We start from the raw sequence: 72089 nt of genomic DNA, 5'->3' as shown, positions 1-72089 counted from the left end.
ATGATGATCATTTTTGAAGATGCTCCAGAAGATGGAAATTCAGAAGTAGTTCCTCAAGCTGCTGGTCCACAGAAGATCACTTCTGAAGCTGGCCCTGCAGTTCAGGTAATCCAGATTCCAGTCACCTCTATCCCCATTTCACCCTCTTCACCATCAGTACCTGAACCAATAGAAGACACTTCTGTCTTAGACAATCTTATTCTACACTATTCAGGTGACTTACCCAAAGACAAGTTTACCTCAGAAAAGGCCTCTGAAACAACTCCAGAAGCAGCTGCTTCTGAAAATGTTGTTTCAGAAAACCCCCATCAACACACACCTGAACCACATAAACCCACAACACCCCCACAATCACCAATAGCTACCATTGACCCCCAACTCAACCCTCAAACATCAACTTCACCACAACAACCACCAACTGAAATTGAACACTCCCCAGAACCAACTCCCATGGATGTTGACAACTCTCTAGTCAATGTTCAAGCCTCAACCTCTACCACACACATTGCTTCTGACCAGCCTTCATCTTCAAACACACAAACACACTTTACCATTCCAGTTCCTAACCCTGTTCAAGACCTGGAAATCAGTGATTCTGATCTTGAAACCCTTGAACATCCACCCACAAACATCCTGGAATCTGGATATATTAATGCTGAGCTTCTCACAATCCTGAGTCAAATGCATAATCTGGTGGATCAAAGAAGGACAATTGATCTCACAAGTGCATATGAAGACTCCTGGGCATCACTTCAAAACCGGGCAGCTGAGCTTATTGAAAATGTAAAGGCTAAGTGCATCAGAAGCAAGGAAGCTTCTGTCAGGAATTTAATGGAGCATTTGAATCAGAGTCTCAGAGTAAGAAGTTCTACACTGCTCCTGGCAAACCAGCCTTTCTTCTCAGAAAAGGACTACTTGACCAGAGAAGCAAGGTTGTGTAAGCTTCTGAAGAAACAGATGGCACAGCAGCAGCAAGAGGCTAAGGAAAGGGAACAGGCTCTTCTCCAGAGGCAACAACAGCTTGAAGAACTGTTGCAGAAGAAAATTGAAGAAATGGAGAAGATGAAGAAACAACAACAAACCAACCCTTAGTTGCACACCTTTGTGTTATTTTTGTTTGTTGTTTGTTTTAAATTCTTAGTCCTTGCTTCTGAAACCATCTTGTTTTATTTTTCTATGCTTCTGAATGCTTAGCTGTTTCTGATAATTGGATATTCATGTTCATATACTTTGCTCTGATTTATTTAGTTAATTTCCTATTATACTCTCTCATGTTTGAGTTTTTCTCATATCTTTTTGTCTTTTATGCTTACATTTATTTCAATTTTTTTTGATAATGACAAAAGGGAGAGTATATGTGACAAGTATTTAAAGGCTCTGAGCCCCATTAATGGCAGTTGAAATTTTTGAAAAACTTCTATCCTTTTTTTTACCTTATTGGTATAAGCTATGAACGAACGAAGGAGTATCAAAATTCAAGTAAAATTAATTGAACCATTCTTCTTATCTATAAGTTAATTCTTTCAATGATTCAATTTTTTAAAGCTCTGATAATTTTATTGTGCGAAAAATGAATTTAATTAACCTGGATAGAACTTAGGGGGAGCTTACAAACCTCACCTTAAAGACTATCAGACTCAGGGGGAGTTTGAGCTTACAAACCTCAGACTCTGAGCTTACAAACCTCAGAACCCCAAAGTCAACTTGTTAATTAGATTAACAACAATTGATCAATTTTAAATACTTTTGTTTGTCATCATCAAAAAGGGGGAGATTGTTGGAACAAAATGTGTTTAACAATGAACCTTAAAGAGTTTTGATGATAACAAGGTATTAAAAATTGTAAATTGGACTAGCTAATATTTGTTCAAGTGTACAGGACCATAATTATAAAGTTACATCATCATTGGTTCTGAATGAGCAAATAAAGAGCAAAGGAAACAACAAAAATTTGAAGCTTGGACGCTCCTGAAGGCAACTTGTTACTGAAGAGAAAAAGCGCTCCTGAAGTTAAGCCGCTTCTGAAAGAAAGATTAGTGCTCCTGAAGAATAGTGCTCCTGAAGACAAGAAGTCCAGAAGTCATATCATCAGAAGCTGCATCATCAGAAGCTGCCTCATCAGAAGCTATTTCACCAGAAGCTGAATATCAACTGGATTTGCAAAGAATCAAGAATTGAAGAATTATCAATGCAAAAGCTGTCTATTGGATTCGAAAACACAAACAAAGGATTAGTGAAATTTTGCAACGGTCATTTCAAAGGTGTTTGAAGGCTTATGCTTGCAATTTGGACGAAAGCGTTGACATTGTACTTTGTACGAATTGTACAACCACGTTCTCCACTACTCTGTTTTGTGTCCATGCTACAGGACAAGAAAACAGCTCCAGAATACGGTTTCGCCTGCATATATGTTCCTTTGGATAAGGAATGGATTTCAAATTTGTTCTTCATAGGACAACAACCAAATCAGGCAATATATCATTGGTGAAAGATCAAGCTTCAACAACGACTCTTTGGTGTGCTGGCAATTTCACAACGTCTCTTTCACACCTCTATATAAAGGAGTGAAGACTTAGAGTTTATGTAATGCAAGAACGCTGAACGAAAGACTCACAAGATTTTCACAAGTACCAAACCTCTGCTGAAATTGTTTTGCATTCACTTAGAATTTCTGTGTCTCAAAGTCATATCTTAGAAATTCTTAAGTCCATTGAGTCTGTATCTGATTTGTATTGTGAGCACCTCTGATTGTATATCAAGTGTTCAAACTTAAATAATTTTCTGTGTAATTTTGTTTAGTTAGGAAGTCTCTTGCAATTGTGCTTGAGCAGGAAGTCTCTTGCTTGTGTGCTTGAGCAAAGGAAGTCTCTTGCTTGTGTGCTTGAGCATTTGTAATCAGATATTACTCATAGTGAAATCTCCTTGGAAGTGCAAGGGGGACTGGACTACTTCCGGATTGTGGAAGGAACCAGTATAATTGCTTTGTGTCATTCTTCTTCTCTCTCTCTCTGTTTTATTCCGCTGCATTTAGATTCTGATCATCACTTCAGAAGCTGTCTTACTTAGCTTCTGATCAGTGTATTCAGTTGTTTAGGAGAAACGTAGAATTTTTCAAAACACAATTCAACCCCCCCTTCTTGTGTTTTTCTCACCTTCAGAAAGTGCATGAGAAGAATTATCCGACTCATGACTTGGAATTAGCGGCTGTTGTGTATGTGTTGAAGATTTGGAGGCATTATCTGTATGGTTCTAAGTTTGAAGTGTTCAGTGACCATAAGAGTTTGAAGTACTTGTTTGACCAGAAAGAGTTGAATATGAGGCAGAGGAGATGGTTGGAGTATCTTAAGGATTTTGACTTCCAGTGAGCTATCATCCTGGAAAGGCCAATGTTGTTGCTGATGCTTTGAGTAGAAAGTCGTTGCATATGTCTGCTTTGATGGTGAAAGAGTTGGAGTTGATTGAGCAATTTCGAGACTTGAGTTTGGTTAGTGAGTTAACGCGGGATGGTGTGAGGTTGGGAATGTTGAAGCTGACAAGTAATATTCTGGAGGAGATCAAGAATGGTCAGAAGGAAGATTTGGAACTTGTAGATCGAGTGGTGTTGGTTAATCAAGGCAAAGGTGGAGACTTTAGATTGGATGAGAACGGTGTTTTGATGTTTCGTGATCGTGTTTGTGTGCCAAGTGTTCTTGAGCTTAAGAGACAGATTTTGGAAGAAGGTCATAGAAGTAGTTTGAGTATTCATCCAGGAGCGACTAAGATGTACCAAGATTTGAAGAGGTTGTTTTGGTGGCCTGGAATGAAGAAGGAAATCGCAGAGTTTGTGTATGCTTGTTTGGTTTGTCAGAAGTCCAAGATTGAACATCAGAGACCGTCAGGTTTGATGCAACCGTTGTTTGTGCCAGAGTGGAAGTGGGATAGTATATCAATGGACTTTGTGGGAGCGTTGCCGAAGACTGTTAAGGGTTTTGATTCAGTTTGGGTGATTGTTGATCGGTTGACGAAGTCAGCACATTTTGTTCCTATTAAGACCGGTATGTCTGTGGCGAAGTTGGCTGAGATCTACATTGAGCAGATTGTTAGATTGCATGGTATTCCTTCTAGTATTGTGTCGGATCGGGATCCGAGGTTTACTTCTAAGTTTTGGGAGAGTTTGCAAGTTGCTTTGGGGACTAAGCTGAGGTTGAGTTCCGCTTATCATCCCCAGACTGATGGTCAGACGGAGAGGACTATTCAGAGTTTGGAAGATTTGTTGAGGGCTTGTGTTTTGGAACAAGGTGTCAGTTGGGTTGAATGTTTACCGTTGATTGAGTTTACTTACAACAACAGTTTTCATTCTAGTATTGGAATGGCACCGTTTGAGGCCTTGTATGGTCGGAGGTGTAGAACTCCTTTGTGTTGGTATGAGTCAGGAGAGAGTGCTTTGTTAGGACCGGAAGTTGTGCAAGAAACTACGGAAAAGGTTAAGATGATCCAAGAGAAGATGAAAGCGTCTCATAGTAGGCAGAAGAGTTATCATGATAAGAGGAGGAAGGACATCGAGTTTCAAGTTGGTGATCATGTGTTTTTGAGAGTGAATCCTGTAACCGGTGTTGGACGTGCTTTGAAGTGTCGGAAATTAACTCCTCGTTTTGTTGGACCTTTTGAGATTGTTGAGAAGGTTGGGGTTGTAGCATATCGGATTGCGTTACCACCATCTTTGTCGAATCTTCATGATGTGTTTCATGTGTCTCAGTTGAGGAAGTATGTGTATGATGCGTCTCCTGTGATCCAAGTGGATGATTTGGAAGTAAGGGATAATTTGACTGTTGAGACTTGGCCAGTTAGGATTGAGGATCGTGAAGTGAAGCGTTTGCGTGGCAAGGAGATCGTTTTGGCTAAAGTGATTTGGGTTGGACCGACGGGTGAGAGTGCCACTTGGGAATCGGAGAGTAGGATGAAGGTTTCGTATCCGGAGTTGTTTCCTTCAGGTAATTTTCGAGGGCGAAAATTCTTTTTAGTGGGGGAGAGTTGTAACAGCCCGATTTTCGTTAGATTTATTTTATTATTTATTTGTGTTTGTTATATGTGCTCTTATGTGATTAATTGCCTCTGTGTGTATTTTTGGTTGGGGTTCGTAGAATTCGGTGTTAGAATGGTATTTTAGTCATTTTGGACTTAGGGGTATTTTGGTCATTTTGAGGGCAGGGGTAATTTTGTGATTTTTGCCGAAGGTTATTTTTAGTGCTTAGTGAGGGTTTTATTTTACTAAGTGTAGGAGAGTGTAGTAATTATTTTATTTACCGTTAAGTGACCGTTAGTGTTATATTTTACCGGTAAGTGAGTAGTAACATTTCTGAGGTTGAATTAGAAATGGGTTAGGCCCATTAAGGTTGTGAGATAAGCCCATTAAGTGAGCCTTTATAAACTTGTGTTAGTGAAGAGATAGGGTTACAAACATTTTCATTTCATTTCATTTCACAATTAGAGAGAGTTAGAGAGAAAAGCTCAAGAGGAGAAAAAGGGTTTTGAAGAGAAGGGACTAGAGAGAGCTAGAAGAGACTATAGAATCAAGGTTTGGAGCTAAAGTGAGGCACTAGCTAGTGATTGTGGAGAATCAAGGTAAGAGGGTTAGGCTTCACTCATAATTTCATAACTTTTCTCTTTTACCCATTTTCATGAAATTGATGAATTGGTTTTAATTGATGTAAATTCGTGCATAATTGTTGTTGTTATGTTTGAGAACATGATTTGTATGATAATTGTGTTGTTGTTGTTGAATTTGTATGTCAAAATGGATATATATGAATATGATATGATTTTGTGTGAAATTGATGAAGAATGAAGTTGTGGTTGTTAAATTGTGGATGATTTCATGATTAGATGTTGTTGTTGCTGTTGTTAGATGTGTTGTTGATGAGTTGATGCATTGGGTATCATGAATTGGAGAATTATGATGAGATTTGTTGTTGTGGTTCAAATTTGTGAAGTTGTGTTAAGTTGTTCATGCGAAGGACCAAAATGAAATTTTGATATATGAAGTTGTTGGCTGAGTTTTTGATGTTGATGGATGAATTGAACTTGGTAGAATTTCTGTTTTCATGTTGTGATTTTGTTAGTCGAGTCGTTTGGGAGAAAATGGGATTTTCGTGTGAAAATTCGAGTGTTAACCGTTTTGAAAAATGAGTATGATGTGAGGTTTTGGAAAATGATTTTGGGATGGTTGAAACTTGAATTTTTCTGTACATTATGATAGAGCTAAGTGTTAGGAGAATGTAGGCGAAAACGGCATCGAAAACGGATTAACGGTTTGATTTTTATGCTCGAAAACGTGAAGGTTAAAAATCTGATGCTGTCTGTCAAACTAAGAACGTGCCACGATGCGGGACCAACGTGCCACGATTCTGCCCAGAAATTTTAGTGTTTTTGACTCTGGAAAAATCGTGCCACGATGGGAGACCCACGTGCCACGATCCTGTTTGACAAGGAACCCTAAAAATGCATTTTTCTTCAATCCAATTGCTTCCAAACTTGTTCCAAAGCGTAGGGGCTTTATCCTAACCATCTAGGGGTGTTTTATGAAGGAAATAACTTTGTTTAAAGGGGTCTATTGAGTTCTTATGTTGCTTGATATTGAAATGAATTAATTAAGAGACGAACTTAGTGAATCATATAATTTCGTTGTGTTTGGCCGATGAATTGCTTATGTAATCTCTATTACACGCATATGTGACTTGTGAGAATACATGGCATAGGCAATTGAGCTTGTTTACTTGGTTTTGACTCAAATGTTCAATTAATTTAATGTTATGATTTTGAGAGACGAACTTGACTAAAGATGACTTTTGAGAACCAATTGATTGTGAATCCTTTATGGAGAATTGTTATATGTTATGTGAAAATGATTGGTGGTGTAATTATGTGACAACTTTATGTTGTGTGATTTTTGAATGTTGTTGGTGATTGTATATATGATATATTGGTGGTGAATTATTGATGATTGCATATATACATGTATTGGTGATGGTGAGGTGATTATTGTTTGTGTGAACATATGCATTTGTAGTTGAGTCATATGTTCATGCATTCATGACTGATGGTGGTGGATTTTATATCCAAGACTGATGGTGGCGGATTTTATATCCAATTGAGGTGAGTACGATGTTTTTGTTGCATCGAAGGTGACGACCTTGAGGTGATTTGGTACCACATGCATCTAGAGAAGAGTCTAGAACATTGCATGCATTTGAATAGTTGATGAGTTGTGTCATAATTGAATATATGACTTGGTGAATTGTGTGTTGGTGAAATTTGGTGAATCTTGTGATTGTGTGGATTGATGTATAAGTACATTGGTGGATTTTGTGGATGGTTGTGAATAATTGATTTATGCTCTAATTGCATGTCTTAATTGTTTGTACTTATACACTTGGTGAATCTATTTGATGATAATTGATTGGATGATAATGATGAGGTGGGAATTGTATATGTATATACATAAGATGTGGTGATTTCTTTGATGATGATGATTGATTGCTTGTAACTTGAAATGATGAATTGTACTTGTTGAATTAAGCATGCTGAATTGAGTAATGAGGTAAGTGATGTGATCATTGATTGATGTTGATAAATGATGAGCTTTTGTTGATGACTTGATTTAGAGGTTGAATATGCATGCTATGCTATGATAATAATGTGATAGCTTGAAATGTAAGTGATGGGGGATAATAATAATCATGTGATGCTAGTGTTCTAGGAGGAAGGGTTATGTATATGTGATACGTGTATGGTACACTTGTTGATATGAACTTGGAATGATGATATGGAATGGTTTCAAATGGTATGAGAATCATGAATACTTGTGAATACATGCATGATTTGTTATTCTGTATTCTTGAATATATCTTTCATTTCCAATGTTCTTGTTTAAATCTTTGATGGATTATGATGATGTAATGCTAACCCACAATGGTCTGTGGTGGACCGCTTACCTTTCTGTATGGACGGGTAGACGGCGTGCAGAATGCTTAGTTGTTGCTTGTTGATGCCGAGGAGTGGAGTTCCTCTTTTTCATGCAAGTGTCTAGATTAGGGCTCTGATCTAGGATAGTCGTTGCATGTTGTTTCATTTTGACTATGTATCTTGGAGTTGTTGATATATTCTGTTATTTGGGATTTGGAGAATACAATTGTATTTTGTTGAGATCTGGAGATGTTTTATGATCTTTAAGTATGTCCGCTGCTATGTTGTGTAACATGATCTTTACGCATGTATATATGTGGTTTGATTCGAAGACGTAGCATCTATTTCTAGAATATGTCTGATGTATTCGCGAGTTTTACCGCTTATTAGAAATAGGGTGTTACACATGTTGCTGTGAAACTCTATTTATTGTGAATGACAATCTAGTTTTTATTCAATTCAATTGTTCTTAAAGCTTTTTATATCATGATCAAATATAAACATGATTTAGTGAGAACGAATGACTACTGACCATAGCTTTCGACATAGACCTAATTGAATTGTTCTAATAAACATGGTTAGTCTAGGAATGGATAATCCTTTATTAGTGATATTAGGTTAACGTTCTTAAAACCTTCAAAGATTATTAGACCACCTAAGGAATTAGGGGCTGTAGTTTGAGAAAAGGTTCTTAACTCAAGGGATTGATTAAGGCTATTTTGTTAACTATCGTGGAACTAGAAAATCATTCATAAGAATAGGTGCAGCATACGAATTAGGGGAACTTAGATGATTCGAAAGACCTGATCTCATCTCTCTTCATATTTTCTAACCCAATCTTTATTTTATGTTATTTAATTTTATGCAATCAAATCAAATCTACAAACAAAATAATTTATACATCCTGAATATTTACTTTATTGCTAAATTGAGAGTAACTTGGTCCTTGTGGATGCGAGCTTATTTTATTACTTCGATAGTTTTTGGTACACTTGCCAAACGTTTACCAGCCACCGCCCGAAAAGCTGTTACCGATCATCGGAGCATTCTCCACAACCGTTGCGACTTAACCGTTCTCACCAGACAGATCAATAATGATAGAGATTTGAAGATTGTAAAGCTTCAGATAATTTTTTTAAACAGGTTTGTTTGGTGTTAGGGATGGTACTTCTCTGCACTATCAGTGTCAACATGAAATCATCCACATACTCTATTAAAATTGATGCTATATGAAATTCACATTTTACCCCTAAGAGGGGCATTTAGGTAATTTCCTAATTGATGGATTTGGTTGTTGCCACCTCACCTTTTTATGCCATATTTCCCATTTTCCCCCTCACCAATTTTTTTTTTAATTATTTTCTAATTTTTAACTACTTTTAACTATTTTCCAATTTTTATGTTTTTAACTATTTTTCTATTTTTTCTCCCAAATTCAGTTACTTCTACATTGCAGTTGTGGGAGATTAAGGTATCGTTTGACCCTGCTTTTTTAATTTCAATATTGTTTAATCATCACAACCTCATAAATATTTGTATTCACGCTGTCATTTAATTATACCAAATATTTTTATTTCCTTTCTTCAACCTCGCGAATATATACACACACACATTAACGTTTAGAGTAATATTTTATGTCCGTCTGTCTGTTTTTTTTACGCTGATGCATATAATTTTTTTAATGTTGCTTGGTTGAGTGCTACCTCAGCGATTTTTTTAAAACTATTTTCCAATTTTTATATTTTTTAAAACTTTTAACTATTTTCAAATTTATTTACTTTTAACAATTTTCCAATTTTTTTCTCCAAATTCAGTTGCTTCTACACTGTCGTTGTGAGTGATTAAGATACCGTTTGACCCGGGTTTTTTTTCAACTTCACTACATTTTTAAGGAGACGTTAGGCCAAATACAATATCAATTAAGTACTTACTAAAAAAGGTACTTTTTTTATGCATAAAATTGAATGGAATGAGCTTTGGCCAAAAGTTATTGAATGCTACTTCAAAAATCTACTTCTCGACAATTTATTTCACCAGCATCTCTCTTCAATTCACGTTGGGAACCTTTTCTTTTATTTTTTAATATTATATTTCAATATGTTTTTTTCTTCCATTTAATTTTTTTTAACCGTTCCATTTAATTTTTTTAAGGACGTTCCATTTAATTTTATTACCCTTTTTTCAAAGGAATTTTATTATCTTTTTTTTACTTATATATTTAATTTCAATATCGTTTAATCATCACAATCTCACAAATATTTTTATTCACGCTGTCATTTAATGATACTAAATATTTTTATTTTCTTTCTTCAACCTCACAAATATATACACACATACACATTAGCGTTTAGAGTAATACTTTATGTGTGTCTATTTTTTTGTTACACTAATGCGTATAATTTTTTTTGGCGTTGCACGATGCGTATGATTATTTTTATAAAATTTTGATTTTAATTAAAAGTAAAATTGTAGATGTCTTTTCTTCAAAAAAAAGGTATAGATGCCTAAAAAACTATGCATATCTTGCACCTTATATTGTAACAGACTATGCATATCTTTTTCATATTCAAAAAACTAAACATATCTGTTTCCATGACACCAACAATGTAACAAATATAATATCATATAATATAAATTCTTATCTTTTTGAAAGACACCAAAAAATATGGTATTCTTATAACGAAATTTGTTATAGAGTATAATTGAAATAGAAAAAACCAACTATTTTGATATTATTTATATTATTATTTCAGGCCCCTTAAATTGTTTCTCCTATTCAAATATTTAACAAGTCATTTATAAGATGATACAAATTTTTATTCATGTTACACAAAATAAACGTTATTGAGTAAATATAGTATTTGTAAAAAAAATATATCTTTTATTTTTTAACATTTTTAGCCTTCAGAAAATATTTTAAACATTTTTTTATTTATTATGTTAATTCATTATAAACTCGAAGTTTTGTCCTCGTGAGTTTAGATCATTTGATAGGAACAATGCATAAATATATGCCAAGTCCGGGGTTCAAACCCCGGACACCATAAAAAAAAATTCAAAGTTTGTACAATATTTTGCAAAACAACATTTAACTTAAAAATAGCTTTAAAACTAAAAAAACAAAGAAACCAAACAACTTTAGCTTCTTTCTTAAAGGCCTTCATTTTAACTTTGTTTTGAAGTAACTTTTAGACCGTAAAAAACCTTGGTCAAACGGTATCTAAATTCAGTTGGGAACACTGTTTCACTTTCTTCTTCATAAGAGATCATTTTCTTCCTTTTTTTTTCATGGTTCTGAGACCATGCATGACTTGAGTTGACTATTTTTATGGCTTGAAGGCTTTATTTTTCGACGATGTTTTAGTTTTTGCTTCATCATAGGTGATTTTCTTCCTTTTTTCACGATTCTGCATTTTAAGGGTTTTATTTTTTGTTTTATTTTTTTTCAATTGTTAGTGGATTATGTACCAGAAATTGTTATGTTGCATGACTGTAGAAAAATCTTCCTTTGTTATGTGGAGTATAGTAGAGGTCATGATGATTTAATTTTAGTTTTTGTGAGTAGTCCTAAAGTTGTAACAGTTTTCATATTTGATTTATTATTTCCTATATCATTGAGTCGTACGAAAGTTGATTGATGTAAAATTGTTTTGGTCATATCATTGAGGTCCAAAAAGTTGATGATACAGAAATTTGTGCATTTAAGATCAGGTTGATTTGATGATACTAAAATTGACACATAAAAACATGTTAGCTTCTTTCGATATCAGAATGAAAAAAGGGAATAAAATTAAATGATGTATTATTGTATTTCTATATAGGAATTTCAATGTTAAGGGATTATGACTACATTAAGGATCTCAAAAATGATTTGGACATTTGAAAAATAGGATTTACAGTGCTGAATTCTTGGATTGTGACTGGTAGTAATGAGAATCAACATATGAAGCTCATTATTTGTTATGCAAAGGTTATATGAATTAGTTAAGATTTGTTGTAATTTCCTTTATGATTTATCAATGTTGCTTATTAGTGTACATTTTGATTTATTTATATTTTTTGGGTTCTTTCTCGAATTTAGGGTGATCGAGTTCATGTAATAACTCGATATAGAGAACTGGAGCATTGGAAGGCTTTGATCGAGGAAAACAAGACTTATACTTTGTACAATTGTCATGTGTTTGATAATGACATTGCATTTAATTCCTTTAAGGTTGTTTTTGGTTCTGGTACAAAGGTGCAGAAATATGACAAGTTAACTAACGTTCTTACTCATGAATTTCGCTTTAAGTCATTTAAGAAAATTCAAGATGGAAAATTGAAAACTGACGTTTTATATGGTATAGTTATGTGCTTTAATTTATTTATGTGTTTTCTCCGATTATAACGTTCTTATAGATGTAATTTTTTTTTAAAGAAATCACTGGGTTTCTTCATGAGATTGTCAAGACAACGCCAATTGGGACTGAAAAGAAACCATGTATGAACATTGTGTTGAAAGATAAAAGGTATTATTTTCTAATTTGTCAGCATCATATGATAGGATTTTGTATAAGTTTGATAATGACCTGAAAGATGTCTTTCCTTATGCAGTGGGAATATAGTTGATGTAAAACTATGGGTAAAATACTTCGTAGTTTTATCATTTACCATCTATTTACCTTGAGTTTTTTGCTTCAATTTTGTAGTCAATGGCAACCCAAATAGATGTAACAATTGGTCAGGTTCGAGGCTGCTCATCAACCTACATCATTCAGTTGTTGAGAAGTTTAAGACTTAGTAAGTTTGCATTATGATTTCACAATACAGTGTTAGAGTAACTTATTATTTCACAATCTGATTTGATTGTTTTTTGACCATGTTTCTTGAATTGTTGTCGTGACCTTAACACTTCTCAAGCTTAGAGTCAAAGCTTTAGTTAGAACTTAAGTCAGAGTTCGGCTTCTTCTCAACGTACTTCGTACAACGATTTTTCCAATTGGTCTCAAGTTAGGCCAATTGCTGAATTTATAAACTTAGTCAAGGTCTGTTTTTTTTATGCACAAACATGGTTTTTTACGCACAAATTAAAAACACATATTGCATTATTCTTTATTTCATGTGTATAATTTGTGTTAGGATACATACAACATCACTATTTGGAAAGAACTAAATTCAATCCTAACCAGTTTGGATGGTATTATGAGAGTTGCACCAAATGTTCGAAGACATCAATGTCAAATGGTGGTAGCTATATATGTACATGCGTGAGTGATGTTTAATTTCAATTTGTTTCAACAATCTTAATTGGTCAACGGGGTACATATAATGCACATGCATGCATTTATCTAGACTTTATAGGAAGATAATAGGAAGATAAATTAGAAGTCATGATACATTTTCTTTAGCTTTAAATCAGTTATGATACATTCATTTTATAAATTATATGTAACTATATTCGCACACATCTTATCCATGTTAATATGCATTAGACTAATATTGCAGTTATTTCCCTGTTTAGCATTTCCCAAACGAGGTATCAAAAACATTTCTGAAAGGAAAGCGCAAAACAATCATGCTCATTGATGACCATAGACACAGAGAAATTATAAGTGCCACCTCTATGCAATTAGAATCCATTGATTATAGGTATTTAATATGCTTCCTTTTTTTGTTTGCTTGATCACTATAACCAAATATGATTTCATTTTTGACGATGTCGTTTATTTGTTTTTAATGTTTCTTCAATAGTTTACGTGAATTTTGCAGTTTTCAAACTCATAGTCATAGCTTCAAGCCTGATAAAAAAATTAGAGAGAAACTCAATGAAGTCCAATATTTTTTTTAGGCCTAAATTGTAACAAAAATAAGTTTAAACAAATTTTTAATTCTTTAATAAATTTATTTCTATACCCTTTACCCTTTTTAATTCTTTTATCAATCATCACAATCTCACAAATATTAATCTCTATTCAAGACTTGGTAAAGCTTTCATAAATATTTGGATAAAGATTTATAATGTTTGTGCAATATTCATTAATTTGCTCATTTTTTCTTTGATACAATTTTTTTTTTACAAGATACGTTACTAAACTCGTGCGAAACACGTGTTTGTAACTAGTATGTATTTAAAATAGAGTGATGTTGTGTAATCTTATTTGAACTAGATGAACTTAACTTGTCTGGGAGTAATGTATTGTTATCAGGGCCATCCCTGGGGAGGTGCAAACAGCTCTACTGAGCTGGGCCTCCCCAATTTTGGGGCCCAATTTTTTTTTTATTTATATATAATGCACTGAAAATATAATATATACAGATAACATTATAGTATTAACAAAATTGAAGGCGCGCCCTAGTGGTAAATCTTGGAGATGTTGAACTGTTGAACTTATGTAATGTACTTAGGTTCAAGTCCTGTGAGGGTAGTTCCAGCATTTATTTATCTCCTCTTCTTCCAATAAGCTCTAACAACAAACATTATAAATTATTCTCTAAAAATATAAAATAAAAAACATTATAGTCTTTTTTTGCTCTTTTAAAAAAATTGTATTTTTATTTTGTTGAACTTATGTACTTCGGTTCAACTCCTGTGAGATGTACTTCGGTTCAAGTCCTGTGAGGGCTGATTTTTGTTTTTTTATCATTTATTTATTTTTCCAGCATTATAGTTCCAGCATTTATTTATCTCCTCTTCTTCCAATAAGCTCTAACAACAAACATTATAATTATTCTCTAAAAATATAAAATAAAAAACATTATAATCTTTTTTTGCTCTTTTAAAAAAATTGTATTTTTATTTTGACTAGGAGCCTATTTTTATTTGAGAGCCGAGCCTCCATTTTTGTTGGGACGGCACTGATTGTCATTATTAAATGAATGTCATTGTTATGCGGATTTTCACTTGAACAATGTTTTGAATGACTCCACCAGCAGAAAAATTTGTTTTCAATTGATTCAAATAAAGTGCAGAACATAAGGATAATCACAACTTTGCAGTTTAAGGATAATCATAACGGGTGTGGTTATGGTGCATAAGGAATCCTTATGCACCGTGCATAATTGCTTTCGACACCCAACATAATTACTTTCTACACCCCAAGTAAGCCCACTATAAAATCTATTTATTTGTGGGCCTAATAAAGCCCCATATTATAATTTTTAAAACCGCTTTCTACACCCAACTTATTAGGATCACTTTTTTAAAACCGCTTATTCAAAACAGCTTATTTATGCAAAACAGCTTATTTGTGCAAAACAGCTTATTCAAAACAGCTTGTTTATACAAAACAGCTTATTCCGATTTTATTTTAAAAAACAACTTATTCAAAACAACTTATTTATGCAAAACAACATATTTATGCAAAACAACTTATTCAAAACATCTTATTTATGCAATACAGCTTATTCGAAACAACTTATTTATACAAAATAGCTTATTTGTGCAAAACAGCTTATTCAAAACAACTTATTTATACAAAACAGCTTATTCCGATTTCATTTTAAAAAACAACTTATTCAAAACAACTTATTTATGCAAAACAACTTATACAAAACAGCTTATTTATGCAAAACAGCTTATTCGAAACAACTTATTTATACAAAATAGCTTATTTGTGCAAAACAGCTTATTCAAAACAACTCATTTATACAAAACAGCTTATTTGTGCAAAACAGCTTATTCAAAACAGCTTATTTATACAAAACAGCTTATTCCGATTTCATTTTAAAAAACAACTTATTCAAAACAACTTATTTATGCAAAACAACATATTTATGCAAAACAACTTATTCAAAACAGCTTATTTATGCAAAACAGCATATTCGAAACAACTTATTTATACAAAATAGCTTATTTGTGCAAAATAGCTTATTCAAAACAGCTCATTTATACAAAACAGCTTATTTGTGCAAAACAGCATATTCAAAACAGCTTATTTATACAAAACAGCTTATTCCGATTTCATTTTAAAAAACAACTTATTCAAAACAACTTATTTATGCAAAACAACATATTTATGCAAAACAACTTATTCAAAACAGCTTATTTATGCAAAACAGCTTATTCGAAACAACTTATTTATACAAAATAGCTTATTTGTGCAAAACAACTTATTCAAAACAACTTATTTATACAAAACAGCTTATTTGTGCAAAACAGCTTATTCAAAACAACTTATTTATACAAAACAGCTTATTTGTGCAAAACAACTTATTCAAAACAACTTATTTATACAAAACAGCTTATTCGAAACAACTTATTTATACAAAATAGCTTATTTGTGCAAAACTTCTTATTCAAAACAACTTATTTATACAAAACAGCTTATTTGTGCAAAACAGCTATTTTGCACAAAATAAGCTGTTTTGAATAAGCTTTTTATGAGTTAGAGAGAGAAATGAGTATGGATTATGAGTTTCTTTACTGGAACGTTGTTTAACACTGAAATTATTACTGAAACCATAATTATGGTTTAATGGTTTTGATAATCATGTATGTGAAACCAAGATAATTGTGTAATGGTTTTTAATGAAATTATTATTGTTAGATGGTTTTGAATAATGATTAAGATGTTATACACTGAAATTATTACTGAAACCATAATTATGGTTTAATGGTTTTGATAGTCTTCTAGGAGAAACCAAAATAATTGTCTAATGGTTTTACTATGACTATGGTTTCTGTGAGTTGGTTTCAAAACCATTTTGTTGTGGAAATGGTTTCTGTGAGTTGTACTCCAAAACCATTTTGCAGTGAAAATGGTTTTCGTGAGTTGGTCTCCAAAACCATTTTGCTGTCGAAATGGTTTCTGTGAGTTGTACTCCAAAACCATTATATGTACTTAATGGTTTTGAATTTTCTATGAAAATGGTTTTGAATTTTCAGTTCTGTTCTGTGAGTTCTACTCCAAAACCATTTACATCATTCAGTTCTGTGAGTTGTACTCCAAAACCATTTTGCTGTGAAAATGGTTTATGTGAGTTGTACTCCAAAACCATTAGATGTACTTAATGGTTTTCTTTGAAAATAACACTCATCACGCAAATAATTTTCCAGATAAACTCAAAACCTAACACGAATCCATTCACAATAACACTCATCACGCAAATAATTTTCCAGATTCATATAGCAACAACATCCAAACTGTTTTCAGTCTCAAAATACACGGAATCATAGCAAAATCGAACTCAAACAGCAAGCATCTCAATCGAAAATCACCATACAGTCCTGAGACTGGAACGAAATTAGAGCCAAGAAGGTGAATCTGAAACCAGTTCGAAGAAGAAGAAGTAGGCTCGGTTCCGTTTCTCCATTATTTCATATCTTTTATAAAAGATATGAAATAAAACTTAATAAATCTTCATCTGCACAAAAAAAAAAACTGAATAAAGTTTCTTTTTCAAGAAACTTAATATATATTTTTTTTAACAAGAACTTAGTAATTTTTTATAGACACATTAAAATAAGTAAATGAACTTGTAATAAAAAAGAAAAATGATATAACGAAAAAAGATTTATTTGATTGATTGATTCACAATTTCACATTCGGATCTCAACTCTGAAGAAAAACGACAAAATAAGTGTCCAAAAAAGTTTCATCAGCATTTTCACAACACAGAGTACATAATTACATATACACGATGATGATGCGCGTTGAGTGAACGTTGCGATCATATCTGAGATTCGATGGCATCATCCTCCACCAACACCGGCAAGACGAAGATCCTACCTGATTCTACTGATGACGATGAACACACCGAAGTTGAAGACATGGAAGAAGATGAAGACGTAGGTTTTTCAATTATCCAATCGAATTTTCATTTTTGTTTTTGTTGATGTGAGTGAGGTGAAAGAAGAAGAAGAAGAAGAAGAAGAACGGTTTCTTTGAGATGAAAGAAACGAGAGAGAAGATGGTGAGTATGCGGTGGCGGTTGTGGTGGTGGCGGTGGTGGAAGAGGGTTCCGGTGAGTGAATACGACGGAAGCGGTTGGAAGTGAGAGTTGGAAACCATGGGTTTGAGAGTGAAAATTAACTATGGTAAGATTATGGTTAAGTTGTTGTTGTTGAGAAAATGAGGTTTTAGATTTTGAAAGTGTTGAGTTGAGGGGAAGGAAGAAAGAAGAAGAAGGAAGGAAGGAAGGAATAGAGTGAGAATGGCATACACGTCACTGAAGGAAAGACCAAAATCATGATCGTTAAAGAAATCGGACGGTTGTGATATGTTTGAGTTGAAGCATCAGATTATAACACCTGTCCTTGATCTAATGGTTCTGATTTGCTTATGCACCATGCATAAGGAAATCCTTATGCATAATAACTTTTGCCAATCATAACTTCATAAATTATTGATTCATTACATCAAGATTAAATCATTAAAATAAGTCATCAAACTAAACTGTATACAGCTCCTAAACATTACATCAAACAAACGAAAATGTTGAAAATACCACCACAACGTCCACGTGTCCTGGACTTAACGTTTTATTTTATTCAAAAAACTGACGTAACAGATTATTTTGACCAACATAGATGAAAATAAAGGACTAATATAAACATTTTAGAAATGATGGAACCAAAATAAAACTCTTAAATTAATTTGGGGATCAACTGTCTAATTAAACATTTTGTTCGTCCTCGTGAGCTTAACTCAATTGGTAAGGACAATGCATAATATATGCAAGATTCGGGGTCAAACTCCAACCACAAACATTTTTGTTCGTATTCTACATGGGTTTTATTTTGTGTTAAGACTATGAATTTCAAGACTTCAAATGGAAATTTTTCATAGATCGGAAGTGTGGACGAAACCTGCCCGGATCTGTCGGTGATACGGTAATTGGTGGGCTAGCAAAACATTGACCCATTAAATAGTCAAATTCAAAAGATATAAAAATAAATAAATATACAAATATTTCTACACACGTAACAAAAAGTATGAATTTATTTGCACTTTCATATATCTATTACTCCATCCGTTTCAAAATACATGTCTACGTCAACCACTTCACATATGCCAATACACAATTTTGACTGTTAATATCTTTAATTATCTAAAGTAAAAAATTCTAAAAATTTAATATTTTGAAAATATTTGTCGAGACAAATCAAACAACATCTTATATGCTAATATTTGTATTTATAGATTAGTTAAAAAATATGGTCAAAGTAAGTCAAGTGAATAGTACACATTGCAAAAATCGGACATGTATTTTGAAACGGAGGGAGTAGATTTTAATATCATATTTAACTCAATCTTACAAAACTAGTTTGTAAGGTGAGGGAGGGGTATCGTATTATATGATACTTGATTTTTACGTCGATCATAATTCGTTTCTATAAAACTGACTTATAAGATGAGATGTGTCATTGTACTCTTATCGAAACTCTTATTATTAATATTTGTGACATGATTTTTGCCACTAAAGTCTTTTATTATTAAGATATGATGATGCTTGAGTAAACATAATAAAACTAAAACAGAACATTCAATGCAAAAAAAGTTGGGCTAAACAAAATAATTTTTTTTGCTCTCAAGACAACATACAAGTAAACCAAACATTACTCCTCCCTTAAATTTTCTCTGTTCAACCTCAACATGAAGGAAACTCACATAATAGTGTCATCTAGATTTGTAACTATCTTCACACACCACTTAATACTGTTCTTCTTCTTTTTCTTCATTCATTTAACATCTTGTGATGATTCTATAAACATCCCTTCAGACAAAATCCTCCTTAACTGTGGTTCATCTGGATCATCAACATACAATGGTGTAAATTGGATGGGAGACATTGGAACACTTTTCTTACCTCAACCATATGACACAACTTCATCAACAACACTCTTAAACTCAAGCACACACAAAGTAGCACCAAAAATCCCATATTCAACTGCAAGAATAATTCATCATTCTCCATTGACCTACTCATTCCCTTTCTCTTCCAAAGGCCTTAAATTCATTCGTTTATACTTTCTCTCAACTTCATATTTACCAATAAAGTATTCAAATTCCAACTCCTATTTTTCGGTCAAATCCGGTCCTTACACTCTTGTTAACAATTTCAATCCATTACTTGCTTCACAAGAAATCAACTCACCTTATATCACTAAGGATTTCTTTGTCAAAATCAAAGAAAATAAACTCAACATTACTTTCACTCCATCTCCTCAAATTCACAAAGCTTTTGCTTTTATAAATGGAATTGAAATATTCTCAGTACCTAACAAATTATTCTCTCATGCTTCAAATTACAAGGTTCATGTTCCTTATCTTGGACAAAAAGAACCGTTTATTATCAGCAATGAACATGCTTTTGAGAAGCTTTACATGGTCAACATGGGTGATTATTCCCTAGACAATGAAAATGCATTTGGGTCATGGTTAGATGATATCAACTACATATCTGGTTCACAAGATGGAACTGTTCTTGTCTTGAAGGATGCTAGAGTTGATATGATTCGAAGTTTTCTCGATTCAAATGACTATAACTATTCAGCACCTGATGAGTTATATTGGTCTGCAAGAACAATGAGTAGTAGCAATGGTGATTCAAACATAAGGTATAATTTAACATGGTCATTTAGTGTTGATTCTGGATTCAAGTATCTTGTTAGGCTTCATTTCTGTGAGATATCGATGTCGGTAACAGATATTAATCAGAGGGTGTTTGGTGTTTATATAAACAACCAAACAGCAGAGGAGAAATTGGATTTAGTTGCTTTGGCTGGTGAACCTTTTAGTCCTTTGTATAGGGATTATGTTGTAATGGTTCCTATAGAGACTATGTTGATCTCACTTCATCCAAATTTGGAGTCAAAACCAAAGTATGCTGATGCTATATTGAATGGTGTTGAGATTATCAAGTTAAGTGATAGCAATTATAATCTTGCTGCAAGTTTCCAATTGAAGAATGAAAAATTACACAACAAGAAGAAATTTCTAATTTTTATTGTTGTTGTAGCTAGTACTTTAGGTTCCACTTTGGGACTTTTCATAACATTTTTCATTCTTAGAAGAAAAGGGTGGACAGTAATAAAAAAGGGAACTTTGAATTCTACTGCAAAAGGTGAAGAAAAGATTCAAGTAAAAGTGATATCAGGTAATTGTTATCAATTCACTTTAGCAGAGATAATATCAGCAACAAATAACTTCAATGATGATCTTGTCATTGGTGAAGGTGGTTTTGGAAAGGTATACAAAGGAATGATCATGCTTGATGGAGTGACTAATGTGGCGATAAAGCGTGCTAAACCGAGTTCACGGCAAGGACTTAAGGAATTTCAAAATGAGATCAATTTTCATTCATTTTATCACATGAATTTAGTGTCATTGTTGGGCTATTGCCAAGAGAGCATTGAACTTATAATTGTGTATGAATACATGGATCAAGGTCCACTTTGTGATCATTTATACAAGAAACAGAAGCAATCACTTTCATGGAATAAAAGACTAGAGATTTGTGTTGGTGCAGCTAGAGGAATCCATTACCTTCATACAGGTGGAAAGAATCCGGTGATTCACCGCGATATAAAGTCATCGAACATATTATTGGATCAGAATTTGGTACCAAAGGTTGCAGATTTTGGGTTGTCTAGAATGGTTAATTCTATTTACCACACTCATGTTAGCACTGAGGTTAAAGGTACATTTGGATATTTAGACCCTGAGTACTATAAGAGAAGAAAAGTAAGTGAAAAAAGTGATGTTTATTCATTTGGGGTGGTTTTGTTTGAAGTGTTGAGTGGAAGACCAGCAGTGAATTGTATGGCAGTGGAAGAGGAAAATGAGAAAGTTGGTTTGGTAGAATGGGCCATGAGTTGTTACCAAAGTGGAACTATTGATAGATTGGTTGATTCTTGTTTAGAAGGAAAAATAGGGCAAGAATGCTTAATGGCCTTTGTGGAAATTGGTGTTAAGTGCTTGGCTAGCAAGAGTTCAGAAAGGCCAAGTATGGGAGAGGTGGTCAGTAATTTGGAGAAAATTCTTTCCTTGCAAGAGAGTTTGGAGGGACATGAAATCAAGACAGATTATATGGATACATAGCACCAAGGCGTATCTGACATATGTCTGTATTTGACACGAACACAACATAGCACCAAGGCGTCAACATATCATATTGATTCGTAGCACAGATACTTAAGATTAAATGCGTGTTCGGTATCCGATACATGTTGGTGTTTGACACTAACACAACATTGTCGAGTGTATTAGTTTGTGTGTTTTAATCCCTAATCATGATTAAAAAATGCTTAAGAGTTTAGTTTGTTTTGTTCGGATAAGCTTGTTAGGTAGTTACAAGAGACTTGCTCTCTAAGTCATTGCATATAAATACTTGCTTGTAACTCAATTTCACAATCCAATGAGAATAACAACTTTCCAATATTATCTTCTCTCTTTCATCAATCCATAACAAACCCTAACCACCATAACTAACTTCATCTCCTTCATTAGAAACACTAATTTTCGATTACTTGTGCATGAAGAAACCATAGCTGCGCTAATAACGTGAAACTAATGTAGTTACACGAGGTCAGACAGCTTGAATTTTCAAAAAAGTTGGTTGTCGGGCAACTACACCTTAATTCCCAAGCAATGTAATTTTTTTGGTAGTATATTGAAACAAATTATTATATTTCTCATCAATGAATTTTTAAAATTTTTATGACAGCAGCAGAAAGAGAAATATGTTACGAAAATGTGAAGTTCAACTACTAGACTTTCTAGCATTCATGGTTTTTTTTTTCTTTCGAATTTTTTTATGATAAAAGACTATTTAGGGACAATAGCTAACTAAGCCTATAAATGGTCCGGTCAGCATAATTGATCGGTCATGCCATATTCATGGTTGAAATCATCAAAATGGGTAACAACTGATGTGGTCTGGTTTGATCAGTGTCACTTACTACCGGTGGTGGAGCCAGAATTATTATAAAGTTTGGGCAAAAATAATTTTTAACACATTTGTTTCTTTGTAATTTTTGAGATGTAGGCCTCTTTCACTCTTTGGGTTTGTGATAAATTGCATTTGCAGCAAATAATCAACATTCATGGGAGTTTACATAAGAAATTGCAAGCAAATAATAAAAAAATCTAAAGAAAACGCCCAACAAAAAATATACATAAGAAATTTATAGAGGTTTATATAAGAAATTCAGAGGAATTTACATAAGAAATTGCAAAAGTTTTGGGCCAGAGCCCGGACAACTGCCCAAGTTTGCCGGGCCTTGGATCCGCCCATGCTTACTACTACGAAAATTGCTTTTTTAACAAAGAATACTTCCAATTGACACAAGTAAATGACCTTAATGCCCCTGGCGGTAGTTAACTATCGCTGGAAGATCCGCCGGCAGTTAACTGCCGCTGGGATCCAGCGGTTGAAGATGTTCTGGAACATTTAGATGATTTGCTTTTATTAGATGAAATGTGACACTTTTTGGTCGGTGTTAATCCGTTTTTTGGTTGATACGCGCCGACGTATTTTTTTTGGATATACAATGTAATGACCAATTTTTTTGGGTGATATGTAACTAACCTTTAACTATTTATATGTATATCAATATATTTGAGTTTCGCATTTATTAGTAATTAATGTACATTACGTGTAATGTTTTGCATAATGTGGAAAATTTGATGAATTTCAAACAATTGTTAAACGTTAACGCATTATCGGTTTGATGTAATGTAACCGAATAATTGATAAACTATGAAATGTTGATGTTTATGATTGCTAGACTGCACTGGTTCTGTAACTGGTGTGAGCGGCAGTTAACTGCCGCTGGAAGCCAGCGGTTGTTAACTACCGGCGCTTTAACCAGCGGCTGTTAACTGCCGCTGGGGTAAAATTTACTTGTGTCAATTGGAAGTATTCAATTTCAAAAAAACAATTTTCTACTACTACCTCAAACTTGTTATTGTTAGACAGACGATATGATCTGGATTCAAACCTCAGCTGTCTTTTGTGTGAGTTTCCAGTAATTATCTTATAAAAAAAAGAAAAAAAATGAATAACACACTAAATATTACAACATGCATGGTTAGTCTTACGTCCATTGGTTGGGATTGGCTGATAGAAGGGGTTCATGTATTAAATGAATTTAAATTTTTGTTGAATATACTATATTCGGTATCTTGAGGGGCCAATAAGTTTGTTACTTTGAAATATGTGAACCAAATATTATGTCATGGGATTTCTCTGACTCTGTGTCTACATCAAATTAAATATATGGCTATTTTATGACCAAGTGAGGAAAAGTATACATATTCCACGAAATTGTTAATAGATTATAAAAATCTAAGTGGATATATAACCAAAACAAGAAAGGATTGAAAGAAGATTCTATTGGAAATTCAACACGACAAGAGTTTCTACTGAAAATTCAAACAATAATTTTGGAAATCAATATTGACAACGCGCTTTAAATTTATTAATGTTATTAGCTGGATTTGATTTAGATGCTACTGAAAAATCTATCATCTTCCTTTCTTTTTTGAATGACTCAAGTAAACGTGTTTGACTTAAGCTCTTATGCTATTAGTCAACAAGCTTATAGTTTTTTAAGCTGATTGAACCGGCTTGAATCGTTAGGTCAGAGAAAACCTCAAGACTAAAAGTTAATTGCAAAATTACCTATCAACGAGATCCTCACATCCTCCGTAAAATTCAAACTTAAGTGCTTGAAGAATATTAGTCGAGTCCTTACCAACTGGACCGACCTTTGTATGTAACAACCAAATAATCATCTATGTGCTACTTTTTGCCAAACAAAGTTATAAAGAAGCAAAACATAAATAGTTTCAAAGCTCGTCTTATTTACCATTCTCAGAAAAGAAACCATTTAGGTACAAAAATGTTGGAGAAATTCATGAATGTTGTTACATGTTTTATTGTGTACATTTTTTTCTCAAACATTTTACACATAGTAGTTAATGCTGACAATACTAGCTATGTCCCCTCAGAAAACATAGTTCTCAATTGTGGTTCTAACACATCTGAACTTGTTCAATATGATGGTAGAATCTGGAATGGTGACATTGATTCACCATATGTACCATCCTATGAAGACATCATCAACAAGTCCTTAACAGCAAAAGCACCTTCTTCAAATCTTCAATCCATTCCTGAAGTTCCTTATATGACAGCTAGAATCTTTCAATCTCAATTTACATATAGATTTAATGTAACTTCAGGTCCGAAATTCATACGCCTTCATTTCTACCCTTTTTCTTATTTGGACTTCAACATGTCAAAAGCTTTCTTATCTGTCACTGCTGGTAACTTCACTCTTCTGCATAACTTTAGTGTTTCTCTAAATGCAGATTACTTTAACTCAGCATATTTAATGAAAGAATTCATTGTGCATGTAGAAGAGAACACTCTAGAACTTACTTTCACTCCATCATCAAATGATTCTGATGTTTATGCATTTGTGAATGGTATTGAAGTTGTTTCAATACCAAATGGTTTATACATTGGTGGTGATGATTCCCCTATTCCTTTAGTTGGCCAGGATAAACCAGTTTACATTTATAATGATTCAGCTATGGAAAATTTGTATAGATTGAATGTAGGAGGGGAACAAATTCTACCGAAATATGATACCGGTATGTTTCGCAATTGGGATATCGATGATGGTTACATCTTTGGGGAAGGATATATGAAACCCTTCAATATGAGCATGAAAGTTTTGTATACGGATCATGTTCCAGAATATACTGCTCCTGATGATGTCTACCGCACGTCGCGTTCCATGATACCGATTGAGCATGGACTTGTAAATTTAAATTACAATCTAACATGGTTTTTTGAAGTTGATTCTGGCTTCCTGTATCTAATTAGGCTTCATTTCTGCGAAATTTCTTATGAAATAACTAGGGTGAATGAGGTGGTTTTTTCAGTTTTTTTGAATAATCAGACAGCTGAAGAACAGTTTGATCCAATTGATATAGGTGGGGGACCTGGAGTTGCTATTTACAGAGACTATGTTGTGTTGGTTCCTAACGACAGTGATGCTAAGCAAGATCTTTGGTTAGATCTTCACCCTTACAAGTATTCAAAACCTCAGTTTTACAATTCTTACTTGAATGGTGTTGAGATCTTTAAACTTAGCAGTGTTGATAAGAAGAATCTTGCCGGCCTTAACCCTTCCGAAAAGAAGATTGGATCATCTGCAACAGCTACACCCCATGTTGTTGAAAAGGTTAAAAGCTCAAAGAAACTAAAATTCATCCTCATTGGATGTGGACTAGGTGTCGTGGCAGTACCGATTCTTTTGTGCTTCGTTTTATTGAAGTTTAAGGTGATTAAGCCTAGAAAGATCATGTCATGTTGTGTCCTTTCCCCTAATCAAACTGAAATGGCGAAAAAGTCATCATCATTTTGCTGTCAATTTTCATTGAAAGAGATAAAAGTAGCAACAAATGACTTCAATGAGGCTTTGCTTATAGGAACAGGTGGATTTGGGAGTGTTTACAAAGGTAGCTTTGATGATGGGGCATCTTTTGTAGCTATAAAACGCGCCGATCTAATGTCTGAACAAGGTGTTGTAGAATTCGAGACTGAGATTCATTTGCTCTCGCGTGTACGCCATAACAACCTCGTCTCACTTTTGGGCTACTGCAATGAAGATGATGAGATGATACTTGTTTATGACTTCATGTCCAATGGAAATCTTTATGACCAACTTCATTTGAAGCAAAAAGATCAACACCAGCCTCATTTGTCATGGATTCAAAGACTTGAAATTTGCATCGGAGTTGCAAGAGGTTTGCATTATTTACACACCGGCACAAAGCCTACAATCATTCACCGCGATATCAAGACAACAAACATACTCTTAGATCATAATTGGATTGCTAAAATTTCAGATTTTGGTTTGTCAAAGGAAAGTTACACTTCCTTAGGCACAACTGTCGTCAAAGGCAGCACCGGTTACCTTGATCCGGAATACTATCAACGACGCGTGTTTACTGAGAAATCTGATTTATACTCACTTGGTGTGGTTTTGTTGGAAGTGCTAAGTGCAAGGCAAGCTTTAAGTCCATGTGATGATGATGATGATGATGATGAGCATTTGAGCTTGGCTGAATGGGCTAAGTTTTGCTTTGAGAATGGAAATGTGGAAGAAATAGTGGATCCAAATTTGGAAGGAAACATAGTTAAGGAGTGCCTTGAGTTATATTTAAGTGTTGCTATGAAATGTTTGGCTGAGAGAGGAGTGGAGAGGCCATCCACTGGTGATGTTCTGCAGAACCTTTTCATGGCATTGCAGATTCAGAAAAATGGTGGTAATGTACATGATGATTTACAGGACTATTCAGACTTGACACCTGGCATAGAGTTCTCTGATATTATGATGCCTGTTGGCAGGTGAATGTGATTTTTTGAAACTAAATTGAGTTGATGATGTTATATATTATTATGACTTTACTATTCAAATGGTTGGTTGAATTTAAGTAATAGTTTGTTTGAAATGAATTTCAATTTGAAAGTAGTAGGAGCCAAAAGCAATGTATAGTTCTTATTTTCATTGTAGACTACAATGTCATGTACATATTGTATAGTAGAATCAATGAATATATGTGAATTCAATTCTATACTGTGTTTTTTTAAGCAGACTACTTTTGACTTAATTAGGGCTTGAAGCTTCCTTAATAACTAGATATTAACAAGTATTTTATAATGTTGAAGATTGTGCAGCAAGGATTCTTCAATGGGGAAATTGATTTCTCATGTTAATGATTAATTTGATATAGGCCTTTTGAATTTATATTCTTGAAAATATATTACTTGCATTCAGTTATTGCAAAAACTTATAGTAGTCATAAAGCATTTTTACATGGATTTGGCGTGACTATGTGATCAAAAAATTGATGATTTAGCCTTTTAGGCTCCATTTGCGATCCAACAGCAATATCAAAGTCGATGGTTAAATAGTTTGACCTAGAGATGACCGGCTACTTCTTTGAAAAGTGTTCTTAACGATGTGGTGGTCAGCGATGTGGCCTGTTGATGCATGTCAGGTGAATGGATTGACTCGCTTTTAAACATAAAATTGTTGTAGTCTCGAGTGTGATCAAAATGTTAGGTTTGGACATAAAACTTGTGCTGCTCAAAATGAACCACGTGTCCTCAACTAACCAATGGCCCACATATATAATCACACATTTCTCCTTTCCACTCACAATTTCATTCCTTTTACATTTCTTATAACACTTTATTATGTACAAACATTGTGATTTTACAAACACAACAACATTATATATAGTCAATCACTTATAGAAATCTTGAAGGTGACACCAACATCCAAAGAATTAACTATATTGATCAAGCCAAGAGCCAAAAATCTTTATGACGCTTAGTAGTAATCATATACCCTCCAATTTTCTTACTCTTTCTTCTCACAGCAATTGCCATACAATGTGCATTTTGGATACAATACTCTACCACTCCACCAGTGACTCTATTGCCAGCCCACATCATTAGAAGACGCCATGTTGTGGACCTCTTTTTCTGCCCCAAAACCAAAAGTGCCACGCCTTGTCTTTTTGCTTCCTCCACTATTTTTGGTCCCTTTTCTTTCCCTTCTGTTACTGCAATCTCAATTTGTACCTATCAGGACCATATATACAGTCTTAACATTTAATTATTACATTTCATATAAAGTAAAATATATTGTCACTTACTTACATGGATGGAATTTATTACATTTGGCATGCCTTGTTTATTTACATTATAATGTTTCAACATTATCATGCAAAGAATTTAAGGATTTAATGTTGATTGATATTCACAATCTAGAATTAGAATTTTAACAAATTTACTTAAAATTGTTTCAAAGGTTAAATGTTAAAATCTCGGAAAAATGTAGAATATCAGATAAAATACATCGCGATACAACCTAAACAATGGTACCAAATGAAGTGTAACTCACTAGTCACTCACACTCCTCTATTTTTCAGAGTGTTAAAATGTATGTTGCTAGCATTACTCTTAGATATAAATCTAAATTTTCAGATGGTAGCATAGTTTTAGGAGCTAAACTCACCTCAGGCATTTTCAGATTACAAATATTCTTGAAAGATGAAGCAAGTTCATAAGCCCTTGGATCTGTCTCCTTACTAGTAGCTTCATCATCAGTTTCTGCCATATTGAATGAATCATACTTGATATGTTTCAATCACAAAAAAATAAGCCAAATTTGAAGAGAAAACATACAATGATATCAGTGGTTTCACAAACCTTGTTTAGAATTCGAAGGCTTCATGACATGAAGAAGAACTATAGTATCCTGATTCTGAACAGTGTGAGTAAGTGCCCATTGCAAAGCACCTTTGGCTTCAAAACTAGAATCAATCACAATCATAATCTTCCTACTAACTACGGACCCTTGTTTCACACCATCGTCAAATTTCTCCTCGCAAACACTGCATGAATTCTCAGTAATTTTCTGATCAATTTTAGCATCATCACTTTTATCATGCTTGGCTTGTATAGTTGGCGAACGCACCCTCGCATGTGGCCTAATTCGATTCAAGCAAAAACCAGGTAACCTTGCTCCTCTCTTGCCCATGTTTTGGAATGTAACTAATCTAGTTAGAGAACATACAAATTATTATAAAGAGAATAACCAAGAACAGAATCAATAACATTTGTTATTGCTGAGAAAAATGTGCAAAATGTTGGTGGCATGGGACATAGTTCATTTCTACTTTTATGTTTTCTCTTTTACTTTACTATAATCAATAACACTTGTTATGGTATCCTTTGATTTTTCCCTTTTTGTTGGGGCCTTGCATTGCTCCACATGAACGTGATTCTCATCAAGATGTAGGCCCATAAGACACCAAAACATAGTTAAATAATTAACCTCATAATTAGAGCACTTTGTTTCTCCTTCTAATAACTCATTAGAGACTGATTTAATTTGTGTGTCTAAATGCAATTTGCAAAGCACCATTTCTTATCATTACAGGTTTTTCTTTTCTTCTTTTAGCTTTTTTTCGCTTTATTTGTTTTCTTTATTGTGGTTGAAGAATTGTTAAGTTAACAACAACAACAAACCATGTGAACCATAAAATATTAATGAATTAATAAAGTTATTTTACAGTAGCATCAAAATTAAGAGAAAAAAGAGAAATGCTAGCAACACACATTTTAACACATATTTTTGAACACACTCTCTTTGATTGGTTAAAATTCACATACGTCCCACCAAATTTATATGGGTTCCACATGATTTGATAGGACACATGTGAGTTTTAACCAATCAAAGAGAGTGTGCTAAAAAGTGTGTGTTAAAATGTGTGATGCTAGCATTCCTCGAGAAAAAAAGCATATCATTTCCAACTTTAGCACAAAGTGTATATTTCACTCTAGGTATATAGTATTCTAATGATCAAGTTTTCATCCTTTATATTCTTATCATCCACATTAGATAATAACAAAAATAATGTATAGAGAGGTAATGACATTTTCAAATGCAACATTTGTGGCAATTATGATTAATTGTTGTTGCTGACAAAATTTTAAAATTTTACTAGTTACTTTTTCATTTGATTGTATTAGATTAGATGGCTTTCTTTCTACGCTACAGATCCATCATTTTATTGAATTTCAACTCAATAATATACAATGATGTTCTCCATAAGCAAAAAAGGATACAAAAATAATTAATTAGAGAAAAGGTTAATCTTCATAATGTGAAGTTGCAAAGTTAAAATAATGCCAAAGGCTTTTCTTTTAAAAAGGTTCTGTGGCATCTAATTAAGAAACAAAATCATTGCTCAACTCTAGTTGGTCTTATCCAATATTTTTATTCTCATATTTTTTTTTCTTTCCTGAATTGCTCATAAGGGTGACAAAGTGACATATTCTGATAATGATATTTCATATTTAGTTTATGACCAAAATGACAAAATTTGCAATTTTGGGACCTTCTATTCTGTAAAATGTTTTATTAATATTTTTTTTTTTTTTGCCAAGGGTGAGTTCCAATCTTCAAAATGATATAGTTCATAGGTTAAAATGATCCTCTTCCTCTAATTATATTTTGTGATTCCTTGTTTTTTTACAATTGAGTTGTAATTTTCTTGAGCTGATTTTTTGCATCTAAAATCTATAAAATGTCACCATCAATAAGACGCATGAGTAGTTTAACCGCTTTGAGAGGCAAACAAGTCACTACAACATTTTTCAATTTAGGCAAGGACACAAAACCTGAAGAACCGGGTCAGCTCAAGGGTATGGCTACTAAATTCCTCGCTTTAGGCCTCCCAATAAAAAAGCATTTTCATTAGATTTAATAAACAAAAACACCTCATTTACAAACTAAAAATACCTCATATATAAAATTTGTTTTAAGCCTCGTCTACAAATAAAATTTATTGGACTAACCGTAATGAAAAAGTAAATATTAACTAAACAATCACATGTGATGCATCGGAGTAATAAGATTATGATTATTTTTTACAATGCAAATGCCACTTAAACTAAGAATTTATGTTGGACAAGCTCCCTTAAACACTAACAATAAAGAGAAAAAAAGATGAACGTGATAGCTACATATTAGCTTCAAATTTGACTCTCCACCAAAAAAGGAAAGCTTCAATTGATCTGAAGGAAAAAGAAGATTCTCCAACAGTAAACAAGATGCCTCATTTTGATTGGAATGGTGAAGTGATTAGGCAATTGATTAAAACTTCGAGTAGTTTCTAATTATTATTGTAGTTATGGCGTGACATCCGCCAAATATATATTTTCATTTTGTAATATTTTTTTTTAATGTTAAGCATCACGTCAAAAAATTGTTAAACAGTTACTCCAAAGTCACAAAACTCCCAAGTGAAATTCCACTTTATTTGTGGCTAGCGGTGCGAAATAGATGTGTAGCATAAGATTTTAGCTGAATTGAAATAAATGGATTAATGTAAAATATCTCCGATCCCTAAAGTAATTTATCTATTATCTATCTATCTATCTATCTTGCAACCCTAATTGCATTAATCTTCTTATATAAATGTCATACCCCAATTTTGGACCAGTTATTTCTCTTTTTAGTCGTATTTTTAAAACGTCTCAAACTCTTTTTTCGCTATTTAAAGTCTTTTAGTCGTCTTTTAAAATTTTTAAGGCTTTTTATTTTACAGTTTGAAGTGAAATTCATTTTTGTCCAAGCTTTGTGTAATTTAAATCATTTCTTTTGTTCATTGGCATTTTAAAACATTTTACGCGCTCTTTTCAATATTTAGTGTCTTGTTTTTATTTTAATTTCCTTTAAAAGCTTTTAATTTAAAATTTCCCCTATTCAAGTCGCCTTAAAAGAGTTTTCCTTGCATTTTCAAACACCGCAATTTTTAACTGTTTCAGTCGAAATTTCGGCAGAGAGGTATTTTAAAATACCTCATTTACCGAAAGAGACATTTTAATATTTTTTTTTAATCATCTTTATTAATTATTTTTATTATTATTATTATTATTATTATTATTATTATTATTATTATTATTATTATTATTATTATTATTATTATTATTATTATTATTATTTAATTATTTTTTTGCCTTTTCAGTTAGTTTTAAGTCACGTGAGTGACTCTTTTATTTAAAACTTTCTTTTCCTTTTTTATTTTAGTCATTTGATTTTAAGTCCTTGTGGGTCCTTTAGTCCACATGTCATGTTGCTAATGGTCTTTGTCTAACTTGGTCACCAATCCATTGGTGTTGTGCTGTCCCTTTTTTGCATCAGAGACATAAGGGTGTTTTAGTCTTTTTTCTCAGAGTCAGAAACCCTAAAATGACAGTCTATAAATAGACTGTCATTAATTGCAGCAGAGCCCAATCACTGTTTTACACTGAAGCCGCAGAGAATTTATTGGAAACACCAAAATATTTCTCTCTCTTCTCTTTTCAAATCAAACACACCAAAAACCACAAAAAAATCATGAACAATATGAATATTTCATGAACACTCATCCACAGAAAAATTCCAGTAACAATCATTCATTAAAGACTCACATCAATAATCATCAAATCAAACTCTAATTCATCATCTGTCAAGCTTACAAGTTCGGATTCCAACAAGAACAACTCAAATCGGCCACACTCACTTCTATTTCGAACTCAAGCACGGATTAAAGAAGAGCTAAGGGAGAGGAGAAGGAAATCGGATCTTATAATCACTGGAGCAGCAGCTTGTTTTCTTTATTATTCATCTCCAAACAGAAACTAAAGGTAACCAGCTTCTCCTTCTTCTCTCGTTTTTTTGCTGGATCTCTGTATGTATGTGTGGTTTGTATAAAAGTTTGAAACCGAGCTTTTAAAAAACATAGATCTAGAACATGCTGTGTTCGTTTTAAAAAAACTGATGCTAGATTCGAAAAGAGAAGAAGATGAGGAACTGGATCCATGAAAAAAAATTAAAAAAAGTTGAGTTTAATTTTCCGACGCGGTGGCTCCGTCGCCGGAAACCGGCCGGACGCCGCGTCGGAAGTCCAGTCCACCATCTTCTCCGATCGGTTGAAGCTAGAGAGAAGGGAGAACTCTTTGAGCTTTAGAGAGAGAAAGCAAAGTGAATTATGAAGAAAATGACCGAAAATGCTTTTTATAACTTAAGTGAACCGGTCTGGTTCATTTGAACCGGACCGGTTCATTCTGGTTCATCTTCTCTCTTTCTGCACCATCAGATCTACACCTCCCTTCCAATCCAACGATTCCTATTCATTTTGTTATTGTGTGCTTTAATGTGTTGATGCGTGTTTCATTATTGTAAACCGTCAGATCTATCATCTGATGGATCTGACGGTTCCTGAAGCTTACTGTTTGTTGTTGCTTTCCTTATTATTTGCTTGCTGTGTGCACACCTATTTCTAGCCTTATGATCAGAAAAATCCTAGGGCCAGGATCAAATCTCAAGCCAATGGATCTAGTGAAGGCCTATTCATATCCTTGTTTTATTTTTTTTCTCTACTGTTTTGCTTTATACACCTACCAGTAGTGCTTTTGCACACACCCTCTGCATACTTGCTTTATTTTTATGAATCTTTAAAACAATCTCATGCATTTCTCTTTTAATTTCCTTTCAAATAATATTGTCCCATCCAATTTAAGGCTTCAATTTCTATACCTTATTTTATTTTTGGTTCTTTGCTTTAAAGTGTTATCTCATGCATTTTTTAATGTCTTGTTCAATTTTTTTTTTACATGTGAATCTTGCTTTATTTTATGCTTTAATTTTCTCAATATCATTGCATTTCATTTTAGTATATGATGCTTTTAAATTTCTCTTTATCTTATTATATCATGATTGCTTTAATTTTAGTACCTATTCATGCATTTCTTTTCCTATTGCAAAGCCCCATGATATTTAGTGTGTATAATTAGGGAAGTGATGTAATTTATTTTGGGCTTTGCATTTCTCTTAGTGTGTATCTAGGATGGTATGTAATAGCGTAGTAATTGCACACACCGACACAAGCACCGACACTATGCCATTTTATTTATCGCTTTATCTCGCTTTATTTTTCACGTCATTACGCTAGCTCATCGTTAGTTTAGGAAAATCTTTTTATCTCAAAAATCAAATAAGCAAAAGTCAAATTATTTTCATAATAAACCTTGGATCCAAATCCAAGTTGTTTTCCCTTTATTTTCTTAATCAAAATTCCTAAATGAACCTTAATTAAGCTTAGACTAAATTTCTCAAATAAAATGAAACAACCTCACTTCTATTTTCTTTGTAGAGCCTTGAGGCCCCTCAATCCCCTTCTTAAAACCATTTTCAAAAATAATTAAAATCAACCTAACCCACCAAAAATATTTTTTAAGAAAGAACTACGGCGGTTTTGATCCCTTTTAAGGGTACGTAGGCAAGGGTTTATTCCTTCCAAATCGATCAAATAAAAATAACAAAAGCTCATACTTCTTCTCCCTCCATTCTTTCACTTAGACTTTAAGCAAGAAATTTTCAAATAAAGATAATCTAGCACAAGATAAAGTTAGAAAGAGGTTCTCACGGAGTACCGTGATCTTTAGAGGTGCTTAACACCATCCTCTATCGAAACCAACCCCCGGATCCAAAAAGGGTTTTAAATTCATCTTTTCCCTTCCCACGAATAAAGATCGAAAAGTCCAAACGATTGAAGGTTCAAAACCAATTAATGGATTGACAGCCGAAAATCATGGTCTACGAATTGGCGACTTCACTGGGGATCCTACGCGGGTTAAACCCACTTTTCTTTCTTTATTTTGTGATTTATTATTTGTATATACTTTGTAGAATATTTTTACGTGAGTGGTGAGACAAGTCCTATACCAGGACTTGAGTGAAACATAGGAATAGGACGGAAAATCATAGTGACATACCAAGAGCATTCTTGGACCATGTTTACAAGTGATAACCCTACTCGGCGGAGGCCTCATGGAAGGTAGTAGTCTTGTTAACATGAGAATTCGTGTTGGCGTTATTACTTTCAATGTGAGTGTCCGGTGAAGTCGTGGACCTTAGTAACCCTTAACCCCACTTGGCCTTTTTAGGACGTAGTGCGGAGACTGAACCAAGAGCATTCTTGACTTTAGTTGTCACGCGATACTACACTCAAACTAGACTTCCTTATGGATGATATTGGACTAGGAGCATTCCTACGCACCGATAAATTCATAAGGGTAGCTGTAATTTGGGAACTTGGTAGAACCCTTGTTACATGTGCAATTGAAACCATAGTCCTTACCAAATGGCATTGTTATCCCTTGACTCCAACATTGTATACCTTAAACCTCATCATGTTTTCATTGCATAATCATGCATACATGCATACATCCATATACCTTTTGCTCATCAAAAAAAAAAAATCGAAGGACTTAGACAAGTTTTTGTAAACATTGTAGATATGGCTACTAGGAGTATTAAGAGGTATAGCTTCAAGAAACAAAAACTTGGAAGACTTGAGGAAGTTAACAGTTATCATCTCTGATCCGGTGGGCTTTCGAGGCCGTCATGGAATATTGCTCAACATTCTCAACCAGAAGTTCGACTAGGGAGTTCTCAAGACCTTGGTTCAATTCTATGACAACCGTTACCATGGTTTTACTTTTCCTGATTATCAGCTCATTCCCACCCTTGAAGAGTATGCTTATCTGGTTGGTTTGCCTGTGCTTAATGAAGTACCTTTCAGTGGTCTTGAGGAACCCCCCAAAGCAAAAGCTATTGCAGACTCTCTTCACCTCAAGTTGATCGACGTAATGTCTAACCTCACTACTAAAGGAAAGGAGAAAATCTCAGGTCTCACTTCTGGGTTCTTGATCGGTAAAGCCTACACTTGTGCTAATGCCGGTAATATCCGCGCTTTTGAGGCTATACTCGCCCTGCTTATCTACGGTCTTGTACTCTTGAAGCTCTCCTCACACTTAGCATCCCAAACATAAGCTTGTCCTTTCCAAGTCAACTGCGTCAATGGCAACGCCAACTTAGAGAATCCCTCAATGAACCTCCGATAATAACCTGCCAATCCAAGAAAGCTTCTAACTTCAAAAACAGACTTAGGTGATTCCCACTGCAACCCTGCATTAACCTTCGATAGATCCACGACAATACCACCTTTAGAAATCACATGACCAAGGAAACTCACTTCCCGCAACCAAAACTCACACTTCGACAACTTAGCAAACAACTTCTTCTCCTTCAAGACTCCCAGCACAATCCTCAAATGCTCAGCATGCTCTTCTTCTGACTTCGAATACACCAAAATATCATCTATAAACACCACCACAAAACGGTCCAGTAAAGGATGAAACATTCTATTTATATATTCCATGAAGACACCTGGCTCATTAGATACTCCAAATGACATCACAGAATACTCATAGTGTCCATACCTTGTCAAATCATACAAATTGAAAACCATGTAACGCTTAAATGAACAAGCTAACATGGCATGTGGATTTGCAACCTCTAAAGCGACGAAATGTAAAGTAAAAAAAAAGGTTATTTTAATAAACTTATTATTTTTATGGTATATCTATAATATTTATCTTTGATTTATTAATTAACGATTGATATTATTCACTTTATACTCTAAAATGAGATGTTCATTTTAGAGGAGTTGAATATGTATTATAGTGTACTAGCGGAAAGACGGACACTATTTTGTCCGTCTGTCCGCTCTTTTTACTACGCTAACGTGTGTGTATATTTTATTATGTTTGTTTAATTTTGATTACAATTTTTAAACTTTTAATTATTAATGGAAATTATTTGTACATCGATTTATCTACAAATTATTGTCAAAGCATATAACGAATTTATTTATCAACTCAACGTATTTTGGTTTTCCTGTATATAAAATAAAATTAAGAAACAATTATTTATTATTTATTCTAATAATAATTAGTAAAATGATAACATAAATGTATAAATGTCTTGTTATGTAAAGAAAAAAATCAAACGATTGTTATAAAAGAATATCATTAAAAACTTTAAAAATAATGATCAAATCTCAATGATCCAAATAGTATGGACCGAAGAATTTTTTTGTGGTATAAACTAAATAAAACAAATATTAATGATTCCATAATAATTTCAAAATAAAATAGTTTTTTGTTTTTTGAGATTTTTTCCTGAAATCTTAAACATTTTTTCTTGCTTCAAGTGTAGATAATTAAGGATCATTTGTGGCTGCTCCTGAAAATTTGCCAATGATTTACAACATCAGGAACATGATAGGCTTGAATTCAAACTTAGTAGTAGTGACTTCTAGCCTCACTATGTTGGTGTGAAGTTTTATTGGATCAAACACAGCATACACTGATAGACCTATCTTTACCATTCACCATGTCTATGGTGTTGTTGTTGTTCATCATGTTCACTGATGTATCTTCCACTGAGCTAGACTTGTTGGAGTTGTAGCACTATATATAGTTGAGATCTAGCTCCTCTAGATTTGGATTCGTCTTGGACTTGAACAACTGCCTAATGAAAAACAATTAAAAACTATAAAACCTTACAGTTCCGGCAACGACACCAAAAATTTGGTGTCTCCCAAAACACTTTGAGTATTTTGAGATGGAAAGACTTAGTACAAGTATACACTATCCAAGTTATAGTTTAAAAAGATATCGATCCCACATGGACTGTGGAGCTACGACTTTCTATAGCTTTCCAATAGAAAACTTGTTTGCAAGAAAATAAAATAATTCATTTGTCACAACAGTAAATATAAAATTTAATGTTTGGGAAAACTGTTAAAAAGATTTAGAAATTCTCAAAGTAAAAAGTTTGGTTTAAAATAAGTTTAGTTATAAGAGACTTTTACTAAGATTTACATAGTTATAGCTTTCTACGACTTTCTGGCAACTTGGTGGCAACTGGAAGTGTTCCTTCGTGTTAATCCCATGAAGACATACCTTTCGGTGTACAACCACACAAAACTTAACATGCAACGTTGCTAGGTTAGGATCTCAATATTTCCCACCGAAGTGTTATTCTGCTGAGCCTATGGCCTATCATAAGAGTCCTAGTTAGATCTCAGCGTCTGAATCCTCCTCCGAGATCTAGTACTCAAACAAACATTTTCCATTCCCATATCCTTTTGGTCTCAAGGAACTATAACATTAGAAGTAAAGGTGATTAATTATTACTTCTTAAGATTTTGAGTTAAATCAGTTTGTTTGAAAGAAAGACAAAGCTATAGTTTTAAAAATCGCAAGTTAAGGGTATCATAACCTCACCATGTATAAACAACAAGGGGTTTAGCTCATGGTGAGTTGAACCTTGGAGTTGAAGATGAAGATAAACATAAATGAAAACATGAAAAGCTAAATTAAAATATTAAATAAAGCTAGTACAAGATAACAATCCTTAGAGGAGTAAAATCATAACCAAGTAATCTAACTATAATACTCTAAGAACTATCACCCATGATTGTCTATGGAGAAGGTGAGATGGAGTGAGAACTCTAAAGCTGTTGACCCTAGCTAGAATTTGGCATATCCAATTCAGTAAAAAAAAAAAAATTCGGACCCTTAGCACCAACACATGGTTGCCCTTTTATAGGTCAAGGTCAACCACTACAAGTTGTACCCTTTGCTTATTTTACACATGAGTTTTCATTATCATATCCTACCTACTCCAAGCATATTCTCTATTATTCCTAGGTTTCCTATCATTGGCGCGAGCTCACAATTTTTACTTCTTAAGTAATGGCCAGAAGCAGTCTCCCGGGTCCGTATTGGTTATACGACCCGACTAGCGATCCAGGGAGCTGCATCTTTCCAAATCTTCAATGAAACACTGCTAATCCACGCTGCAACTTCCTATATCTTCAGTGCCATTCCTCATCTCGTATCATCAAACATCCACAACAAGCCTTACTAGTTTAAAACAACTTATTAACACCAAAGACTAATTAAAATTATAAAATCCCAAATAGGCACTAATTAGATGTCTTAGGAAATGCAGTCACTCAATTTCTTGTTCATTATGGGAGATAAGTGCAATATAATAACCAACCATTTTGCCGGTTACTAACCACCTTACTCTAAGCCACATTACAACCCCAAAAGACCTCTAAAGTGTGTAAATAATATCATCTTAAGTGTTTGTTAAGAATTTCTTCAAGTACATAGCAAGGTGCATTCACATGAAAACATGAGTGGGCAAATGTTGTTACCATCCCTACTGGCTTTAGGATGTACATACATGTATCTTGGAAAAGATTATGGTTGAGTGCATGAACTATCTTCTTTAAGCATGTCCTGCTTGCATGGAATAGGTAAGTTAGTCATGCCATGAAATTGAATGGATGATGATTTGAGCAACCTCTTCGGAAAGGTATGTTGTCTAAAAAAATTATGCAAAGTTAAAATTAAAATTCTTTTTGTTACTTGAGGACAAGAAATAATTTAAGTTTCGGGCTGTGATGACAGATCATCTTACATTATTTTCAGCATATTTTTCACTCATTTTAGTAATGATTTGACCCAAATAAGAGGATTTTTAAATATTAAGGGATATTTTGTAATGTTTTCATATAGAGTCATGTAATTATAGTTCTTCCCTAAACCAAGCAATTTGTAGATGCTTTGCAAGTATTCTATTGAAAAATCATGTAGTTCGACAAAGTAAGAGACCTTATGAAGAATTAGGAAGACATGGATAAAGATTCAAGAGGCATTTGAAGACACAACAAATTGGGGAAATTATGTCCCAAGTCCCAAGACAAGTTTGGAGGAAGAAAGTACTCAAAAGGACGAAAAAAGGCAAAAACGCATGGAAAACAAAAACCATGCGCTCTGGGTCTGCGAAACAATGTTGAAAAAGACTATTTTCAGTAGACACACAAGGGTGCTCCTAACCCCGGGCGCGGGGCACGAGCGAGGCCGAGAAGAAACAGGGCTTTGCTATTTTTTTCTCTGCAGGTTTAGGGAAAAGCCCAGTTTTTCAACCCTAACCCAGTTGGAAACTTGCATATAAATACAAGAGTTCTCATTCACAACTGATCATTTTGAACTTGGTGGTTCAAGAGGAAGGCAAACACTAGAAACATCAATGGAGGAGTCTCTCCTCAACCTCTGTTATTACAATATGTTTTATTTTTTATGTAATTTGTTTTTAGCAGCTTCTCTATTCTAACTTTGTTTCTTTCAAAATGAGAAGAAAACTTGCCTTTAATCTATGTCCCCAATTATAGTTTCTTTTTTTTTTTTTTTATTTTGTGTAACTTTGGGTCTAATTCATCTTTATAAATCCGACTTGTAAGGTGAGGAGTGCCTATCGTCATAAACTTTTATAAAGAGTCATATTTTTCTAATGTGGGACTTGAATTTTTCCCAATACACGCTCTAATGCCCAACACTATTGGTCTTGATGCGTGTATAAATGGTCAGTGGTCTGAATCCATAGACTTTGGTTCCATGTTGATATGATATCGAGGTTAACTCATTTTTACAAAATCGACATGTAATGTGATAATGTCTCTCTATACAAAATCGGACTTGCATTTTACACCATAGATATGCTTGCATTGCATTGGATGAGAAAGAAGAGATTGTTCTAATCAATATTGGAAGTGAATAACCTCGTTTTGACTATAAAAAAGCATCAACCTTATTCGTTTATATCGGTTTCTTAACGAGTAATCTCAAATTTAAGAGTTTGAGATGGAGAGTTTCAAATTTATTTTTTTAATAAAATTTGATAAAGAAAAACTCTATTTTCATTGAAAATGGAGAATTTCAAATTTATTTTTTGAAAGAGATGGAGAGTTTCAAAAAAAAAAATTTTAATAAAATTTGATAAAGAAAGAAGAACTCTATTTTCTCTATTTTCATTGAAAATGGAGAATTTCAAATTTATTTTTTGAAATAAGAAAATTTCAGTTAACATAGCGACATAGGGCGAGAGATTTTTTTATTAACTCATTGAAATTTGAATTTTATTTTTGTCCAAAAAATACTTGAATCCCTCTTTTCTAGTTTCTAGTTAAACTCTATTAATTCAGCTCACTTGAATCCCTATTTTCAAGTTAAATCCTATTTTTTTTTGGAACGGAAGTTAAATTAAATCCTATTAATTCAGCTCCGTATTTCTCCAAATTTTTTATCTCCCTCACATATATCAAATTAAATTATGGGTGCCGTAAATGGTTGTTTTAGGGGATCGACTCCACAAACTGCCCATCATCATCATTATCATCACCATCATCATCATGGAACTCAAGATTTCAACACTTCTAATGTCTACTCTGTAATTTTCATTATATTTTTCATTCTTTCTTATCTTATGTACGATTCCAAGTAATTACTAAATATGTTTTCATAATTAGTGAAGATGATAGTTTTAACTCTCGATTTTTTTATATCATAGCTATTTTTATTTTTATTTTTTTTTAAATTTAATTATCTTGTGATACTATTCTTCACAGTATAGACATATGGGATCTTTTTCTACACCCTTTCCTTTTTCAAAGAATCCTGCTGCTGCAAATTCAGAATTAGTTTCTGCGTCACATGTTGAAGCTAAATCAACTTTGAAACATGCGGCACGTGAGACAGAGTCATCTGATAAGGATAACTGTCTTATATGTTTTGAAGGTAACTGGTTTATTTATTGACTTTTTTTGGTGGTGATCCTTTTTTTTGGTGGTGATCCTTTATTTATTGACTTTTAGTTTTATTTGAAAAATATTGATATTATTTATTGTCTAATATGTTTTGACAAATATTGATTTTTATTTTGGTTGTAACCATTTTACAATAATAATTATTTAATAAAAGTTGAATTTTAACAGTCCGAATTAAGGAAATAAATTAATCTTTCATTTTAAAACTAGAGATTATTTCTTTACTAAATTAGAGATGTTTTCCTTAGGTTGGACGCTGCTATAGCTTTCTCCTCTAAAGAGTAGCTTTCGTGCTTCTGTTTTTTTCCCTTTTTGTTATGTTTTTCATTTAGTTTAGCCTTTTTTTTTTTTATTTTGAGAGCATTTCGTTTAGCCTTGTAACAAAAAAAAAACTATAGATGTTTGAATGCATATATGAATGCTCGGTAAGGTTAATATGGACCTCTTACAAAAAATTGAGGGGTGGATCCATACCATTTTTAATAAAACAAATAATTATATAAAAAGTAGGAGAATAGTTTAAGGGTAGACCCCAATCAAGGTTAATATGGACCTCTTTTTTTTTTCTTTCTATTGTGTTCCATGACACTATTTTGATGTGATTTAAGAGTTACATTGTTCAAATTAGTGTCCTATATATGTGTTGCAGATTATACCAATGAAAACCCTAAGATTGCTACACGGTGCTGTCACCATTATCACCTTAGCTGTATATACGAATGGATGAGTATGAGTAAAACTTGCCCAGTTTGTAGACAGGTACGCAATTTACAAGCATTCATAGCTCATTTTGAGATCTTTTTGTGTTTAATGACAATGTGTATATATATGTGTATAGAAGTTAATGTGACACCAAATCATGTTAATTTCATTTAATATAAAGGCTCACATCTATTCATTTAATGAGTTTCATGATAATTTCTTTTACCCTAATTGACCAATAAGGTAATTAATTGTGATCTTTACCAACAAAAAAATTCCCTTAATCTCTGCTATTTGATTTTCTCTCTCCCAATTTTGCTTCGATGCTTTTCTATTACTTAATCCAATAACATTGTATTGAGTTTGCAAAAAATAAATCTAAATGAACGATAATGAGATACAACAATGATGAGATTGTGCTTATTTACACCTTCAATTATTAAAATTTATAAAAAATTCAAAAGAACATATGGATGCTATGCTTCGATGGAAATGATTGTATAGCCATATGCCATTGATGTTCATCTTCTAAAATCTGCTGCTTCGGGACATGTATGGAACTGAGCAAAGGTATCAGACTCGGTGTTGAAAAGAGATGCAGAAATAAGAAAAGAATAAGAAGCACTGTTAATTACCTTATTGGTAAAGATTACCATTAATTAGGATATTAAAATTATCATGTAACTCATGAAGTGAATAGATATGAGCCTTTAGATTAAATGAAATTAACGGTAATGATTTGGTGTCTTTGGCGTCAAATTAACTTTGACACCTCATTTGATCCTATCATATGTGTGTGTGTATATATATATATATATATATATATATATATATATATATATATATATATATATATATATATATATATATATATAAGGGATCCATTAACTCCAAGAGAAGTCTCTAGAAGGGATCCATTGACCATCAATTTTAATATTAATTAATGATCATGATTAATTATTAATAATTCTTATGGTGGGATTTTTCTACACCCTCAACCTAATTATTCAACTGGAAAACACCAAATGAAGACGTCTCATATTTTCATAGCTCTGATCTTCATAACTCCCTATCTCAAGGGATTAGGTTTTTGTTTTTTCTTTTTTATGAAGGGATTAGGTTATTATAATTTCACAGATGTAATTAGGTAATTCTTGATAGTTGATATACCTTTTTTGATCAATGTGTAATGCATACCTATTTTGAAGAATAACCTACACTTTGGTATGAGCAAACATCATACACATATCTGAAATCTGAAAGAGTAGGGGAATCGGAAAGAAAACATATCAATAGTGATTTGTTCTAGGGACATTGATGCAGGTGGTTGAGATTCATTTGTTAATATTAAGGCCATTCATTAACTTGTAATAAGTTTTGATTGAAAAAAAATCCTTGCAATTGATGGCATGATTCATTCGTTACAATTGGGAGGAGAAAGGAGTGATTCGTTTAAACAAAAAAGAAAGTTGTAGGATCATGGATGCAGGTGGCTGTAAGTTTGGAGAGAAAGAATGAGTAAAACATCCTCACCATAATAATATTAATAATTAATTAAGACCATTCAGTCATATTAAGATCAAGGGATATGATTTAGAGTAACTTTAGAGACTTACTCTTGGAGTCAATGGATCCGTTCTCATATATATATATATATATATATATATATATATATATATATATATATTTATATATTTATATATTTATTAAAACCCAAAACGGGGAAGAACATACAAGGAGTACAAGAAGTACCCAACTCTAAGGAGGAGCATGTCAACCACAAAACACCATAGTAGGTGAGAACCAAAAACAAAAACAAAAAAGACAGACTAACTAAAAACACGAAAACACCAAAGCCTCGGACAACCTTCCATAACCCCACGCCTAGTAAACACCTTCCCTAAACATCGCAAGAGCAAGATGACAAGTCCTCTAAGAGAAGACAACTAAACCAGAACCATCGTGAATCTAAATTGGACCCCTCCACCGGACCCTAATTATTCTAGCACATTACTGGTTTCATGTCCCATTCGTAGAAGGGACATGGGTTGCTAGAACGCTTAGAAAGGAACGATTTCCTTGAACAAAATTTAACCATATCCACAAGAAGCTCCACACTGGTATATCTCTATGGGAAACTATAAAGTCAAGCCTATAACCTTTGAAAAATACCAAAAAGGTCGGGAGGTAACATGAACTACCAACTTAACCTCCTAATTATATTGTACCGGACATGTAGAGCTAAATTACAAGGAGAGAAAAAGTTAGCCGATGACTCCACCAGAGTAACATAAAACACACAAAAATCACAACTAGGACCCACAATCACCCTACACAGGAAGAGGTTTTGGCGCGTAGGCACCCTATCTAGAGGAGCTGGCAAGAGGAAAAACCAATCTTATAATGCCTACACGATTTTCACACATAATCTATGAGATTGATCTCTCCCATCGTTTTCCCTCCCTTGGCAAAATACCCGTCATAGAAGACCATATAAACCTACTCAACTGAGTAGTGAACAAATCCTAGAAAGGTCATAATTCTAGGTCCAATAATATGTTGCAACAGACATAGTTATGTTATTATGAGACGTTAGAAGACCATCAGGAGATCAATATCCCAAGCGAACAAACCAGTCCTTACATCGAGATCTCAAACCTAGATATTCTCCACCCAATTTCTCATCACCCCTACATGCCACTCTTGTTTCTCAAAAACCCCTAAAAACCCTAGGAAACTGATCTTTAAGCGAGGGATTCCCCCTCCCAAATATCATGCTAGAAAGTGGTAATAAGACCATTACCTACCACCTTCACAACACCATCAAGAACTAAACAACAATCTGGAGGTCCTACCATCAAGCATCTGGAGGTCCTACATACCCTTGAAGAAATGCCTAGAGAAGTAAACAACAATCTCAACACGAACCTCTAAAACACTTTGAATACGCTTGTCCCATACCCTAAACCCTAAATTTTGAAAGGTAAATATTGAAACTAATTTTTTGACAAAAACTATATATATATATATATATATATATATATATATATATATATATCACATAAATTTAGCAAGAAAACTTGGGAAGAGACTATCTCAACTATAAAAGTGAGCATTTTGTTATTGTTTAAATTATCTAGAATTTAGAATGTTAAATAAAATCCATCTTATTCATTCTTTTTTACCTTGTGTTTGTCCCTTGCTGGAATAATTTTGCAGGAGTTGGTTTGGTATGAAAAGGAGTGACACGGATTGAGAGGATACCAAAGACTGAAGTTTTCTTTTTTTGGTGGTGACCGAAGACTAAAGTTAATCTAAGGAATTAATGCTAAATTCAAATATAAAATTAAGTTTTCCTTAATAGGAATATAATAAAATTTCAATGTGATTTACCTAAAACTATATATTTGACTTACTTGGTCTAATTCATAGTTATATTTTTGTGTTTTAATGTTAATTTGCCAGAGGGTTTTATTTTTAATCACATCAAACTACTGATACGGAATTTGGCTTAAATTATTTTATAAATAACATAATTTATTAATTTCAGTACAATGGGGTACTAAGAACCACAATTTGAAATAGTCATACAGTTAGAAGACATTGTAATGGTCATTTCCACCAATTTGTGGAAACAAAGTTCTTATTTCTTTCTTACCTATTTAAGAACCATGAAGATGAATTTCATTTAATGTTATCTATTACCTCTTTCAAGTATTTCAACTTCCCACTAGAAATAATCATCATTCCACTTTTAATGTTATTTCTACCTTGGACATTCACTCACCTATTGGTCCACCATATCCATTTTTTTGGTAATTTTTAACCTATTACTTGATTACATGTTGTTTATATTTATTGATTTTTATTTACTTTTAATTTATTAGGTAATGAATTCTCATCAACCTTTGGTGCAATCTCCTCTCTAATGAAATACCTTCATTGTACTATGTTTCGACATTCCCTTTCTTTGGCCAGTCTCTGTGACGTGATATTTCATCATTAAAGGAAGAAATGTGTGTAAAATCGAATAAGTCTAAAATTTGTAACTTTTATATACCGAAAAATAAAATAAAAAATCTTTAAAGAGATAATTGAGACATAAAATAATTTATGGGGTGTGACATTTTTTTTTTTTTTGAACAAGTATGGGGTGTGACATTAGAAATTGAATTTTCAAGAAACTCCAGTAAAGGAGAGAAAAAGTGTTAGTAGTTTGGGTAGTAGTATAAGTTTAGAGTGTAGTTGAATAGTGTAGAAGGATTTAGTTGATAGTTGAAATATAGTAGTAAGTAGTGAGAGGGTTTGGAGCAAGAATAGATTGTATTGCTCTCCAAATGAGTACACGCTTGCCTATTTATAGGTGTGAATGTCATATTCTAGATAGTTCTTTCTAGATTCGTCATGACATTTCTTACAACATGTGTAGTATTAATTAACTCTAAAATATACTAAACTAGTCTAGAGAAATCTAGACATGTACATCAATTCTTAACATTCTATAAGTTATTAGTGTGCATTCTAGAGAATTCTACAATCACATTTTAACACTCATTCTTGCTGCATATTTCAGTAACTCCTAGCATAGTTGGTAGTAGCTCAAATCTTGGTCTTGGTAATGCCTTTGTGAATATGTCTGCCATTTGGTCGTCTGTAGTGCAATGCTCGTGCTGGATCTGTTTAGTCGCTTCTGCTTCTCTTATAAAGGGATATTTGATTGCTATGAGTTTTATTTTAATGTGATGCACTAGTTTCCTTGTGATTGCAATTGATGATTTGTTATCACTATAGATTATGGTAGTCTTGTCTTGTATTTCACCCATTTCTTCAACTATTCGTTGAAGCAATATAGTGTGATTTGTACAATGACACGACCTTACCCCACTGAGAGAAAAACCTTAACTCCTTATCTCGGCCTCCATGGTAAGACAATGGATATCATGAGCCATACCTTGTAGAAAGAATTTCCCTTCACATTATAATCACTTCAAAGATCAATCTCCCACCCCACTTACCTAGGAGGCTTACATTCACACACCGAAAATGTCTCATTTAAGCTCTCTGCCTCTCATATGCTTAAATACATCATCCTATCTCACCCAAGCAATATTATTATCACCTTTGGTTCCCCCGAGAAACTCCTTTGTAGTTGAATGATACTTTTTCACGCCTTTGATGACATTTTCATGAAAGAGAGATAATCTATAGGGATGTTGTTGAGAACTAAAGTGAGGAAGTCAAATCTATCCCTAAGGTGACAAACCTATTACTCCAGTAACCTAATATCCTGGATATGATATCAATCAACAGATGCCAACCAGAAGACCAAGATAAATGAAAGGAATTGTCCTTTCTCTACAATGAAAAAATCTGAAAGATATATTGACATTTACACACATAACACTATTGTTTTCAAATTTAACAAGAAGCACTAACGAGAATTTGAAGCATCATCAAATTTCTTTAAGATTCCAAAGATTATCCACATTTTCTTCACCAATGGAAATGGTATTATATGCATAATAAAGGTGGATGGAGGCCAAGACGTGGGTTAGGGGTGGGAATAGGCCACGCCGCTCGTCAGGGGCCTATGGCTTGGCCTACTAAAAGCCCGGCTCGGCCTACCTCGTTTAATAAATGGGTCAAGCTTGAGCTTTTTAAAAAGCCTATTAATTTAATTAGGCCAGGCTTAGACTTATGAAAAAGCCTATCAAGCCTATCAGGCCGGCCCGTATACGAGTATATTACATTTTTCCATATTTATTATATATATATATAAAATTACTGATCCTTCAAATTCTCATACCACAATTATTATTATTATTTCAGTATTTTTTTGTATGGCTTGCTACTGATGTATTTATATATATTTGTGTGAACTGTTAAGGCTTGCTACTGATATGTCTAAGGTCAAGTATGGTTATTAGATTACGTTCGAAATCCTTGATGTTATCATACATGATTATTCTTGAGTTTTTATCCATCTATAAATTTTACAATTGTGTTTCATTAGTTTAATATGTGTTTAATTAATGTTTATCTCTATATTAAGTACGTTGCACAAATTGAAAGGAAAAAAATTGATGAACAGACTCTGTTTAAAATTTGTAACATAAACTAGACTTTTAAACAGGCTAATAGGTCAGGCCAGACTTTTAAAAAGGTCAGGTCAGGCTTAAAATAAAGCCTTTGACAGGTAAAAGGTCAAGGCTTAGGCCTTAGTTTTTTCAACCAGGCTTAGCCTATTTAAGTAAAGCCCGACTCGGCCCGGCTCATTCCCACCCCTAACGGGGGTACCCATCAAAAACTTAAATTACAAACTACACTCTCATGAATTCCTTATTGCACCACTCAACCCGTAAGCCACAAGAAGAAGAATAAATGGATCTAGAGATTCCCTCTTTCTATAGACCCTTTTGGATATTAATTATTTTAGTTGGACAACCATTCACCAACACATGGTGGTTCCTTGAGAAGACATAATTCCAAATAAAACTTTGCCACCTACAACCAAAACTGAACCTCTTTATCATATAATTGAGGAAACTCCAATTATCTAAATCACGCACCTTCTCAAAGTCGACTTTAAATATGAGGAACTACTTCGTAGACTTCTTAATGAGATCAATGATTTTGTTAACCACCACCACACCATCCTCTAGTTGTCTCCTTTTAATAAAATTTGATAAATTGGACAAGATTATTTTATTCATAACCTTCGTCAATCTTTTGGAAAAAACTTTAGCCACTACTTTATACACCAAAAGGGGGAAATATTGCGGAAATCCTCTATACCAAGATGAAATTCAACATTAGGAATAAGGGTGATAAATAAGATAAAAAAACTTAACGACAACTCTATGTGGGAGAATAACTAGTCAATATAACTCCCACTTCACCCTTTAGAAGGGGTCATACCCTTTTACGGAAGGAGAAATTAAAACAATTTGGATCTCGACTCTTATTACTATCACTATTAGCCACCACTACATCAATTTCAAAAGCAAGGAACACAACCAACAAAGTTGAGTTATCACCTGGATATATGCTAGTAAACTCCATACCATCAGGTAAATAATGAAACTAATTTTTTACAAGAACTATATATATATATATATATATATATATATATATATATATATATATATATATATCACATAAAATTTAGTAAGAAAACTTAGGAAGAGACTATCCCAAATATAAAAGTGACTATTTTGTTATTGTTTAAAATATCTAGAATTTAGAATGTTGAATAAAACCCCTCTTATTCATTCTTTTTTACCTTGTGTTTGTCCCTTGCTGGAATAATTTTGAAGGAGTTGGTTTGGTATGAAACGGAGTGACACGAATTGCGAGGAGACCAAAGACTAAATTTTTTATTTTTTTGGTGGTGACCAAAGACTCAAGTTAATCTAAGGAATTAACGCTAAAATCAAAATGAAATCAAGTTTTCCTTAATAGGAATATAACAAAGTTTCAATGTGATTTACCTGTTGACTTACTTGGTATAATTCATAGTTATACTTTTGGGTTTTGTTGTTGTTTTGCTAGAGGGTTTTATTTTTAATCACATCAAGCTACTGATACGGAATTTGGATTAAATTATTTTATACATAACAAAATTTATGGGGAATTAGTCACTTTAGTCCCTGAATAGAAAATGAGTCGTCACTTTAGTCATTGAATGCAAATAAATTGCAAAATAGTCCATGAATGTAGACTCTATTAGTCAATTTAGTCCCTGAATGCAGACTCCGTTAGTCAATTTAGTCCCTGAATGTAGACACCGTTCGTCACTTTAGTCCCTGAATTGGCCAACAGAGTCTACATTCAGAAACTGTTTTGCAATTTCTCTGCATTCAGCGACTAAAGTGACTACTTCTTTCCTATTCATGGACTAAAATGACTAATTCCCCCAAAATTTATTAATTGAAGTACAATGCAATGCTATATCTCTAGAAAAAAAACATCAAGAATTCTTCAAGAATAAAAAGCAACCAATCACAATGCACTATTTGCCACAATTCAAGGAGGTGTAACTGAAAAATAGGAAGTGGACAAATAAATCATGCAATTAAAACTTGCCACATGTGTCTTGAAAAATTCTTGATGCTATTTTTCTAGATAAATAGCATTTTCCAATTACAATTTGAAATAGTCATACACTTTGAAGACATTGAAATGGACATTTCCACCAATTTGTGGAAACAAAGTTCTTATTTCTTTCTTTCCTATTTAAGAACCATGAACAAGAATTTCATTTAATGTTATCTATTATGTAATATCGTGCATTAACCCTGTCAGTTATCTGTGTCAGTTTAGTGTGTCTAAAGTAACTGCTAAAGAAAAGGGCCAATTTGGTAATTTAGACTTAAGACTATAAAAGGACAAAACTTACTTTTTCCCCTCATTCTTTCCTATTCTTTTTTCATTAATCAGATTGTACCCCCTCCTGTTCTCTCTCTCGGTTGCATCCCTTCCCAACCAATCTTTATCTCTTCCTACTAAAAATTGATTAAAATCAACATGCAAGTGAACCAACACGACCCATGTCACATTTGACACTTTATGCAAGCTTGATTTCATTCCATTTCTCATCTATTCTCCCAAACTGTGCCTATCCTTCTCTTTGGTTACTTGGAGGTTTTGCAAATTCAAGTCAGATAGAATTACAAGTGCATTGTGTGATAGGTTGTGGTTCTAATTGTGCTTGGAATGAGTTACCAGAAGCAAAGGTGGAAGTTTGAGTTGTGCATGTGAGGATTTGAATTGATCATGCAGGTTTGGATTGGTAGAAGCATAAGTTGTTTTACATAAGTGATTAATTGTTGAGTTTCCTATTTAAGTATTTAATTTTGGTTAGATGAAGAGTTAGAAGAAAGCGGGATGATTTGAGTATGATGGAACATTGAGATTTGAAAACAAAAATTCAAATCTGCTAGGGTTTGGTGAACCACCACGGTTTCCTTATTCCGGCCGCCCATCACCACCTTCTAGAATCACGAACTGACATTAGGGATCAATAAAATTGAGGAAACGCAGTCGCGTTGATGCTTGCGGGTATTACAAAGGTTGATTCACGTTTTCTCCATACCTTTGAACCGTATTGTTAGTTCTTTCACCTCCACTTTTACCGACCTATCTTTTCTTGCGAGTTCAGCTGCCATGTTTGACTGGCAGGCTAAGTTGTCGCGTCCAGCACCATTGCCCACAGCTCCGCGGGCTGCAACGCTTCCAACAGCTGCTGCACCGCCTGTTTCCTTTGCATAGGCTTTGATCGGGTCCACCAATATGGCCTCCAATGATAATCTGCCTCAGCCTCTAATTAGAGGGGAACAAGTGAGTGTCAAAATCACGCAAGAAGTTTATGAGAAAGGCACGGCAGTATGCAAGCATAACTTGCGGGGACGACTGATTTTGAACAAAGGCGATAAACCTTATACAAAAACGGATATTCAGACGAAACTACAGAAGGTTTGGAAAACGACAGCCAACTGGAGCATGACGTCGTTAGGCCGAGGTTATTACGAATTTTTCTTTGCAACTGAGAACGATAAGAGAATTGTTTGGGCTGCGGGCACCGTTAATTTGAAACCTGGTGTACTACGACTTTGCGAATGGGCTAAGGATTTTAATATGCATAATCAACGCAATTCCCATGCTCAGGTTTGGATTCGACTTATGGAACTGCCTCAGGAATATTGGATGGAGAGAACCCTCCGTGAGATTGCAAATGCGGTTGGCACCCCGCTTCTAATAGACAATGCGACTACCAATCGGTTGTTTGGGCATTATGCTAGAATTCTTGTAGATATGGATTTTACTCGCAAGATATTCTATGAAATTATTGTTGAAAGAGATGGCTTTGTGTTTCCTGTTGAGGTTGTTTACGAGCGTATGCCGGATTTTTGCACACATTGTCAAAACATAGGCCATGCTGTTTCTGCTTGTCGACGGCTTTATCCCCGGAAAGAATAGGACAGCAATGTAGACAAGGAAAAGATTGTTCAAGGGAAAAAGTAGGTTCCAACAAAAAAGAATCGAATGGGTTCCGTTAAAGGATAACCCAGCTGGCATATGTTCTTCTACAACATTTCAAGCTCCACCAACAGTTCCACCTCCTGTTCCTACAATAGAGGTGGAAACTCAAGCTCCTCCGCATCAGCACCAGCAGCCACATGAGGTGTCAAGTGATGTCTCTCAACAACATCAGCAGCCGTGATGTTGAGCAGCCTAATAATGTCTCACAACAACATCAGCAGTCAATTTCTAAGGAAGTACCAGCACATGATCTCAACTCAACTGAAGCATTTATAGCTTTGGAAGCCAATTTACATGCTGATGTGGCTGAAGCTCAGGCTAGGGATGAGGGTAACATACATTCTGCACCAGCAGTCACAACTCCTCCGGAAACTATGGTAAATAATCAACAACACTCTATTACCTTTCAATATATTTCAGATGAGGTTGTTAGAAATGACATTGGAACTGATTATGAAACATTTTTATCTCCAGTTACGGTAAAATCTCTAGATGTAAATAGTGTAGTTATTTCTTCTAACGTGACTGTTGATCCGACGTTGCAAAGGAAAGTTAATTATATGAATGATTGGTTGGCAAAGGCTGCCGAGTCTGATGTGCCCTTTGTGCCAGTCTTATCCAAGAAAAAGAAAGGGAACAAAACATTGAAGGGTTCTACTTCGACTGCCTATCAAACCCGCTCATTGGGTCCCCTTCCGAAACCTCAATGAATATTATTTATTGGAACATTCGGGGTATTGGAAATAATGAGTCCGTAATCGCGTTGTCAGAATTATGCCGTGTAAATAGACCATCTTTGATTTTTATTGCTGAATCGATGGTGTCTTATGATTCTATTCCTCCTTGGTATTGGCGGAGTATTAATGTTACTAATTATGTTGAAAATAAAAGAGATCCTCTGATTCCTAATCTTTGGGCAGTTTGGGGCTCTACTTGTACTTTTACAGTTGTTTTTACTTCTTCTCAGTGTCTGGTATTGAAGCATATTTGTAGGGGTACAAAAGTTTATATTGCTGGTGTTTATGCTAGTACTTCCTATATTTTACGTCGACAATTGTGGGCAGATTTGACGGCTTTGCAGAACTCTTATCATGCTCCGTGGATTTTTTTGGGGGATTTTAATGCAGTGCTTGGTGCGCATGAGAAAAGGGGTCGTCGCCTTCCATCATCCATCTCTTGCAATGATTTCCTTTCCTGGTCTAATGCTAATCTCTTGCTGCATCTTCATACAAATGGTGTGCAATATACTTGGAACAACGGAAGGTTATATTATGATTCTGTTTTTCAACGTCTTGATCGTTCTATTTGTAATGAAGCTTGGACTGATCTGTGGGGAGTTACTTCGTGTACGGCATTAGTGAGGACTCACTCGGACCATCATCCTTTGCTGGTGCATTCAGAATTTTCTTTCGTCCGAAAGACTGCGTCCTTTAAATTTTTTAAAACTTGGACAACTCATGCTGATTGTAGACCTTTATTGTTGAATATTTGGAAAAAAGAGGTTGTGGGATCTAAGCATCGTTTACAAATGAAATTGTTACGAGTAAAAGATGCTTTTTCTGTTTGGAACAAATCTGTTTTTGGCAATGTTCAAAGGCAGGTTAAGCTTGCGACCGATGAGGTTGAGCGTATCCAGGCCTTGATTGATATTGAGGGTCTGGACACGTCCTTGCATGCTCAGGAATTACAGGCGCAATTGACCCTCATGAGAGCTATGAATTTTCAAGATCAATTTTGGAGGGAGAAGGCCAGGAATCAAAGTTTTATTTTTGGTGACCGAAATACGATTTATTTTCATATAATGGCTCAAATAAAATCTTCCATCAAGCCTATTACTTTGCTTCAGGATGGAGATGTCCGCATTACGGATCCAACACAAATGGAAGCATATGTTGTTGGTTACTTCCAAGATATATTTGGCGGTAATAATGATTGTATTTCTAATGGGATTGTCGCGAGAGTTATCCCGAAGTTAGTTTTGGAGGAGGAAAATATTGCTTTGACTGCGATGTCGTTACTTGATGAGATTAAAAATGCGGTGTTTGGTTTGAATGTGGATGGCGCCCCTGGCCCTGACGGTTTTGGGGCTCATTTTTATCAATTTTTTTGGGGACATAGTGGTGGTGGATGTTGTGAGTTCGGTTCAAGAATTCTTCTATACAGGTGTTCTTGCGCTGAATTTGAATGCAAATATTCTAGTTTTGATTCCGAAAATTCCAGGGGCTTCTTCCATGGGAGATTTCCGTCCTATAGCTTTGGCGAACTTTCAGTTCAAAATTATCACGAAGATTCTAGCAGAGAGGGTGGCCATCATATGCGTATTATTTCTCCTCAGCAGCGAGGATTTGTTAGAGACCGCAATATATTAGATTGTATTATTTTGGCTTCTGAGGTAATTAACTTGTTAACAAAGAAGCAATTTGGGGGTAACATAGCCATGAAAGTAGATATTCGTAAGGCTTTCGATACGCTTGACTGGAATTTTTTATTAGATGTCCTAAGGCAGTTTGGATTCTCTCATTTATTTTGTAATTGGATTTTGGAAATTTTGCACTCAGCTCATTTATCTATTTTATTTAATGGCAATGCTGTTGGTTATTTTCCTTGTAAGCGAGGTGTGCGTCAGGGGGATCCTCTTTCCCCGATTCTTTTCTGTCTTGTCGAGGAAGTGCTAAGTAGAGCTCTGGAGATGGAAAGAATTTCTAATTCCTTGCAACCAATGACTTATTGTCGGGGTATGTCTTTGCCGGCTCATATTCTTTATGCGGATGACGTCTTTATTTGTTGTGTTGGTTTGAAAAGAAATATTCGCTGCCTCCTGCGAGTATTTCACGCTTATTCTGAAGCTTCAGGTCAGTTTGTTAACTTTGAGAAGAGTAAAATGTTTACTGGTGCTATGACTGTTGCCCGGAGAAATATGTTGGCGCAAATGTCAGGATTTACGGTTGGTATTTTGCCTTTCCAATATCTAGGCTGCCCCATCTTCCAAGGTAAGCCAAAGTGTATTCATTTCCAACCGATTGTAGATCGCATCAAGGTTAAGCTTGCAACATGGAAAGGTGTCCTTTTATCTATTATGGGCCGGGTTCAATTGGTGAAATCAATAGTACACGGTATGTTGGTTTACTCTTTTCACATCTACCGTTGGCCTGCTCGTTTGTTACATGTGCTTGATAGGTGGACTAAAAAATTTGTTTGGAGTGGTGATATTAATACTCGCAAAATTTGTACGGTTTCTTGGAACCAAGTGTGCCTTCCTTGGGACTCTGGCGGTCTTGATCTCAAGTCGACACGGTCTATTAATGCCTCTTTGCTTTTGCATTTGAGTTGGAACCTATTTACTCAAGAATCACAATGTTCGAGCCTATTTCAGCACCGTTTTCTTTGTTTTGGTCTCCCGCGAAGCCGTTATTTCAAATCTTCTATTTGGCCGGGTGTGAGGGAGTTTGTGTCTACGGTTTCTGAGAATTCAATCTGGATTATTGGTAACGGTGGAAAAATAAACCTTTGGTTGGATAATTGGATGTGAGTCACGCTTGCATCTGCTCTCAATTTACTGTCTCATTTGTTTCCACATCTTGCCGCCAAGCTTCAAACTGTTATTACTAATGGTCGGTGGGAGCTTCTTCCTTCTATTCTTGAATATCCTTTGGTGGCGGACAACATTCCTAAAATAACGCTTCCTGTTACTCCTTTGACGGATAGGCATGCTTGGTTATATGCTCCTGACGGCAACCTATCTGCTAAGTTGGCTTTCCAATTCCTTCATCCTCCTTCGGCCAACCTTGATTAGGCCTCTCTGATATGGCGTCCTTGCATCCCTCCGTCACACTCATTTGTTTTTTGGCGTCTCATGTTGTCCAAGCTCCCCACAGATGAGAATTTGCAAAAGCGTGTGTGCACTTTGGTCTCTATTTGCGGTTTGTGTTACAAGCATGCCGAGTCTTCTTCTCATTTATTCCTATCTTGTGACTTTGCGGTGGCTGTTTGGCATTGCCTGGGTCTGAAGCTAAACCTCTCTATGCCTTTGTCGTCGGTCTAGAACTTGCTTGATTGCATCCCTGATCGTTGTAGCTCACAAATGAAGGACGTCATGGTGGCTGCAATTATTCACGCTGTTTATTGTATTTGGATTTCTCGGAATGCTTTTAGATTCATCTCAGCTCATCCTTCCCTTCATGATACTATGGCCAAAATAACATCTTTTGTTGCTATGTCGGATATGAATTCGAATGGTAATTGTCTTCCTCTTGATGTTGTTGTTTTAAATAATTTCTTGATCCCCCCTTCTTTCCAGTGTGTTAAAGAAATTGTTTCCGTGGTTTGGAAGCCTACCACCATTACTTGGGTGAAGGCTAATACAGATGGCTCGGTTGCTAATCTTAATGCTTCTTGTGGTGGAATTTTTCGTGATTTTCGAGGGACCTTTTTGGGATGCTTTGCTAGTAATGTTGGTAGTGGGTCTGTTTTTGAAGCGGAGCTGATGGGTTTGATTATAGCTATGGAATTTGCTGTCCGTAATCATTGGAACCGTTTGTGGCTGGAATGCGACTCTTCTAGTGCGGTGCATGCTTTTAAAAATGTTTCTCACATTCCTATTCGTCTAAGGAATCGTTGGCACAACTGTTTGCTTCACGGTATGATGGTAATTTGTTCTCATGTCTTCCGAGAAGGAAATTGTTCTGCGGATAAGCTTACTTTTTTAGGTCATGCAGTGACGGATACCGTTTGGTACACCACCTTGCCTTCCCCTTTGGCTGTTGATTTTACTAGGGACAGAAATGGCTTGCCTAATTACCGTTTCCCTTAGTTTTTTCTTCTTATTTTTTCTAGCTTTTTGTTGTTTCTGAGGGTTTTGGCCTAGTCCCCCCTCTTGTAAATATTTTTTCCTTTTTTTTAATAATATTACGTATTGGAAAGGCGGTAGAGGATGGGGGTCTCTGTTGGGTGCAAACCTAGTTGGGATGCTTCAGCTTCCCCTTGATGCCTAACCTTTCTCTTGGCCTTAAAAAAAAAGTTGAAGTTAGAAAATAGAAACTATATTATGAATGATGAATTTGATGTTTGTGAAAATTTGATGAGATTTGATGTTATGGACTGGTGTTTTGTTGAAATCGATTGCAATTGTTAGTTTGGTTACTGTTGAATTTTATTGGATGTTGGTTAGAAATTCGTATAGCATATGTGTGGTATCTTGCTCATATCTTTTGCTGGGTAACTTGGAATTGAGTGATTGTTGGATATTTGGATCCTATTCTTAATTTACTTCAGTTTGGATATAAATTTCATGTGATTTGGATTAGTGATAAACTCGGAAAGTGCGTTTGAAGTTGAGTATTTCTGCTGAAAAAATGCTTATGGGGTTTTGGCACGTATTTTTTTTCTTTCTTTTAAAAGTTTTTGTTATATTTTATCTTTAAAACCTGAATTTTTAAATTGCTTAAATTATGTGTTATTTCTTTATCTTTTAGCATCATATGCCAATTCAAATTTCAACTACTCGCATATTTTTAGGACTATAAAATTAAGAGATTTTTGCTAAATAACCACTCACATAATTTTAGCACAAGTAGAATTACACCTTTTAAATCAACCTTTCTCATTCTTTAGGTTTGACGAATATCACTTCCATAAAAAAAAATGTATACTTTTTCATATACTATTGATTATTTTTTTTGTGTAGAAACTTTATTATTATTCACACCGTGATATAAAATATGGAGACTCAAGATTAGGATTATTAGAATGTGAAGAAAGCCGAATTTTAGAGATCACTTATATTTAATCGATTTCATTTTTATGGATGATAGAGTATGCATAAAAAAAAATTCTTCGTGAACTTTTACTAACATGATTTCACATTAACTTAATTATTTTTCTATACTAATATTTATTTAATTTTGTTGTTGCTGGTATTCTAGGGGATCAAAATTCAATGCGCTATGTGAAGCGGAAATGTTACAAAATATCAATCTATGTGATTATAAAAAAATAATATCAATCTACGTTGATTGATGTAATATGTTAGGAGATAAAAAATATCTCAATGTCTAATAACAACCATAAATTTAAACCAACTTTCTATGAATATAGAATATTTTATAAAACTATAACCATTGTGAAGCCGTATAATTTTTTTAAGGAGTTAATTTATATGTCTTTTATCTATTTATTCGTTATATTTTTTTTTTGGGTAACCATGATATAGGTTCACAAATTCCTCCAACGTTAGAGATGACTAATCTCCGTCATGGCGGGTCGCAAAAGATGGCTTCTTCCTTTCAATCGATTTTTTTTCTCATATGCATGAGCCACTAAACAAACTCATGGCCACATGTTTAAAGGGACCCAAAACTCTTACCACTTGAACTAATTCATTATTGATTTTGTTACACTTTTTATTCTTGCATTGGACATTTATCTCACCATTTATATTTACTAGACCATCGACCCGTGCTAACGCACGGGTCATATGGAAGGTAATATTTGACGGTACTAGGTAACAAAATAGTTTAGATGAATGTCATGATTGTCATATAGTATTTTATAATATTAAGAAGCATAGACGTTGGTATTGTACCATAACATAATTTTCCATCACATCGTCCTTGATACCGTAAAGTAACATAATAGGTTAAGTATAGCAAGACGGGTTAACATTTATAAGTAAAAGATTAGGTTAAGTATAGCGAGACAGGTTAACGGTTATTCCTTTCCAAAAAAAAACAACATATAATTATGAACTTAATTTTAGTTTTCTTTAGATAAACATTAAATGCAAAAGTGTGGAGGGAAAAATTAGGTTAAAATTAGAGATGACATTTTGCATAAATTAAATCTAGGGTTAATATAGTAAAGTCACACGAAAAAATTAGGTTAAATCTAAGGTTAATATTGCGTCACGGGTTAACATTTAGAAATAAGAGAATCTATGGTTAATATAGTAAAGTCACGCGAAAAAATTAGGTTAAATCCAGTGTTAATATTGCGTCACGGGTTAACATTTAAAAATAAGAGATGACATTTTGCATAAATTAAATCTAGGGTTAATATAGTAAAGTTACGCGAAAAAATTAGGTTAAATCTAGGGTTAATATTGCATCACGGGTTAACAGTTAAAAATAAGAGATGACATTTTGCATAAATAAAATCTATGGTTAATATAGTAAAGTTACGCGAAAAAATTAGGTTAAATCCAGGGTTAAATATTGCGTCACGGGTTGACATTTAGAAATAAGAGATGACATTTTTCATAAATTAAATCTAGAGTTAATATAGTAAAGTCACGCAAAAAAATTAGGTTAAATCCAGGGTTAATATTGCATCACGGGTTAACATTTAGAAATAAGAGATGACATTTTGCATAAATTAAATCTAGGGTTAATATAGTAAAGTTACCCGAAAAAATTAGGTTAAATCTAGGGTTAATATTGCGTCACGGGTTAACATTTAAAAATAAGAGATTTTAAAAATATTATTATAATTGTATATTTAAATAAATTTAATATAATGTACGTACACGTGTATTCGTGCATACAAACTTATTTAATATCTACTACGGGCAACGCCGGAGCTCTAAACTAGTTCAGATAGTGAGAAAGTACACCAAAATTGAAAATACGATTTGATAACAAAGTTAATATTTCCGCTTACAACAAAAGCACTTATAATTATTGAAAACCATATTACATTGATTCAAGTATAAAGTTTCATTCAAACATTAAGACATATAATTGTTCCTATATGATTGTAAATTGTAATATATAAAGTAGCTTTTTCAAGAACATCCAAGGTGACAGTGAAGAATTAATAATATAGTGTTTCCGGGGTCAGATTCAGCCCGTTCCTCCCCAATTCTTGTGCTCCCTCACCGTAATTGCCACTGAATAAATAAAACAAAGTTACATATTGAGAAAGTTACTTTGATTACTATAGTGGTTGTTCAATTATAGGAAGATTTAGATCATCATAATTATTATAGCTAGAGAACATGAACTAGTGAAATTGTAAGATATCATTATTGTGTTATAAAAGAAAAGTTTGTACCCTACCCCATGTTCAAACCGGGAAGTGGATTTTGTAGTAAGAAAGATGTATCAACCCTGTAGTTTGGCTGGTCCCGTTGAGCAGCAGCCTCTTGTGCAACAACCTTCTCCTTCTCCTTTATCTAATTTCATATCACAAATAGAATTATTTTACTGTGTAAGGTGAATGTAGTTTGTAAAGCAAAGAAAAGAAAATTGAAATTTCCTATTTAAAGTATATATCTCAATAGGTACTGAGATACATTAAATAATGATTCATGATATCCCTAATACATAGTTTAAGTGGTTGAGTTAAGACATCCGAAGGAGATTCAATATTCAAATCTAGACTACTAAAATAAAAAACTAACAACTAAAATAAAAACATATTTTATATGTAAAATATACCCCATCCATCTTGTCTTATTCATTAGAGACAATAAGGTTATTGTTTTCTCTTAAAAAAACAGTACCTCTCAAAAAAATAAAATAGTACACTTTTAAGTGAGTTTTATCCCATATTTTATAGTTTTATCATGTTCACCCGAAAAAGTAAGGAGTTTTATTTTAGGCTTAACCGCACTTTTCACCCCCTAACTTTGCATAAGTTGCAATTTTGGCCCACTATTAAAAAAAATGGCAAAAGTGACCCCTTATGTTTAGCCCCTTTTGCAAAACACTAATTTTGACTCACTCAACGCTGTGTGGCATGCCACATGTGTAAATTTTTAATTAAAAATTATTAAAATTTCCGTGCGTGTATATTTTGAATTAAAAAATATCAAAAAAGAAAGAAAAATGGAGAGGCACGTGAGTGAGAGAGTCTCTACTCTCTATTCTTTCTTTTCCTCCCAATCATTTCTTCCTCTTCCTTCTTTCCTAACTGCCGCCTCTTACTCCGGACACTCATTCCGGCCACCCAACGTGGTGCTTCCAACCATCCTGTGTCAATCAAAATACATAATATTCAATCTCTCTTTTTTCTCTATCTCATCATAAATTTGTTTTTCAATTGGAGATATTTTGAGTTTTGAAACCGCCAGTTTCATTGTTAGATCTTTACCACCACAAAACGTTTTTCGATAAACTGCCACCATAAAAGTACTCTATTTAGTATTCCCTACAACACTATTTACTTTGGATGGAAAAAGCTTGTCGTAGTCAAGAAAAGCATGCTTCTGTTTCCTATGATTATCAACAACACCATGTCTGCGTTTCTTGGTGACAGGTTGTTGAAGAACCAATCTTCTTTTTTATCATCATTTGCAAGAGATTGTTCCTTAGCATGAACATGATCTTTCTCTTTTGGCTGTTTGTCACAATAATGATGAGAAGAACAATTGTTCATCATCATGTTCTTTTCAGACTAACTCTATGGCGGCAGTGAAACGAAGGATAATGAAGAAAAAAGAAAGCAATAATTTCTGGGTTTATGGATATTCGTTCGTTCCAGCAGTTGTGTTCTTATCTATACAAAATTACAAGGTCTGTCTGTACAAAATTACTATGGAAATCTATTGTTCTAAACATTTGTAATATCATGTTGTTGGATTTCTAGTTTGTTGTGGTTTGTTTATTCTGGTTTGTTAATTATTGTTTGTGAAGTAGTGTTTAGCTTGAATTAGCTTGATTTTTGGTTTGTTAATTCTGGGTTTATGTTTGAATGATATGGTGATATTATGGATTTTCTTGAAGAAATGGATGAAGAAGAAGGAACTCACGTGCCTCTCCTTTCTTTCCTTTTTTTTATTTTTTTTTAAATTCTGTAAATACACATGTGGCTTTTTTTATTTTTATTAATTCAAAAAATACCCAAGTGGCATGACACGTAGGATTGACCAAGTCAAAATTGACGTTTTGCAAAAGGGGTAGACATGGGGGGGGGGGGGGGGGGCGTAACTTTTGCCATTTTTTTTTAATAGGGGGTCAAAATTGCAACTTATGCAAAGTTAGGGGGTGAAAAGTGCGTTTAAGCCTTTATTTTATCTAACAATCCATCTTCGATGTGTAAGTGTACTTCATTTAATGAGTTGTAGACTTTTAGTGGTATTTAGAAAACAGAAATGCTGAATATAGCGAAAAGCTCACCAAATGAACATGCGCTTAGATCTGAAGTAAAAACTCGGTGAGAAATGTTAGAGGCACTCTCTTTTAAACATTCTCTCTAACATTTACTCTCATATAGATGAAATTAATGTATGTCCCACCACTTTAAGTGGAACCCATTTCAAAAGTATGAGACTCACCTTAATTTAAACCAATTAAAAAGTCTGTGTTTGAGAAAATGTTGAAAAAAAAGTGTTACTAGCACTACTCAAAACTCGGTTACTATCTCTCTCTCTCTTTTTCTAATGGGTTCATCCTTACTAAGATCCATACTTACTACACCCTGTGCTTTTCTAACCGTAGTAAAAGGTCACGAAAAAGATCCATACTTACTACACCATGTGCTTTTCTAACCGTTTCAGTCAAGAATGGGAAAAAAAATAACAGGACAATTTCATCATCGTTGAATGTACTTCCTTATAATCAATTTGATTGAGTATTTTGTGTGTTAGAAAATAGAGAAATGATATTTGAACATCTATTTTGCATAATTTTTGTGATAATTTTATCTCTCATACTCACATTATTTTTTACCTTATCTCTCTATTGCTTTGATTTTCGTACAAATGCCCAATTTTTCTTTGTAAATTATGGTTATCCCGTAAGTAGTCAACCAAGTAATTGTTCAAATAACACTTCTCTATAAAATATTGGATGAGAGGCTGAATTAAAAGGTTACAAGAGATACTCCAACTTGCCTTAAACAAAATTTTAAATCCAGTCTCCCACTACTTGTGTGGCTACAATGGGAAATTGGGTCGAGAATTTGTGGATGTGGGATAGTGAGGTTGACGATGGCCATTACTTAACGAAAAAATAACAAACAAAGGGCGTATAAATTACTCCATCCGATCCAAATTAGAAGAGAAGATTTGTTTTTTCTTCAGGTTTATTGCATAAATCATGTATTTAGTTTATATTCGAGTTTAGATACAATAAATATTCAATGACGTTAAAAAAACATTCTTCTCTTGTTAGGACCAGAGGGAGTAGTATGAAAGATTAGAGTTCCATCTAAAGTTGTAGCATCTGTTTGTGGTCATTTGATCCATTTGACACTTAAAAAATAGAATAACATTTAAAGGAAAAATTATAGCAAATTGTAATGAGATTATTGCGCTAATAGACATTTTATCCTGTGGTTGGCTGATTACGAAGGAGGCCTTCATAATAGATTGTAATCAGACCTAAAATTATCCAATTAGTTTTAAGTGAGTTTTATCCCATATTTTATAGTTTTATCATGTTCACCCGAAAAAGTAAGGAGTTTTATTTTAGGCTTAACCGCACTTTTCACCCCCTAACTTTGCATAAGTTGCAATTTTGACCCCCTATTAAAAAAATGGCAAAAGTGACCCCTTATGTTTAGCCCCTTTTGCAAAACACTAATTTTGACTCAGTCAACGCTGTGTGGCATGCCACATGTGTAAATTTTTAATTAAAAATTATTAAAATTGCCGTGCGTGTATATTTTGAATTAAAAAAAATCAAAAAAGAAAGAAAAATGGAGAGGCACGTGAGTGAGAGAGTCTCTACTCTCTATTCTTTCTTTTCCTCCCAATCATTTCTTCCTCTTCCTTCTTTCCTAACTGCCGCCCCTTACTCCGGACACTCTTTCCGGCCACCCAATGTGGTGCTTCCAACCATCCATTGTCAATCAAAATACATAATATTCAATCTCTCTTTTTTCTCTATCTCATCATAAATTTGTTTTTCAATTGGAGATATTTTGAGTTTTGAAACCGCCAGTTTCATTGTTAGATCTTTACCACCACAAAACGTTTTTCGATAAACTGCCACCATAAAAGTACTCTATTTAGTATTCCCTACAACACTATTTACTTTGGATGGAAAAAGCTTGTCGTAGTCAAGACAAGCATGCTTCTGTTTCCTATGATTATCAACAACACCATGTTTGCGTTTCTTGGTGACAGGTTGTTGAAGAACCAATCTTCTTTTTTATCATCATTTGCAAGAGATTGTTCCTTAGCATGAACATGATATTTCTCTTTTGGCTGTTTGTCACAAGAATGATGAGAAGAACAATTGTTCATCATCATGTTCTTTTCAGACTAACTCTATGGCGGCAGTGAAACGAAGGATAATGAATAAAAAAGAAAGCAATAATTTATGGGTTTACGGATATTCGTTCGTTCCAGCAGTTGTGTTCTTATCTATACAAAATTACAAGGTCTGTCTGTACAAAATTACTATGGAAATCTATTGTTCTAAACATTTGTAATATCATGTTGTTGGATTTCTAGTTTGTTGTGGTTTGTTTATTCTGGTTTGTTAATTATTGTTTGTGAAGTAGTGTTTAGCTTGAATTAGCTTGATTTTTGGTTTGTTAAGTCTGGGTTTATGTTTGAATGATATGGTGATATTATGGATTTTCTTGAAGAAATGGATGAAGAAGAAGGAACTCACGTGCCTCTCCTTTCTTTCCTTTTTTTTATTTATTTTTAAATTCTGTAAATACACATGTGACTTTTTTTATTTTTATTAATTCAAAAAATACCCAAGTGGCATGACACGTAGGATTGACCAAGTCAAAATTGACGTTTTGCAAAAGGGGTAGACATGGGGGGTAACTTTTGCCATTTTTTTTAATAGGGGGTCAAAATTGCAACTTATGCAAAGTTAGGGGGTGAAAAGTGCGTTTAAGCCTTTATTTTATCTAACAATCCATCTTCGATGTGTAAGTGTACTTCATTTAATGAGTTGTAGACTTTTAGTGGTATTTAGAAAACAGAAATGCTGAATATAGCGAAAAGAAAAATCGTGAAAAGCTCACCAAATGAACATGCGCTTAGATCTGAAGTAAAAACTCGGTGAGAAATGTTAGAGGCACTCTCTTTTAAACACTCTCTCTAACATTTACTCTCATATAGATGAAATTAATGTATGTCCCACCACTTTAAGTGGAACCCATTTCAAAAGTATGAGACTCACCTTAATTTAAACCAATAAAAAAGTCAGTGTTTGAGAAAATGTTGAAAAAAAAGTGTTACTAGCACTACTCAAAACTCGGTTCCTATCTCTCTCTCTCTCTTTTTCTAATGGGTTCATCCTTACTAAGATCCATACTTACTACACCCTGTGCTTTTCTAACCGTAGTAAAAGGTCACGAAAAAGATCCATACTTACTACACCATGTGCTTTTCTAACCGTTTCAGTCAAGAATGGGAAAAAAAATAACAGGGCAATTTCATCATCGTTGAATGTACTTCTTTATAATCAATTTGATTGAGTATTTTGTGTGTTATAAAATAGAGAAATGATATTTGAACATCTATTTTGCATAATTTTTGTGATAATTTTATCTCTCATACTCACATTATTTTTTACCTTATCTCTCTATTGCTTTGATTTTCGTACAAATGCCCAATTTTTCTTTGTAAATTATGGTTATCCCGTAAGTAGTCAACCAAGTAATTGTTCAAATAACACTTCTCTATAAAATATTGGATGAGAGGCTGAATTAAAAGGTTACAAGAGATACTCCAACTTGCCTTAAACAAAATTTTAAATCCAGTCTCCCACTACTTGTGTGGCTACAATGGGAAATTGGGTCGAGAATTTGTGGATGTGGGATAGTGAGTTTGACGATGGCCATTACTTAACGAAAAAATAACAAACAAAGGGCGTATAAATTACTCCATCCGATCCAAAATAGAAGAGAAGATTTGTTTTTTCTTCAGGTTTATTGCATAAATCATGTATTTAGTTTATATTCGAGTTTAGATACAATAAATATTCAATGACGTTAAAAAAACATTCTTCTCTTGTTAGGACCAGAGGGAGTAGTATGAAAGATTAGAGTTCCATCTAAAGTTGTAGCATCTGTTTGTGGTCATTTGATCCATTTGACACTTAAAAAATAGAATAACATTTAAAGGAAAAATTATAGCAAATTGTAATGAGATTATTGCGCTGATAGACATTTTATCCTGTGGTTGGCTGATTACGAAGGAGGCCTTCATAATAGATTGTAATCAGACCTAAAATTATCCAATTAGTTTTAAGTGAGTTTTATCCCATATTTTATAGTTTTATCATGTTCACCCGAAAAAGTAAGGAGTTTTATTTTAGGCTTAACCGCACTTTTCACCCCCTAACTTTGCATAAGTTGCAATTTTGACCCCCTATTAAAAAAAATGGCAAAAGTGACCCCTTATGTTTAGCCCCTTTTGCAAAACACTAATTTTGACTCAGTCAACGCTGTGTGGCATGCCACATGTGTAAATTTTTAATTAAAAATTATTAAAATTGCCGTGCGTGTATATTTTGAATTAAAAAAAATCAAAAAAGAAAGAAAAATGGAGAGGCACGTGAGTGAGAGAGTCTCTACTCTCTATTCTTTCTTTTCCTCCCAATCATTTCTTCCTCTTCCTTCTTTCCTAACTGCCGCCCCTTACTCCGGACACTCTTTCCGGCCACCCAACGTGGTGCTTCCAACCATCCATTGTCAATCAAAATACATAATATTCAATCTCTCTTTTTTCTCTATCTCATCGTAAATTTGTTTTTCAATTGTAGATATTTTGAGTTTTGAAACCGCCAGTTTCATTGTTAGATCTTTACCACCACAAAATGTTTTTCGATAAACTGCCACCATAAAAGTACTCTATTTAGTATTCCCTACAACACTATTTACTTTGGATGGAAAAAGCTTGTCGTAGTCAAGACAAGCATGCTTCTGTTTCCTATGATTATCAACAACACCATGTTTGCGTTTCTTGGTGACAGGTTGTTGAAGAACCAATCTTCTTATTTTTTATCATCATTTGCAAGAGATTGTTCCTTAGCATGAACATGATATTTCTCTTTTGGCTGTTTGTCACAAGAATGATGAGAAGAACAATTGTTCATCATCATGTTCTTTTCAGACTAACTCTATGGCGGCAGTGAAACGAAGGATAATGAAGAAAAAAGAAAGCAATAATTTATGGGTTTACGGATATTCGTTCGTTCCAGCAGTTGTGTTCTTATCTATACAAAATTACAAGGTCTGTCTGTACAAAATTACTATGGAAATCTATTGTTCTAAACATTTGTAATATCATGTTGTTGGATTTCTAGTTTGTTGTGGTTTGTTTATTCTGGTTTGTTAATTATTGTTTGTGAAGTAGTGTTTAGCTTGAATTAGCTTGATTTTTGGTTTGTTAATTCTGGGTTTATGTTTGAATGATATGGTGATATTATGGATTTTCTTGAAGAAATGGATGAAGAAGAAGGAACTCACGTGCCTCTCCTTTCTTTCCTTTTTTTTATTTTTTTTTAAATTCTGTAAATACACATGTGACTTTTTTTATTTTTATTAATTCAAAAAATACCCAAGTGGCATGACACGTAGGATTGACCAAGTCAAAATTGACGTTTTGCAAAAGGGGTAGACATGGGGGGTAACTTTTGCCATTTTTTTTAATAGGGGGTCAAAATTGCAACTTATGCAAAGTTAGGGGGTGAAAAGTGCGTTTAAGCCTTTATTTTATCTAACAATCCATCTTCGATGTGTAAGTGTACTTCATTTAATGAGTTGTAGACTTTTAGTGGTATTTAGAAAACAGAAATGCTGAATATAGCGAAAAGAAAAATCGTGAAAAGCTCACCAAATGAACATGCGCTTAGATCTGAAGTAAAAACTCGGTGAGAAATGTTAGAGGCACTCTCTTTTAAACACTCTCTCTAACATTTACTCTCATATAGATGAAATTAATGTATGTCCCACCACTTTAAGTGGAACCCATTTCAAAAGTATGAGACTCACCTTAATTTAAACCAATAAAAAAGTCAGTGTTTGAGAAAATGTTGAAAAAAAAGTGTTACTAGCACTACTCAAAACTCGGTTCCTATCTCTCTCTCTCTCTTTTTCTAATGGGTTCATCCTTACTAAGATCCATACTTACTACACCCTGTGCTTTTCTAACCGTAGTAAAAGGTCACGAAAAAGATCCATACTTACTACACCATGTGCTTTTCTAACCGTTTCAGTCAAGAATGGGAAAAAAAATAACAGGGCAATTTCATCATCGTTGAATGTACTTCTTTATAATCAATTTGATTGAGTATTTTGTGTGTTATAAAATAGAGAAATGATATTTGAACATCTATTTTGCATAATTTTTGTGATAATTTTATCTCTCATACTCACATTATTTTTTACCTTATCTCTCTATTGCTTTGATTTTCGTACAAATGCCCAATTTTTCTTTGTAAATTATGGTTATCCCGTAAGTAGTCAACCAAGTAATTGTTCAAATAACACTTCTCTATAAAATATTGGATGAGAGGCTGAATTAAAAGGTTACAAGAGATACTCCAACTTGCCTTAAACAAAATTTTAAATCCAGTCTCCCACTACTTGTGTGGCTACAATGGGAAATTGGGTCGAGAATTTGTGGATGTGGGATAGTGAGTTTGACGATGGCCATTACTTAACGAAAAAATAACAAACAAAGGGCGTATAAATTACTCCATCCGATCCAAAATAGAAGAGAAGATTTGTTTTTTCTTCAGGTTTATTGCATAAATCATGTATTTAGTTTATATTCGAGTTTAGATACAATAAATATTCAATGACGTTAAAAAAACATTCTTCTCTTGTTAGGACCAGAGGGAGTAGTATGAAAGATTAGAGTTCCATCTAAAGTTGTAGCATCTGTTTGTGGTCATTTGATCCATTTGACACTTAAAAAATAGAATAACATTTAAAGGAAAAATTATAGCAAATTGTAATGAGATTATTGCGCTGATAGACATTTTATCCTGTGGTTGGCTGATTACGAAGGAGGCCTTCATAATAGATTGTAATCAGACCTAAAATTATCCAATTAGTTTTAAGTGAGTTTTATCCCATATTTTATAGTTTTATCATGTTCACCCGAAAAAGTAAGGAGTTTTATTTTAGGCTTAACCGCACTTTTCACCCCCTAACTTTGCATAAGTTGCAATTTTGACCCCCTATTAAAAAAATGGCAAAAGTGACCCCTTATGTTTAGCCCCTTTTGCAAAACACTAATTTTGACTCAGTCAACGCTGTGTGGCATGCCACATGTGTAAATTTTTAATTAAAAATTATTAAAATTGCCGTGCGTGTATATTTTGAATTAAAAAAAATCAAAAAAGAAAGAAAAATGGAGAGGCACGTGAGTGAGAGAGTCTCTACTCTCTATTCTTTCTTTTCCTCCCAATCATTTCTTCCTCTTCCTTCTTTCCTAACTGCCGCCCCTTACTCCGGACACTCTTTCCGGCCACCCAACGTGGTGCTTCCAACCATCCATTGTCAATCAAAATATATAATATTCAATCTCTCTTTTTTCTCTATCTCATCGTAAATTTGTTTTTCAATTGGAGATATTTTGAGTTTTGAAACCGCCAGTTTCATTGTTAGATCTTTACCACCACAAAACGTTTTTCGATAAACTGCCACCATAAAAGTACTCTATTTAGTATTCCCTACAACACTATTTACTTTGGATGGAAAAAGCTTGTCGTAGTCAAGACAAGCATGCTTCTGTTTCCTATGATTATCAACAACACCATGTTTGCGTTTCTTGGTGACAGGTTGTTGAAGAACCAATCTTCTTCTTTTTTATCATCATTTGCAAGAGATTGTTCCTTAGCATGAACATGATATTTCTCTTTTGGCTGTTTGTCACAAGAATGATGAGAAGAACAATTGTTCATCATCATGTTCTTTTCAGACTAACTCTATGGCGGCAGTGAAACGAAGGATAATGAAGAAAAAAGAAAGCAATAATTTATGGGTTTACGGATATTCGTTCGTTCCAGCAGTTGTGTTCTTATCTATACAAAATTACAAGGTCTGTCTGTACAAAATTACTATGGAAATCTATTGTTCTAAACATTTGTAATATCATGTTGTTGGATTTCTAGTTTGTTGTGGTTTGTTTATTCTGGTTTGTTAATTATTGTTTGTGAAGTAGTGTTTAGCTTGAATTAGCTTGATTTTTGGTTTGTTAATTCTGGGTTTATGTTTGAATGATATGGTGATATTATGGATTTTCTTGAAGAAATGGATGAAGAAGAAGGAACTCACGTGCCTCTCCTTTCTTTCCTTTTTTTTATTTTTTTTTAAATTCTGTAAATACACATGTGACTTTTTTTTTTTATTAATTCAAAAAATACCCAAGTGGCATGACACGTAGGATTGACCAAGTCAAAATTGACGTTTTGCAAAAGGGGTAGACATGGGGGGTAACTTTTGCCATTTTTTTTAATAGGGGGTCAAAATTGCAACTTATGCAAAGTTAGGGGGTGAAAAGTGCGTTTAAGCCTTTATTTTATCTAACAATCCATCTTCGATGTGTAAGTGTACTTCATTTAATGAGTTGTAGACTTTTAGTGGTATTTAGAAAACAGAAATGCTGAATATAGCGAAAAGAAAAATCGTGAAAAGCTCACCAAATGAACATGCGCTTAGATCTGAAGTAAAAACTCGGTGAGAAATGTTAGAGGCACTCTCTTTTAAACACTCTCTCTAACATTTACTCTCATATAGATGAAATTAATGTATGTCCCACCACTTTAAGTGGAACCCATTTCAAAAGTATGAGACTCACCTTAATTTAAACCAATAAAAAAGTCAGTGTTTGAGAAAATGTTGAAAAAAAAGTGTTACTAGCACTACTCAAAACTCGGTTCCTATCTCTCTCTCTCTCTCTTTTTCTAATGGGTTCATCCTTACTAAGATCCATACTTACTACACCCTGTGCTTTTCTAACCGTAGTAAAAGGTCACGAAAAAGATCCATACTTACTACACCATGTGCTTTTCTAACCGTTTCAGTCAAGAATGGGAAAAAAAATAACAGGGCAATTTCATCATCGTTGAATGTACTTCTTTATAATCAATTTGATTGAGTATTTTGTGTGTTATAAAATAGAGAAATGATATTTGAACATCTATTTTGCATAATTTTTGTGATAATTTTATCTCTCATACTCACATTATTTTTTACCTTATCTCTCTATTGCTTTGATTTTCGTACAAATGCCCAATTTTTCTTTGTAAATTATGGTTATCCCGTAAGTAGTCAACCAAGTAATTGTTCAAATAACACTTCTCTATAAAATATTGGATGAGAGGCTGAATTAAAAGGTTACAAGAGATACTCCAACTTGCCTTAAACAAAATTTTAAATCCAGTCTCCCACTACTTGTGTGGC

At 33.8% G+C, this 72089-nt stretch overlaps 3 protein-coding genes, 1 long non-coding RNA gene and 2 pseudogenes across 6 annotated transcripts; 4 read left to right on the top strand and 2 right to left on the bottom strand.

The window, feature by feature from the left end:
- Positions 1–19469: 19469 nt before the first annotated feature.
- Positions 19470–22301, top strand: LOC146921935 (receptor-like protein kinase FERONIA pseudogene; annotated as a pseudogene). The gene has a single exon (XR_015012280.1). The product of XR_015012280.1 is annotated as a receptor-like protein kinase FERONIA pseudogene (transcript).
- Positions 22302–24485: 2184 nt separating this feature from the next.
- Positions 24486–27488, top strand: LOC146921934 (receptor-like protein kinase FERONIA pseudogene; annotated as a pseudogene). Its single transcript, XR_015012279.1, has one exon. The product of XR_015012279.1 is annotated as a receptor-like protein kinase FERONIA pseudogene (transcript).
- Positions 27489–28072: 584 nt separating this feature from the next.
- On the bottom strand, positions 28073–29856 carry LOC146921933 (uncharacterized). Its single transcript, XM_085715147.1, has 3 exons — positions 29158–29856; positions 28964–29058; positions 28073–28527 (listed from the first exon to the last, which is right to left on the bottom strand). The coding sequence occupies exons 1-3, from the start codon at positions 29486–29488 to the stop codon at positions 28243–28245; spliced, it is 711 nt and encodes a 236-aa protein (XP_085571273.1). The 5' UTR covers positions 29489–29856; the 3' UTR covers positions 28073–28242.
- Positions 29857–41487: 11631 nt separating this feature from the next.
- Positions 41488–46127, top strand: LOC146921932 (E3 ubiquitin-protein ligase). Its single transcript, XM_085710806.1, has 4 exons — positions 41488–41650; positions 41829–41997; positions 42676–42785; positions 45948–46127. Exons 1-4 carry the CDS (start codon positions 41534–41536, stop codon positions 45972–45974), a joined length of 423 nt encoding a protein of 140 aa, XP_085566932.1. The 5' UTR covers positions 41488–41533; the 3' UTR covers positions 45975–46127.
- Positions 46128–52019: 5892 nt separating this feature from the next.
- LOC146921931 (uncharacterized) lies at positions 52020–52706 on the top strand. The gene has a single exon (XM_085711410.1). It carries the CDS (start codon positions 52020–52022, stop codon positions 52704–52706), a length of 687 nt encoding a protein of 228 aa, XP_085567536.1.
- Positions 52707–60380: 7674 nt separating this feature from the next.
- LOC146921930 (uncharacterized) lies at positions 60381–60943 on the bottom strand. The gene is made up of 2 exons (XR_015010811.1): positions 60821–60943; positions 60381–60651 (listed from the first exon to the last, which is right to left on the bottom strand). It is a non-coding gene; the product is annotated as an uncharacterized LOC146921930 (long non-coding RNA).
- Positions 60944–72089: the final 11146 nt, after the last annotated feature.

The sequence above is a fragment of the Medicago sativa genome, chromosome 5, assembly GCF_051527215.1.
Source record: "Medicago sativa cultivar Bolivia chromosome 5, Bolivia_mono, whole genome shotgun sequence".
In the NCBI taxonomy this organism is placed as follows: domain Eukaryota; kingdom Viridiplantae; phylum Streptophyta; class Magnoliopsida; order Fabales; family Fabaceae; genus Medicago; species Medicago sativa.
The sequence above is the reverse complement of the archived record's forward strand: the minus strand, read 5'-3'. Positions and strand labels throughout refer to the sequence as shown.

Bases quoted from the DNA above. Each gene is read 5' to 3' on its own strand.
- LOC146921933 (XM_085715147.1), bottom strand. From the start codon at position 29,488: ATGGGCAAGAGAGGAGCAAGGTTACCTGGTTTTTGCTTGAATCGAATT. The intron at 29,059-29,157 runs GTTTGTGAAACC...TCAATATGGCAG, and splicing joins GCCTTCGAATTCTAAACAAG to AAACTGATGATGAAGCTACT. The intron at 28,528-28,963 runs GTGAGTTTAGCT...TGGTCCTGATAG, and splicing joins GTAATCTGAAAATGCCTGAG to GTACAAATTGAGATTGCAGT.
- LOC146921932 (XM_085710806.1), top strand. From the start codon at position 41,534: ATGGGTGCCGTAAATGGTTGTTTTAGGGGATCGACTCCACAAACTGCC. The intron at 41,998-42,675 runs GTAACTGGTTTA...TATGTGTTGCAG, and splicing joins CTGTCTTATATGTTTTGAAG to ATTATACCAATGAAAACCCT. The intron at 42,786-45,947 runs GTACGCAATTTA...ATAATTTTGCAG, and splicing joins CTTGCCCAGTTTGTAGACAG to GAGTTGGTTTGGTATGAAAA.
- LOC146921931 (XM_085711410.1), top strand. From the start codon at position 52,020: ATGGCCTCCAATGATAATCTGCCTCAGCCTCTAATTAGAGGGGAACAA.